Raw genomic sequence first — 65359 nt, forward strand, 5'->3', positions numbered from 1 at the left:
TTCCAGATTCTATTGAAACTGTCTTTTCACATGAGCATTCACTTTTTACATTGGTATTTTTAGTACTTGATTTATGCCTGAAGGAAAGTTTAAGAAAAATTGAATATAATATTTGAGTTATCGGGATGCATGTGGAAGAATTCTAATCACCACTTCTTTAGACATGTGTACAAGAAAAATGGCTGAAGTTTGAATGTTTTTATAGCTAAGGAATATGTGCTTTGCTAGATTTGATGGAAAAAAGTCACTTCTGCATATGTACCATGCCTATAGGGTAAGATTTTGATTGGAATGTAATAAAGTTTCATTGCATTTGACATTGAACATTTTCTCTATCCAGCAAAAAAAGTTATTGCTAGAACAATACACAGGAGGGAGAGCATAAGGCTGTGCACAAAATATAAAATCTTCTGTTAGAATATTAAATCTGGATTAACATCTGGACATCTGAAAATAAAAAAACCCTGAAGTTTATCACAAATCCCATTATTTGAAGACATCTTCATAATTTTAGCAGCAATGTTACCATTCTGAACTTCCATTTTAAGAATTTTTTTGGATCATTTTCCATTATGAAAATACATAGTAACCCATCACAATTTAGCTCAAGCACCACTGACTTCTTAGCTTCACCTTGCACAAAGATGTCCCTGGTCAAACAAGAGAAACACCCAAGATGGGAACTCACCTTTCATTCATTGAATTGAAGTAAATGGAGAGGGAACTTGAAAGTGCAACTAGGAACACAGAAATGTGAACATTAAGAGTAGATGTATCCTGTTTTAAATCTCTGTTAAAAAAATAAATACAAAAGACTGAATCAAGAGAACCCTGAAGCTAGATTCCAGTGGTGGACAACCTGCGGTCCACACACATCCCATCCGAGTAATCTGATTGCTGGCCAGGAGACATTTTGCTTATGTTGACCAACTGAAGGGACTGACCCTGCAGTCCCAGTTCTCTATTCCCAGCCAATGGGAGCTGTCGGAAGTGGTATCTGCAGGAAAGGGGCTGTGCAATGTGCCAGTGGCTGCTACCACAATGTCCAAGGGCCGTGAACCGAGAACCCCTCAGTGGGCAGGGGCAGTGTCTGCAGGCATTCTATTAAAAATGTTAATTTCACAACACTGTAGATATGTAATATGATATATTTCCATTTTTGTCAGCGTGCAGCTGTTAATGTGAACCATAAAATATACAGGACTGGTAGTAACTAGTGATGTTAGTGAGTAGTCAACTGGAGTATCAACTACTTGCTTCCCCCATCCTCTTGCTATCTCTATGAGAGGCAGCAAGGGGGAGGGGAATAGGAGCTGGGGGGAGCTGGCTGGCTACCATGAACAGGGGCTGCTGGACTCAGCACGAGCTGGGACAGAACAGTCCCAACTTGCGTTGGTTGGGATGCTGTGCTTCTTCATTTAAATGTAGTGAGAGCCTGGCAGCTCTTACTACATTTAAAATGCAGAGCCACAGCATGGGAGGCTACTGGAGTCGGCACGAGCCAGAACTGCTCGATCCTGGCTGGAGCCAGCTCCTTGAAGCTACTCCCGCTGCAGCTCTGCAGAGCGGTCCTATCGACTAATCAAATTGTACAATTTGTATCAGCTACATGATTAGCTGGATAACTGCAATTCAACATCCTTAGTAGCAATCAGTTAATACTGTAGTTCAAATGTTTTTACATTTTCTATAATTACTATTTCAACTGTAGAGACTTAACAGTATGTTGTTGTGGGTGTTTTGTTTTTGGGGTTTTATTTTATTTTTTTATAAGGCAGTTACACTTGCTAATACAGTAAAACTCCAGTGGTCCGGCATCCAATGGTCTGGCACTCCTGATGGTGCGGCACCATCTGGAACCCAGAAGTGCTCCGGACAGCTGGACAATTGGAACTGCTCTTCCCCCGGCTTCCCCGATTCAGCCGCTGCTGAAACTGACCAGCAGCTGACTCTGGGAAGCCTGGGGCTGAGCGTGGTGTGCCCCAGGCTTCCCGGAGTCAGCTGCTGGTCAGTTTCAGCAGCGGCTGACTTGGAGAAGTCTGGGGCAGAGCAGCAGGGGTGCTGCTAGGTTGGTCCCGCAGTGCCGAGGGGCGCATCCCCCCACTCCACCTCAGGCCCCTCATAGCCCCCCCTTCCTAAAGTCTGGCATATCTGATAATCCGGCACTCCATGGGTCCTAAAGGTGCCGGATTATCGGAAGTTTACTGTAGTTTATTTATCCTGTTGGTTCTGATGCTGTTTCAGTTAAGGAGTTGTAAGTGCCGGAATTAACTAAAACAGCATTTCAAGCTATGTTCGCAGCACTGAATGGACATTAATTCATCCTCACCACATTTCTGAAAGGTACAGATAAAGACCATCTTCTCCATTTTAGAAGTACAGAAAAGTGAAATGACTTGCCACAGTTTACATAGCAAGCAGAGGCAGAGTCAGGATTGGCACTCAGAACACTGATTGATTTATCAATTACTTTTCTCTGGATAAACTGCCAAGCATAAAAATAGCTGTGTTGCGTGTGTGTATTTTGTTTGTTTGCATGAAAAACTGAACCCACATAAGAAGTGCTAACAAGACTCCTATGCATATAGGAAAGTTTAAAAGTGTGGGGGAGAGGCAGGGGGACACAATTCACAGTGATTTAAAGGGCCAGGGAAGAACAACGTATAGTCACATGTATAAAATTGAAACAAACAGTCTTAATTTACAGTGGCCTAATTTATGCCAAACTCCAAGGTACTTGTGGCTTCCATAGATCCATGTGTCAGCAATGATAGCTACACTGGAAAAACTGAATCCCAGGTGAAAGGAAATTAGGGCTGTTAAGCGATTAAAAAATTTAATCGCAATTAATCGCGTGTGCTGCCCCTTTGAAATGCTGCAGTGGCATTTCAAAAGGGCAGTGCTGCATAAACCCAGGATCAGCTGGAGTCATCAGTTGACTCCAGGCTCAGTGCAGCTGCCCCTTTGAAATGCAGCGGTGGAATTTCAAAGGAGCAGCACCGCAAGCACCTGGGATCAGCTGGAGTCCCCAGATGATCCTGGGCTCTGCTAGTGCTGCCCCTTGAAACATAGCGGCAGCGTTTCAAAGCAGCAGCGCCGTGGGAGCCTGGGACCAGGGCGGGGTTTCAAAGGGGCAGCGCTGCCCAGAGTCAGCTGGGCATTCCAGCTGACCCAGGCTCCTACTGAACTGCCCCTTTGAAATGCCCTAGCAGCTTTCAAAGGGGCAGCGCCTCGGAAACACCTGCGATTAACACGTTAATTAAAAAATTAACATGTTAATTGTGCTCTGCATTAATTGCAGGCATTAACGTGCGTTAATTGATAGCCCTAGAAATAATGCTGAAACTCCCTTCTTAACCCACTCTATTATGGCAAGCCAGCGGTTTGAAATTACTGAACGTACAATATGAAGCCTAGGTCTCTTACTTTATAACTGGGTATGCTCTGATCCTGAGTAGCATTTAGTTTTTAAACCAAGGTTATTTTTAAATTCATATTTGTGTTAGGTGTCTGCATTTGGCAACCTGTGCAGTATTGATTCAGGGTGATGCCTGAAGATATTTTAAAGCTGATTCTTCTGGAACACAAAAGCAGGATCCATTACAGAGATTACAGGAGTTAGCAGCAGCTTTTCGGGGAGCCATGCCAAAGACAGAAGACTGCAGTCCATTGTTGGAAATTATCTCTTTAAAATGCAGTGGCAGCAGGACTGACATCAGAGGCAGAGCTGGCTAGAAAACAGATTTTTCTATCCTTAAAAAAAAAAAAAAAAAAAAAAAAAAAAATTTTAAATGAATTCATCAATCTGTGTCAGGCAAAAACAAAATGGTCAGACATTTGTGTTCGGATTATTTTCAATATTTATTTTCTTTACACTTCATCCCTTTTTATATAAAATCATTTTTTGAATGAAACAATTTTGAAATGAAAATGTTTTGTTCTGAAAACAGTAAAATGAGACACTTCAACATTTTCAAAAAGTTGTTTTCGTTTTTTTCTTCCTAACCAAAATATAAACAATTTTGAAAGAAAGTTTGTGCTATTTCAATGAAACCACTCTGATGGAAAACTTTTACTGACAGAGTTTTCTAGCCAGCTCTAATCAGAGGCTTGCCCTTTTAAATCTGTCTAGCAGTACAAATGCAAGAAAGCCATAGAATGCGGAGCATGAACACTGGCCTAGAACCAAGTCCCTGCTGCAGGGACTAGGTAAAAGTGCTTGTCAAAAAAACCCAAAAATATTGTCCTAGTCTTATTTTAATAAATCATGGAACAAACCAGCTACAAGCAGCACTGCAGTAAGGGACTTCTTGTGTAACTTGTTTCCAAGCTCCATTTTCAAGCAGTCTATTACACGTCCACCTGAGACAGTCAGACTGTCCCATTTTCAGGGATTATCCTGGTTTCCAGGGCAATACTGTTGTTCCCACGTTTTAGCAGTCTCTGAACCAGCTGTCTCTCTCAGCAGATCAACATGGAAAAGACTTGTCTCCATCTGCAGTTGAGATAATCAACTATAGCTGCTCCCATCCAGAGGTCAAAAGAAAGGTGTCTTCAGACCTGTCAAGCCCTGCCACTCAGGCTATGTCTACACTGATTTTTTTTTTGGTGTGGAAGAAGATATGCAAATCACACTCTCATATGCATATCTTCTGCCCATCCTTTTTGCGGAAGAGGTTTTGCTGCTAAAAAAGCCCCGTCTAGACAGGGCCATTTGTTTGAAAAAAAAAAAAAAAAAAAAAAAAAACTCCTCTTGAACAAAATCCCTTATTCCTCAAAAAATGAGGTTTAGAGGATCTCGTGCAAAAGGGGTTTTTTCCCCCCCAACAAATGGCCCCATCTACACAAGGATTTTTAGTGGCAAAACCTCTTCTGCAAAAAGAATTGGCAGAAGATATGCAAATGAGCATGCAATTTGCAAATCTTCTGCCGCAAAAAAACGGCAGCGTAGACGTAGCCCGAGTGAGCTAAAATGGAGATGATGGTGGGGAGGGAAGAAACTGGGAAGAGGTCAGAAAAGACAACAGCTAATAGAAAAGGAAGAAGAGTGCAGAGAAGGAGGAGCAAGTAGCAATAAGACTTGATGCTAGCGAAATAATCAAAAAGGGAACAACGGTAGGGAAAGTCGTAGAAGCAGGAGAAAACAAGGCTAACAAAGACATTGCTTGCCAGGTACTGCAGAAAAAAAACCTCTTGGAAACATCTTCAGTTGTTCAGGAAAATAATAGGAGCACTGGGATTCTGGCAGGATCTTCATTATCCTAGGTTGATTGTGCATTTATCTCTATCCACCCTAATTATCAAGTGTTTTCTGACACAACATAGCACAAAGTACAAAGCCACAAGTGAGCACCCATGCTATTTGAGTCACCATTGAACAAACATAACAGCAGGAAGATTTCACTGACATTGCTTTGACAAAACATACAAAGGTATTTCCCAAGTGTTAAACAGTGTCTTTTTGGCATTGACACAGGAGACTTCAGGGAGACAGAAAACAGAAAGGCAAAACTTAAATCCTGTCTAGTTTCATCTGCTCTCCGCTTTTCATTCAGTGGTGTAATATTGGGAGTGGATTTTCCTAGACAGCCTATGCAGCAAGCTTTTCAGTGGAAATGTTTACCCAAGAGTGTTTTTGTGGAGTATGTGAAAGCTCTAACAGTCCCATAAGATCCACTGATCTCAATTACACAAGTGTAAATCTGCAGTAGACTGACCCTAGATTTCTATATTCATATCTGAATCTGGCCGGTGCTTTAGAGTTCTCTATGGAGCCAAGATTTTATTTACTGTAAAAGAAACAATGGAGGGAAAGATTTTTTTAAAAAAATTAAGAGGATCACATTGACCACGATAGTAGTCACAAGCTTGTTATTAGGAGCTGGAATTGCCAACTATGCTCAGCAGAATGCTACTTACTTTAGTAAGTTCAGCCTGCAAAATAGCCTCAGGAGTGGGGAACCTACAGTCTGAGGGCTGGACTGGATTTGGCCCTGAGGCTCTCCCCTGCAGCATCCAGGAACCAGAATGGCACTCTAGCCCTAAGCCCTGCCCTCTCCCCACCACCAAGATCCTGCACCCTACCACCCACCCAGACCCTGCAACCCACTTCTGTATACCCCCTACTGCCCAGGTACTACACTCCAAGCCCACTGCCCAGGAGCTTTCTCCCACACTGAACACCTCATTTTTGGCCCCACCCCTGAGCATGGGGGGATCCATAACATTTATTAGCATCTCCCCCCTTCCCCCAAGCTCTAGTGTCCGAAAGGAATATGGAGAGTGTCTTTCTGCTTCAGTGGGGTTTTTCTTCCTTCTCACTTTTGGGCAGCCCCCAATTGATTTTTCTGTAGGTCAACAGCCCCCCGCCCCCCCGCAACACAAAAAAGGTTCTCCAGCCTGCCAGTATAACTTTGTATGACTCCTTTAGATCTCATCAACACAGTTCCTGTAAGAACATCACACAGAGGCTATGTCTAGACTGGCATGATTTTCCGCAAATGCTTTTAACGGAAAAGTTTTTCCATTAAAAGCATTTGCAGAAAAGAGTGTCTAGATTGGCACGGATGCTTTTCCGCAAAAGCACTTTTTGCGGAAAAGTGTCCATGCCAATCCAGACGCAGTTTTGCGCAAGAAAGCCCCGATCGCCATTTTCGCCATCGGGGCTTTTTTGCGCAAAACAGTTTTTAACTGTCTACACTGGCCCTCTTGCACAAAAACATTTCCAGAAAAGGGCTTTTGCCCGAATGGGAACGTCAAAGCATTTGCGCAAGAAGCACTGATTTCAGACAGTAGAACGTCAGTGCTTTTGCGCAAAATCAAGCGGCCAGGGTAGACAGCTGGCAAGCTTTTGCGGAAAAATTTGCCAGTCTAGACACAGCCACAATGTATATGTGGCAGCAGTAATTTCTTCACAATGTTACTAAGTGAAGTGACAGAAACCAGAGTGACTTTTTGAACCTACCTGTTAAAATAACGACAGCAATCTTCATCTTTAAACTGTCTGATACTTCATCTCTTACAGTTCTTCATACCAATGGAGTATGATCCATTACTGTGTATGTGCACAAGGCAATGTTTAATAGTAATTATGGGATAGATTGCTAAGTAAAATGTGATGAGCGATATAAAGTCAGAGTAAAGTTCTATTTAAAGAATAGAATTTGGTAGCTCCACACACCCTAATGTTCAGTTCAGTGTTTCTATTAACCCAAGGGATTACATCATAAACTACTTAAGCATGTTAATTATGGGCTACACTGCAACTCCTCCCCTAGTCCACAGAGGGACTTTCCGTGCAGATGAGGCACTAAGATGCCCCTATGGCTTTGTCGTAGACCCTGTCGATGTCTCTCCTCAGTCTGGGAAGAGCAGAGAAGTAAAAAGAGGGCAGAGTATCCATCATTCTGCAGCCTCACAACTGTATGGAGTTTAATGAAGGCAATACAGGCTCACACTTATGACTTTTTAAATGGAAGTTATAGGAGGCTTCAACAGCAAGAAAGTCATAGCCTGGTTAGGTTACTGACAACAGCTCCAGTGGAATCATGGTGTCAGTAATCCAGGGGACCAGGGCAGAGGTTAGGAGACCTTTGCCCCAAGAAGGAAAACTGTGTTATTTCATACAGCATATTGAGTGTGATAGAATTATGAGGAAATCTTCTGGTTTAAAATTCCCCTTCCCATTTAACCAGGCCAAAGCAGTCATTTTTGTAAAATTAACTCTAGCTAAAATTCATCATCAAACATCCAAATTAATTGGTTTCAATTTCTGGACAAACACCCTAAAGCCTCAGAGATAAATTACTACTTTCTAAATCACTGCTCTATTCCCAGATTAGCATTTGTAACACTGTCACACATCCCCACAGCCCACAATTTACTCAAAATGGAATCAGCTTTTATCCCGTTTTCATTTAAAAACCGAAGGCGTTAAAGCTGTGGCAGACAAATGTACTACTGCTGCAGTAGCACACTGTACCTTTTCTGAACCATGCTACATTGCACGCAGTGATTCAGACTATTTAAAAGTTAAGCCACCTCCACAGTTGATTTCTTTTAAAGAAGCTAGTGAGCTGATGAAGGTGGGAAGGGAAAAAAAATACCTGCTGCTATTTATAAATTTCAGCAAGTTTGCTTAGAATCTGACCTATACAAAATAAAATAAAAAATTCAACAACCAAAAGAGACATCGAAAATTCTACAAGACACCATACACACAGTCTTAAAACTCAGATGTAAACTAATTCCACTTCATCCTGAAATGTCCACTAAATACTTGAGGCATACAGTTACAAGTTAGGCATAGTAAAAGGAATTTGGATTTTGTGTATCAGATGTTTTAACGTCATAGCATAAATTTGGACAAATGCTTTTTGAAGAGTTTAATTTGTAAAAGATTTAGCTTTTATCTGAATGAAGTCACAGTAACTTCCCAGTAGTCAAAAATTTACCTCAAACTTAGTCAAAGGACTGTTTGGTTTAAGGCTTACAGAAATAGGCCAAGAGTCTTAAGATGACCAGAGAATGGATGTGTCCATGGCAGTGGTGGCCGATATTTTGCCAGTGGCCACTTCAGAAATTTCTGAAGTGGTCCCAGGCTGCACCAGGAGGAGTGTGGCCTCAAGCGGAAGGGGCATGGCCAGGATACTTCCCTGCTTCCCCACCCACAGACCCAGATTGATCTGAGGGTGGAGGAGCACCTTTGCCCCCCCCCCCAAGGTTCCCCCTAGGTGCCCATGCCCCTGGTGGTGGGAGGAGACTTCATGTGCTCCCCCTTCTGCCCCCAAGTCAATCAGGGCTTGGGGGCGGGGAAGCACGCAAAGTCTCCTCTCGCCCTGCCAGGAACCACATGCTCCTGGCATGGCAGAGGAAACTTTATGTGCCTTAGGGCCGCCTTTGTGGGCTGGATCAACCCAACTGGTGGGCCACATCTGACCCGTTGAGGCCCTTTTGTCTACCCTTGGTCCATTGTATTAATTAGACAAGACCATAGTAAAGAAACAAACAAAAAAAAGTAGTCCAAATACTTGAGAAAACATCTATAAAAGTCTGTTTAGACAAGTCAATAGTTTACTTGGCATATACATTTAGCCTTATTTATATTATCAATTTGTTTTTAAATTTAAGGGACTTTTTAGCTAAATATGGAATTCCACAGAACAATTTCAATGTCAGTGGCTAACATTAAAATTTTATGAAAATAATAGTAATGTTTTTATATATATATATATATATATATATATATATATATAGAGAGAGAGAGAGAGAGAGAGAGAGAGAGAGAGAGAGAGAGAGAGAGAGAGAGAGAGAGAGAGAGAGACTTTCCATTCAGCTTTTTGCCTAATGGGGTTTTGTCTTAAAAAAAAAATCCAAGACCCAAATGTTAAGCTACATATTACACAAGCACGGGAACAGGTTACATAGGGAGATGGTAGAATCTTCACCCTTAAATACATGTAAGGGCTTGACAAAGCCAAGTCTGGAATGATTTAATTGAGGTTGGTCCTGCTTTAAAGCAGGGAGTTGGACTAGATAAGCTCCTGAGGTCTCTTCCTACCCCAATCTTCTAAAATGCTATTATAACTTTAAACATATTTCAAGGTATTTTGAAGTGCCCAGGAACTTCTACTGTAGGCCATTTTTTGTTCAAGTGAGTAAATTTCACATTAGCACGATAGAGAGCTGCAAGTGGGTTTATGCTTTGGTATCTGTCATTTAGTCTACTGTGAATAGCATTTTGACACGTGCAGAGTGACTGGAAAAAAAATCCAAATGTGGCAAATTTTGCAGCGAGTTAAGATTTTAGCACTAAGCTGCACCAAAGTTGCAGGATGGATCTTTTCAGTCAGCCCAACTGAGCCAGCTTCTTCAGTTTCCCACAAGTAAATTCCAAGCTGAGCTTTGGCAGGAGCACTGTTTGCAAAGGCCGGTATGCTTGAATAAATCTAATTCTCTTCTAGTGTCATTAAACCTTTCACGGCTTCCTAAGCACCAGGCTATGCTTCCTGGAATTGTGCATTTGGCAAATGAAATGACTTTACTGTTTGATGTAGTCATGCAATTCCAAACACAACTAACTGGGACTAGGACTGTGGAAACTGTTTATGGCTAAATTTAATAAAGTGGTACACAATTCAAGTACCATCATGTATGCTGTTGAGCTTCGCCTGCTCTCCTTTAACCAGGAAGCATTTTCATTATTGGAGGTGTATGAAAGACTCACTCTCTGATGTCATACGACAAAAGTTGCAATATGCAAAAATCTATTACCTAAAAGACTAAATAAGATTATCTAAAAGATTAGACTTCCATGTGTGGCAGGGAGAGCAAGACAGGAAGAAACCAAGGCTTCAACATGGGGACTGCTGGAATGGGAATCAATGAGGAGGGTTTACCTGGAGATAGGAAGGACTGATAATTATGTCTACCTTTACTTACAGAATGAAATGCAAATGTGCCACAGTCATCTTAATTTAAATGATCCAACCATTTCAAAAAGTGCTGCATAAGTTACATAGATTCAAGTCTGTGTGCAGAAATTGGTGTTTCATCCAGGCCAGACAGAAGACACACAGTTTACCATTAAATGGTACGTGTCGGGTTTTGGGGAGTGTGCACACATGCTGTTTCTAGAGATGCATTGCACTGCTAGGCCATTTCATGGGGTGACGGAGTGGGTTTGGGACAGTGAAGAGGGAAATTGAGCAAGCTCCTATTCCACATCCCAGTTTCAGAACTACATAATGTAAGCCCTCCTCTCCTGTACCATTTTCAGATGTTAAAGAATGGATATCACCATTTATCTTAAATCATTTCTCAACCTTTTTGCTGTTTTAGGCTCTCTGTATTCATATACAGAACTCTTGCAAATCCAAAGCAAAACACTGGTTTAAGCATTACTCTTCCTTACCTTATCCCCAGTGGCAAATGACTATCCAGGGTGTCTCACATTCTGAGTGAAATTTATGAAAATACAAGCCTTCTTTAGGACACGTTTACCTATATATTTCTCAACTCACGTGCTTTAGTAAGAAGTTTAACAGACAGCAAGAATTACCTGGCATCATTTGGAGTGAGTGCATTTCCAGAAAGGCAGGTAGAAGCTGCCCTTAACATACTATTACAGATTTGAAAAGATGTTTAATTAGAATATGTTTTTTATGAACAGACATGTTACTTCCCCAGAGCTAACTGCTATAATGCTACAGTTCAAAAGCTTTATACCACATTCTGGCTGGATTGCAAAAGACTCAAGAGGAAAGCCAGCCTTAAATTCAGTTCTAGAAAACCCTGGAAAACTCCACGCATACAAGCCTGTGAAGAAGAAAAGGGCAAGGGGAGGAGAAGGGTGCTTAACCTTGAAGTATGAGTGGCTTACTGCCCATATAGTTCCTTGCCAGGAGACAGTATGGAATGCTCTGCAGCCAAGCAGACTGCCACGTCTCCAAGATGGGGAACGCTAAATGCACAGGTAAGCATGACTGCCTTGACATGCTGTTATACAATTTGCAGAAAAGACTTTTCCTTTCTTTGTTCACAGCTGTCCTCTTGCACCATTTTGGTGAAGCCAGAATTGGGCCTTGCAGGAGTCTCCTTTCAGCACTGCATGCTAAAGTTTTAAGGCTTATGGTTAAAACGGTCGGGGGAAAATTCTTTGTGTATTTTTGTTGAGATTATAAAATACATAAGTGTCTGCTCAATGATTAAAAATGTATACGGTAAAAGGCAACAGCTCTGATCTCTCTTCCAAATGCCATTCTCTCTATTAACAGGTGATTTTAGCTTTGTAAAATCCAATCCCATAAATTTGCACCTAATGTAGTTATCCCTGGATGAAACAAGTACTATAATTCCAAACCAAATGGAGGTTGGGACACATTGAGAGTGTAATCTCATGTATTTTGAAGATCTGCTCTTTGTTATTTATTCATTAAAACATTTAAGGCAATTCTAAAAATGCAGTAAAGAATAACTTAATCATTTAGAATTTGCTAATGGGAAGCGTTTGCGAGTCTAGAAACTATCAACCAATTTCAATTTGGAAAATAACTCCTCTTGGCATCATTTAAATTTAGCTAAATTTGTTTTAAACAATTTAAAAATTAAAACACTTCCTAAAAAGTGAAAAAACCTAACACTCTTACTTAAGGGAAACAGTTAAACTAGAAACTGACCACACTATGCTGTAGTATGACTAATTCACTTTCATTGTCTGAATAAGGGTACGCCTCAACTACACCCCTTTTTCGATAAAGGGATGTAAATTAGGCACTTTGAAAGTGCAAATGAAGCAGGGATTTGAATTTCCCGCACTTCATTTGCATAATCGCTTCATGGCACTTATTCGAACAAGCGCTATTTCGAAAGTAAAACTGCGGTCGAGACATGATTCTTTTGAAAAAGGCAGGCTTTTTTCAAAAGCTCCTGTAAACCTCAAAAAATGACTGCGATTTTACTTTCGAAATGGCGCTTGTTTGAAAAAGCGCCACAACGCAATTATGCAAATGAAGCGTGGGAAATTCAAATCCCCGCTTCATTTGCACTTTCGAAGTGCCTAATTTACATCCCTTTACTGAAAAAGGGATGTAGTCTAGACATAGCCAAAGTGACAGAATAACAGCATAAAAAAATTTAAAATTAACTTTATCCATTTCAGATATATTATATAGGTTTACTTCATATCTAATGGTGCTCATAATGTGTGTGTACAATGGATTTAAGTTTTTTTTTTTTTTTAATATTGTCCCTTTAATATTGGCCACTGGAAACACCACATCCTTACAAACTAATGAGAGTCAAGAAAAAATAGTAAGCTTTTATTTGTCTCTTCCCACTAATATTTCTGGATTAGCAGAATTTAACTGTTTTGTTTTTTTTAATTTTTGCTAAGGTGCCATGGACCTTTTAGCAAAAAGCACAAAATAGTCAATGTTGAAATGACACTTCAACTGATTTCATTCTAGTACATTCAAGTTGCATTAACAGTATTAGGCCCTTTTAAAAAGAAAAATTACTAAAATGTTCTTAGATACTGGAACTATAGGGTTTTTTAATTTATATATATAAATAAATAAAAAAGATCAGATCCAAGTTATACAGATACTGAAAACTCTCAAATGCCACAGTAATTTACTTGGTTTTAAAATATGCTTTAACCCCTTCCTCCTGCAACATTTGAAACAAGTTGCAGTAACAAACCAACATCATTAAGTGTGGAAAAATCCTTTCCTTTTCAGTCAGCATGTATTCTCAATGGGCCAAAAACACCCGTTGAACAGAAAAGTGTGAATGGGAGATTAAATTAATTAATGAACTGCATTAGACAAAAATCCACCTCACTGCATTTAGGGTGAATGCATCTAGAATGTACAGTATGTGATCAGAGATGACAAAGCAGCACAGGCAAACTGAGATAACATGGCAGATTTCTTGTTTATATGCTTGGAATTTGTAGTGTTCTTAATTGATAAGCTCGGCTCTGCAGTAAACATCTTTGAAGAGCTTTAATGTGTGCACAATAATGGCCCCATAATTGTGTTGCACATTTTCCAAGTTTTAATTGACATAAAAGTGAGTCCATTGTATTTAAGACACTACACTGATTTCTTTCTATGGCATGTCCTGCTCCAAGTACATTTCTCAGAATACAGTATAGAATAAAAGTTTTGTAGCTTTAAAATTAACAAGTGTGTGAAATCTGTAAGTAAAATAAGCAGCAGCAATAATTTTTGGGATTTTGTCAAGAGTAGCTAGTTTTAAGTAATAAATACATTCCAAGTTGTGGTATTTACTATTCTCCTAGTATATTGTTTTACTTGTCTATTCCCTTGTTTTAGGTTAGATATCCTTAAGACTTTCCTGTCAGCCTCACACCAGAAGAGTCTCCTAACTCCAGTCCAGGTTCCAGTCACCCTTCACAGATAAGCAGTGCAATGTGATAAGGAAACTCATCCTGCTGTCATCTGCATGGCAACCTCAAGATTCTCCTGGGGAGTATGTCAGGATGTTTACAGACTTCATGAAACTCTAGGAGAACAGCTGTGCTCTTATCTTCTGTTACCTTGAAGAAAGTGAAAGAAGGAGAGAGGTTATTGCAAGTGGCACAGAACTGACCAATATTAGCTGTGAGAGGCTCACCTTTCCTTTACTTCATCTAAATATAGCCTGGAACTCGCCTGGTCAAAATTTGCATAGCAAACTGAAAACATAGCAGATACAGTTTTGTAAGAGCTTCATTGAATTAACAGCTCTAAATAAAAGTCTGAAATAAGCAACAATACTGTTGAAATTTTTGAAGAGTTGTCATTTTAATGGTGAAGAACAGACTAACTGCTAGCTAGCTTCGTATTTAATTCTTAAAACAACTCACTTTTCAGTGTAGGGATACTATAAGTTAACTATATGCGAAGTCCAGCATAAGAGGAGACCTATCTGGAGTTTTAAAGATTCTTATTGTCCATTTTTCCCTTGTGACTTGTACTTCCCAAATATATAAATAGGAAAAATGTTCTTTGTGGACTCCAACCTCACTAACTCTTAAATAAGGAACAGCAGTAATTTAAATTATCAGATGCATGTTTAACATCTGAATCTTCAGATAGAAATGTACATTTTTTATTTTCAAAAGAAAAAAAGTTAAAAATAAAAGCAGCAAGAGATGTTTCCTTCCAGCCACCCACACTCCAGAATGGAAATGAAAGAATCAGAAATGAGTACATTTCATTTAATTTTAAATTCAAATAGTGTTGAAGCAGATAAGACATAGAATGATAGTGAGATATTACTGTTAAATCAGATTAACACAGAGTATTCCCCCTACACCTGTGGTCACCAACCAGTCGATCGCGAGAGGCCTCGACCAGTCAATTGTGAGGCATTCTGGGCCCCCCATTTCCTCCCACCCCCAAGAAGCCCCACTACCTACCTTGAGCAACAATGGAGGTAGTGGCAGTTTCCCATGGGGTGGACAGAAGTCCTAAAGCAGCGCATCACTTCCAGGGATTCCGGAAATGCGCTAGCTGTTTCCTTGCCCCAGCTCCCTGACGTTCTGGGGACTTACTGGGTAAGTCCCCAGAGGCACGCGCTGGGACCTCCCTTCTCTGCGGGGAGGTGGGGGGGGGGGGGGAAGAGTCAGGTCCGGAGGGGGCACGCAACAGAGGCTTCCCTGCTTTGCGTGGGAGGGGGAGACATAAGGGGGCACATGCACGGGCTTCCCTGCTAGGCGTGAGGGGGGAAGTCAGTCCCGGTGCAGGCGCATGACAGGGCTTCCTTCCTCCACAGGGGCGGGGGGCGGCCCCAGAGAGCGTGCGCAATAGAGGCTTCCCTCCGAGGCTGGTGTAGGTGACTCCCTGCCCCTGAACCCTGTTCCCTCTCCCCTGCCCCCAAACCTCGTCCCCTGCCGCAGAACCTTGTCTTTGCCCGCCTGCCCCCGTTTCCTCTCACCTGCCCCCAGCCACAGAACTCTGTCCCCCCTGCTGCAGAAACCTGCCCCCCCTCTGCAGAAACCAGTTCCCACTGTCCCCCTGCCCCCTACTGCAAAAACCTATTCCCTTGCCCCCGCTGCAGAAACCTGCCCCCACTGCAGAAACTTGTCGCCCCCCGGCACCCTGTCCTCCTGCTGCAGAAACCTGTCCTCCTGGCACCCTGTTTCCTCTCCCCTGCCCCCAGCCACAGAACTCTGTCCCCACTGGCACCCTGTCCCCTGCTGCAGAAACCTGTCCTCCCGACACCCTGTTCCCTCTCCCCTTCCCCCAGCCGCAGAACCCTGCCCCCACTGGCACCCTGTTCCCTGCCCCAGCACCGACTAGCACCATTCCCCAGTACCATGTCCCCTGCTCCCAAATGATTTTTCTGTGGGTCAGTGACCCCTGACTCAAGACAGGTTCCCTGCCCTTCTCATAAATAAAGACAATGCAGAAACTTTTTGTGTTTGACATAATATTTTGTTTAAAAATGAAGTCTGGCCAACAAACCCCCAATTGGGGCCAAGCCCCGATCTGGCAGCAACCACTCCTGCACTCTTCCTTTCCCCAGACCCTGGATCTGATCTATCATACACTGGAACCCCCTGCCCTGAGCCCTGCACATACCCCAATCCAGAATCCTGCACCCTCACATCCACAAGCCAGTGGCTTCCTTAGTACCCCAACACTGCCCAGCCTGGAGCCCTCTCCCCGAGCCAGTGTCCCCATCTCCACCTCCTCCTGCATTCAGATTTCCTCCCAGAGCTTAAACCTCTCACCCCTTCCCACACCCAAATCCCTCATTCCCACCCCAGAGCCTACACATCCTGTTTCAACCCAGCGAGGGTACGGCTAGACTGCAGGAGTTTTACAGGATTCTGGAGATATCCCAGAAACACTCTTCTGCATCCAGGGATGTGTTTGTTCTTCCTCTTTTTTTAGAGGAAGAGCAAACGTGCTCTTTCGGTCACCCCTATATTCTTCTTTCCATGAGGAATAAGGGGGCTTCCAAAACAATAGGTTTTTCCTGACATGTGGTCCAGTCTAGACAGGCCAAATGTTGGAAAAACCTTTTCCGAAAGAAGAATTGAAAAAAAAAAAAGCAGCAGTATAAGGACTGGGGATAGCAAGTGATGGAGAGAAGGAGAATAGAGAGGCTTCAAGGAAGGGGCAGGGCAGTAGATCTTGGCTTGGTCTGTCATTTAAAAAGTGATCTTGAGTGTAGAAAGGTTGGAGACCACTGTCCTACACCATTCTTGCAGGCTACCAGCAAGAATCATTAACACACCAGATAGGTAGCTATAAATACTTTCCTCTGCTTAGAGGTGTGGCTTGGACTATCACAACTATTAGAGCTTGTGATATGTACCCATTTTATTGGCCTTCGAAAGTCAGACTAAGTCCCAGAAGCTTGGATTACCTGGTTAGCTCAAAGACTAAATTATGAATGCAAGTGAGTAATCGAGTAGTCAACTACCTGATAAGCCTAAGCTTACTGGGTAGTCAAGGCGACTCCTTGTTTTCCCTCCTGCTTGCTACCTCTCTATCAGAGACAGCGGGGCCGAGTGGGGGGGGAGAGGGACAAGGAGGGGAAAACAGGAGCCAGTGCTGGGAGGAGCCAGCGTAAAAGCCAGTTTCCTGTCAGTACCACCTCCACGATGCTGCCCCTATTAGAGGCAGCAGCTGCCCCTATTAGAGGCAGCAGCTGCCCCTATTAGAGGCAGCAGCTGCCCCTATTAGAGGCAGCAGCTGCCCCTATTAGAGGCAGCAGCTGCCCCTATTAGAGGCAGCAGCTGCCCCTATTAGAGGCAGCAGCTGCCCCTATTAGAGGCAGCAGCTGCCCCTATTAGAGGCAGCAGCTGCCCCTCTCCTCCCCCGGCAGACACAGCCTGCTGGACCCAGTGCAAGCCCGGCTCAGGCTGGTCCAGGACTGCTGTAGCTCTGCATTTTAAATGCAGTAAGAGCCGCCCGGCTTCTACTACATTTAAACTACAGAGCCGCAGCGGGGGTAGCTCCTGGACTGGCACGAGCTGGGATAGATCACCTTCACTACACCGACTATTGGTGTAGTCAATACAAATTCTATCAACTACACAGTTATCTACCTCTTAACTTCCTTTGACTAAACGTAGATGAAGTGTTCCAGTACAAGAGAGAAGCTGTCAATATAATGAGCTTCTAGAACGGTTACTGTGCATCGCTCCAAAGCCTAGAATGTTTGTGGAGTCAGTGCGAAGTGATGGAAACAGCTACAAATATGGCTGAGAGCTCTTTTTGCTCAAAATATCGCCAGGTTCAATCACCAGTATTCACAGTCTGCTACTGTCCAATTTGTTAAGTTCTTAGCCATTTTGACTTTACAAAGTTACACATCTGAGAGCAAGGCATGTATGTGTGTCAAGCCAAGAATTCTAGACCATGAGAGGTAACATTCAATCATCTTACTCAGATCATTTCTATGCACTAGTTTGACTGGTTGAATGGAAAAGATTGAACGGATAGATTATTTGGCCCAAGTACTGCACCTATGCAACACTTTCAGCTACTCATATGTAATACAGTCACAATATTTAAAATGCTGCATTCCTCCCCCTCTGATATGAACAGCATGTGCTAAGATTATTAGGCAGAAGATAGGATTGTGGAACCTGTTATCTGGCCTGCAGTAGTCCTGGGCAGAAGGCCATATCAGTAGGAGGGTTTTATTTGTTTAATGGAAGAGGCAATATCTAACAAGGCTAAGATTTTACCTGGAAGTCCTTGCAACTTTGCCTGCCATTCTGTTAGTAACGCTGCTATGCAAGCTGTACTGAAATTGTGCTGCAATACCTCAGCAGGATCAGTGAGTGGCCTTAAAAACTTACATAGCTATTTAAACACGCACCCTTTAAGACTGGAGTAAAACTGGTTAAGAATAGAGACGGATCAGAGCAAGTCAGGACATCCTGTTGACAAAGGGTGGGTGAAAACATCTGAGGTCATCCACAAGTTTTTTAAACATTTTCCTCTAGAGAAAACAGGTCACCACACATGAACTTCAAAAGTAATTCAATAAAGTACTAGTACTAAAATCATGATCAGTCCTAGCTCAAATAAAATTATACTATCAGTAGAATTCCACGTTTACCTTTCTGATGGCTAATGGGAACCAATGCAATATCATAGCTTAGGTGGAAGATTTTTTTTAAAAGCCTTAGAGTTGATGTCCAAAAGTTGGATCATGAAAAGAAAAATCCATTATATAATGTTTTAATTGGCTTAAACAATTATTACATTTCCATGCACTGCTAAAAATGCATCAAAGCCTCCTGTTAGCATGAGAAGCTAAAAGTGAAACTGACCTGCCTATCCTTGCTGTCCAAGGTGACTGAAAACCCCCCCACAAACAAAAAAACCCCAAACCAAAAAAAAAATCCCCCAACCACCCAAAAACAAGACAAAAAAAATCCACCCCACCATATTCTGTAAACATGATAAAAAGCTAAACTTTCAAAGTTGTGAATTATTAAAATACTGTTAGTGATAAGAATTTTGTTTAAGTCACTTTGACATCGCTATCAAACACCAATGCTAAAGCACCTTATTTTTCAAGAAAGTCTGTAGTCAGAAATTTAAGGTGCATTTTCAAAACTTAGCTACTTCACAGAATAGCCTCAAGGAATACACAAACCTACTGAAAATTACTATGAAAAGCACACTGGGGCCTAGAAGATGTGCACAATTTGAAACAAAATACAATAGGTGGAATTCTGAAAAGTAACACTTGGGAAAATCCCATCCAACATAGGAAGCATAAATACTTGGCTACTGGATACAGGCAGCCTTTATGTTTGCCTTAAAGAAATAAACGCAAGTTTATTCAGACTGGATATTCCCACACTAAGTTCATAAATAAAATAAACTTAATTATTTTGTGGTATAGGAGGATGTATTAAGCACACAGACTGAATTTCTGGGTTGAATTTTGGAAGAATTACTAACAAAACCCTCAAAAAAACCAGATAGTTGTGTTAGAGCAGTGGTCCCCAACGCGGTGCCCGTGGGCACCATGGTGCCCGTCGGGCCATTTCTGTGCGCTCGCCGAGTGATCGGGGCTGGCCCCGCCCCGGGTGCATGGCACAGGGGCGGCGCCAGCCTCGGGCGCGCAGCACATGGACAGCCCCGCACCCCGGCGCACAGAGCATGGGCTGTGCTGGCCTCGGGAGCACGGTTTATGGGCGTCCCCCCGCCCCTGGGCACGCGGCACAGAAGCAACGCTGGCCCCAGGCGCACGGGTGCTGCCGGCTCCTGGGCGAGTGGCACAGGAATGGCGCCAGCCCCGGGCATGAAGTGCATAGGCTGTTCCACCCCTGGGCGTGCAGCACAGGAGTGGCGCCGGCCCTGGGAGTGCGTTGCATGGGTGGCGCCGGCACCGGGCATGTGGTGTATGGGTGGCCCTGCCCCCGGGCCTGTGCGCGGCACCGCCCCCCAGGCACGTGTGCGGCCCCGCCCCCAGGTGCTCAGCACATGAGTGGCCCCACCCCCGGCAGTCCCAAAAGTTTGAGGACCACTGTGTTAGAGGATTTAATCCTGTTGGAGGTTTGTTGTATATGTCCACTTGATGTAACATGCATTGAGGTTTAAATATGTCACTTTTTTCTTCTGCCTAGTCCTGCTTTGCATCTGGGTGATGTTATGTCACTCTGTTAAAGCTGCTTAAAACATTCCTCCCCATGGAAAAAAGTCAAACACAGTAGTTGGGTCAGTGTCATGTTCTCAGAATTCTTTGGCATTTAAATATACTATATTATTTTGATACCTTCAGAAGCGCCACCAATCCTCACTCTAATTCTATTTCATAAAGAAATATCAGATACCACATAGCTGAATGAAATCCAAAAGTTAAAACTAACACTAATATTTCAAGGCCAAGCTTATTATTGAAATGACAAGTTGACACTTAAAATCACCAAAGATAACTTATTAATAAATCTGATTTTCAGAGGACTGATAGTTCACTACTTTCTAAAGAGAGTGGGGACAGCTAAAAATCACTGGGACCAAAAATATTGGCCAAAAAGTTATGGTCACTCTTTTCTTCTTTACTAATCAGACACACATTAAAACAGGCCTAGGCAAAAATACAGCCCGTGGGCAGAATACAGTCCATGGATGCTACAAGGAGTCCTAGGCAGGCTCCCTAATTGCCTTGCCCCACTCGCACGCCATTCAGAAACACAACTATGGGGTGTTTTTTCTTTAAAGAAGAAGGGTGGAAAGCTTTAGGAGCTGCTCCTGCTCCCAGCACAATCCTACTGGCCGATTTCTGGTGAGAAACTGGCCAATGGGAGCTGCCTGTTTCAATAATAGGCAGCCACGAAGAACAAGGGGTTCCAGAGCACACGGCTGCAGTCTGTGTGGGGCTGGAGCAAGCAGGGAGGCTGATTCAAGAACGGCTGGCTGCTGGCTAGTAAGTCTCCTGGCTGCATCCTCCTTCTGGTACCCCAGCTCCTTCCTTTCCCAATCCTGTACCCTCCATTCTATATACCCAAATCCTCTGGGCTAAGCCAGCCCTGGCTATGTCTTGAAAGTTAATAATAGGTCCCTGAGCCCCTCTGGATATCACATAGAATGATTCAATCTCTGTCATTGGTTACTCTTCCTAATCCTAGGTTCTCTATCCTCCGCAACAGCAAAAGCGATAGCATGCCCTAGATTACTAATGTTGTGCTCACAAGTGCTGTGATTTAAGATCTCTAATTAAAAATGTGCGTTTATGTAAGCAACAACAGTTACATAGAAACAAGTGGTTATAACACAAAACAATCATAAAAACCACACAAATCTGAGCCTACACCATAACAGTTGACTCACATTTAATAAAGTAGGTTCTCTTTCCCACCCCAAGTTCAGCATGTTACAGAGCTGGCTGGCTTCACAGGAACAAGGATACAGTTTTTCATAGATCTCCACTCCTCAAGATGTCGTCTCAGTGAAAGGATGCTAAGGATCTTTCTTCTACTTCCCTGGTACTGAATGGGACTTTTGTCTTTATGTTTACTCTGTCTGTGACTATTAGTGGGGGTTCTTTAACCTCCATGTTGTTTTGACTGTTGCAGTTTTCTATTTTCAGTTGGTGATCTTGGAGAAAGATTAGACAAATGATCCTTGCATGGTATCGCTGACTAACCAAGATGAGGAGGAGGGGAAAGCAGAGAAGGAGAAGGATGGGCAGAGTATGTTTTTAGGTGAGAGATTACATGTGGGAATATATGGAGGTGGAGTATAGTAAAAGAATCCTAGTTCTTCCTCAGGTATTGAACCCAGACTCACTACTGGAAGCAATTGCATAAGTATTGCTAGCAGCGATATATTAATGAGCAGAGTGCCATTGAGACTGAAAAATCTCCCCTCCCCCCCAGAGGTAGATTCTTCATTCAGGCAGGTTGGCATGAGAGAAAGAGAGAACACTCACCACTTCCTTTTTCACTGTTCTTGGCCACGCTAATATATGAAAGCCCTGGAATCATGCTGCCCCTTGTGGGATGGCAATGGAGAAAGCAAATGGAGCCGTTAAAAATAGCTAAGATAATCACAAGACCAGTTGCCTAAAGATGATGGGAAAGAAGAGGGTCCTGGGAACAAGGCATTCTCCCACCCCCATCTATTTAGGTGGCTTCTCTCTTCACACTCTGCCATCATCTGGCAACATTGCTTTGTCTGCACCAGGGAAATATTACACAAAAAGTTTCTTACTTTTTCCAATGCTGGTTCAACTCTAAAGGCTTTAGCCCCAATACTGGCAGCCTATGGGCTACCTTCAGCATTACAAATGCCAATAAAGCCCATTTCCAGCATAATAGGAAGATGTGGTACGTGGGGAGGAGGGACAGCACCCACCAAGATCAATTTATATGAGAGCATCCACTGTAGCCAACAGTGCTGGAGCTGAATGGGCATTGGCAGCAATGGAAATTTTATATTTTCACTCATGCGGACAGGGCTTGTGCCTGTGAAGGCCCAAACTCAATATTCTCTAGCCACATCATTGCTCCATTATGGGCTGAAAAGTGAGGGGGGAGTCCTTTCAGAGGGATTTTCTGATGTTTGTAAGTGGTGCAGTTACCGACATTCTGCTTGTAGTCACAGAAGCATAGGGTTGGAAGAGACCTCAGGAGGTCATCGAGTCCACCCCCCTGCCCAAAGCAGGGCCAATGTCAATCCTTATAGATCATGGAGTATTTCCCCTCACACTAAAGCCTACAGAATTTCATCTATCTGCCTCCACTTTTTTCTAGGAAGGCAGTTGTTACAGTACATCATGGACAGCACAGATCAAAAGGATTAATCTCTTTGGGCCCAAAGAAAGCAGTTTCCTAGAGAGATTCTTGATCTGTACCATGTCTGGCTGGAGCCTCAAAGACTTACTTGTTTTAAAGAAAGTGCAAAGTATGAACTGAGACTATTTTAATCCCCATGATTTATTCTGAAACCTCAGGGCTCAAATCTTACAATTCTCCTTCTCCTGGAAAAGAACAGGCTGAAGAGGCTTCCTGGACTAACACCACTACAGATATGCTGGAGTGCACACTCATCACTGGGACCAGTTAGACAAATTTCCAAGTGGTTTCTTCTCTCCTGCACTTGCTCTTACATCTTCCTCATTCCAAGCAACATGAATACTAGATGGAATCACTTGTTTGGTTGGAAGTTAATGGGAGTTTTGAAGGCTATGTTTTGAGCCTTCTCCTTTGCCCCCAGTAGTTTACTTCAGAGGGATATTTTCCATCCATCATCCAGTTCGTGAACAGTTACTCTCACACAGCCTTGCCAAATCCATTTTCTCCAGAGGGAGGGAGGAAGGGAGGGAGAAAGAAAGAGAGAAAGAGAGAAAGAGAGAAAGAGAGAATATTCAAGGCTTGCTTTTTCCTACAGCTTTGAGGTGAAGTGAAACCACCAACCTCTGCCTGCAAATCCCAGATGAAATCAAGAGTATCCAGTTCAGGGAAGAGATCAAAAGAGAGTCTCAAGATCTCCTTGAAGGTGGATCAGGTATCATTCTCTTCCTTCCCCTTCCATCAGCAACAAGATTTCCTAAACTCTCAGCTTCTCAAGTAGAAATACACTGGGGGTGAAGAGTAGGACAAACTCTGTCAAAAAGGGGGAAAAAATGAAGGGGGGAATGGAGGTAGGATCGTTCAATTTTGATTAATGAGGTAATCAAGTAGTCGATGGAATTTCCATTGACTACTCGATTAGTTGATGGGGGGGAATGCTCACGATCCCTCTGCGCCTCTGCCTTTGAAATGTACAAGAGCTACCCTTGGTACATTTCAAAAGGAGAGGCGCAGCAGTGCAGACCCCGCACCAGTAGGGACTGCATCAGTCCCCACTAGCATCATTTCCCCCACTGCACCTCTGCCTCCCCTGTTCCCTCCCACAGAGACGGTGCTGGGGGGGGGGGGGGACCGGCTTTTAAGCTGGCTCCCCCCCAGCACCTGCTCTCCCCCTTGGTGCCTCTGATACAGAGGCAGCAAGGGGCAGGGAGGACGTGACTAATTGAGTAGTGACTCAACTATCTGATAAGCATAGGCTTATCTGGTAGTCAACTAGTTGACTGGTCGCTTACATTCCTAAATGGGGGAGGGAGAAGAGGCATGCAGCAAGAGCAAATAATCTAAGAGCCATTGTTGGAAGTGCCCAGAGAAAGAGTTAAACCAACATAAGTATCATGAATTCACTTTTTTTGTCATAGCAACCTTCCTTAACATTAAGAACAGATTTTTGGAACTGGCTTCAAATCCCAGTGCAGCAATACACAGTTCACCAGGAAGTACAGGCAGACATGTCTTCATTAGCATTAACAGTCATCACCCCCAATAGGTATTTATTAAATCAAGTCATTTAATTCCTTTTTTTTGGGGGGAGGGGAGGTTTACTTTGCTTTTTACTGCAAATAGTAACCCAGGTTTCTCAGATCCCCCCAGTTTGTACCCCAGCGCCTCCTAAGTTTTTGGGCCTAAATCATGACACCTCTCAGTAAACTGGCCAGGAATCTAGATGTAACAAGTTAGCTTACTCAGGAGTCAAACCAGTCCCATCACTACATTTCATTCCCCTCCACCAGGAAGTTTGCATAAGACAGACACTCTCAGAAGATTAGACAGTATTTAACACAGTCCAACATGCACTAAGGAAACCGTTAAACCACTTGGAAGTGTCCATTCCTTCAGAATATTAATCAGTTCTTGAAGTTCAGTAAAAAGACATTGCTCCCTCCTTCTGGAAAAACACGAGTAACCAGTGACCAGACAGTTACTAGACTGATTCAAGGCAGCTGATAGCTCTGAGCCTTTCCAGCACAGATACTAAGCAGCCAGAGAATTTATTATCCTTTTGCCCTAGTACAGATGACTCATGTTCATTTACATAGGGAATACAAATCATACCCAAGGAACTGCATGGGGGCGGGGGGGGGGGGGGGGGAGGAGATGTCAGTATCTTGCCACATTTGTCATCTAAATCCAGAACTTGAAGAGTTTTCCTTTCCCACAAGCCTACTTGTCACAGGGTAGCACTGGCCCTTTAAATAGGGAGGAGGCCAGTGCACTTGTGACCATCAGCTAACATCCAGTTGGGGTATAAGGCAGCACCTGGGCCTTGTGCGCAGGAACTATGCAAGTTAAGTCTAAGAATCAGCTAAAAAAGAGCCTGTTCCCTGGCAGTAGGGGAACAGCCCAGGAGGCCTAGGTGGTGAAGAAGAAGATTCTGAAGCAAGAGCAAGTTCCCTGGGAAGCACCCCTGAAAAGGTCCATGCAAAAGGGCTGGGTGCCAGGAAAGCGAGGAAGGATGTGAGCCCTTCAAAGCCCAGGGCAGGCAAATATTACATTCTTGCTTTGTTTGAGCTTTTGAACACTAATAGGAGACTCCAGCAGGAAGTTGGAGAGCTCTCAAGTTTGACAGGAACAATTGAGGGTAAGGAAGAGTCTGAAATCACAGAAGGTGGCACAGCCAGATCCTTTTAAGTTGTGGTATTGAGCTTTACTTTATTTGAGGCGTCCACCTTAGTAACAATCCACTGCATATTCCACTCTTTTGGAAAGCTATTCTTGAGGAGTTCTGAGGAAGACAGGGATGCCTGCTGGGCCATCCCATCCCAGGATGGGACACACTCAGATGGTAGCCTACAACATGACTATTCAGAACTATATCCCAATGGCCTGAGGAGTCACAATCATCAGAGAAGCATGAGCAGATTACTGCTGCCAGCTATGCTCTTTGCGGACATGGAAAAGCAATTTCCACTGCTGAAAAGGCTAGTTTTGTTTCATCTTGGGAAGGCATGAATTCTCCATAAATGAATAGCTGAAGCTCCACACTGACTCACCCAGAAAAGAGTCTTACAGCCTGAGTGCGAGAAAGATATTTCAAACACCAAGTATGAGAATACACAATAGAGATCCAAATTACTAGCTTATGCAACAATATTTTCAGTAGCTTCTCTTAGGAAAAGCTCAGATACACACAATCACAGTTAAAAGAGAAAGGTGCAAAATGAAGGCACATGTAGAAGGTCGAACTATAAATGGTACTTTCTAACCTACTTTAGTTCATTTTTTTTTTAAACACAAACCCAAACAGGCACCTGATCAAGTCCCTCTGGTTTTCGGGATTGATGTAGGCAGGCATTGTCTTTCACCAATATTAGTAATCCTGTCACAATGTCAGTTACGGGCACTAGTGTGGAAGACACAAAGAAAGGGATTAAGAGACTTGCACGCAGCCACTGCCCAATGAAACAAAAATCTTTAAATCATTCTGTTCCGATTCATGCCAGATTAAAAAACAATTAAAAAAATTTCATTGATGTTAACAAAACATTAATAAAAAAAGAGGACTACCACCAATATACCACGTAAGTGTGAAAATTATCTATGCATAACTTCAGCCCTTCACAAACAAGTCCCATGTGACAGCAACTGTAGTACAACTAATATTTCTATTTTTACTATCACATGTCCAAGTCTCCTCTCTCCTTCCCCAACAAGTCTCAAGCAATGTATCCACGAAGTTGGTTCTGGACTTTAAAGAGACATTCAAGCTATTTATATTGTTTACTTGTGAAGCATTTACTTTGAGGTGTGACTTGGCAACAACTGTTTTTAGTGAAACATTTAAGCAGACTCCTGGAGAGTACAAGGTATAAAAATAAGCCTTTGACCCTGACTGCAGGGCATCCTAAAGATAATGTGCCTTCCTTTCAGAATGGCCTCATCTCCTATTCATAAAGGCCACTTGACACTCAAGTCCCATCTCAGAACAGTTCTGTCCCTGAAATAATCCTGTTCACTTCACTAGCTGCAATCACTGTACATGTAAAAAGAGAAACCCAATTAAATGAAGTTTCTCTCTTCATCTTATATATGGTGCCTACACTTTGACTGTAATGCAGGTGTCTGACTAAAGGAAAGCCTCAAGAAGTTTGACTTGCGCAGTTTACAACTGTCAAACTTCGTCAACTAAGTTTGTAAATTCCTTGAACTGCAGCCACAAACTGATCAAGAATTTTACTGAGTAAGGGTTCTTGTGATTTGGAGAACGGATAGATTTGCCCTCCTGCCTTGGTGCGACGTGCAACTGCCATTCAGGTCCTATATCTGAACTCAAACAGGAGAGCATTTTGGTCCTGGGGAATTGATCACATTCTTAAGCATGGAGCTCATCTGCTGGCTCAGCTTACAAACTGCACTGGCCAACTGTACAGTTAATTCCTACTCAGCGCTGATTGGCTTGCTCAGAGAGCCATCATGTCTGACAGCTTCTTCAGCAGATCTCATCAGCACCTTCATTCAGGCTGAGCTAGCGAAAGTTCCCAAGATACATTTTCCCTGCACAGCTAGCTGGCCTTTAGCTGAGGAACTTTGCTGGCGAGGCTTTACTAGCTCTGTTTTCTGGAACTTTGCAAGCACACCAGCTCTAAATGTTGCTGTAGTCTGCTTAGTCTGGAGTTAAAACAGATTGCAGCACGGCCTAGGAGCATCACTATAAAACTGAAAGGCTTAATCTCCTTCAGCAGCTGAACTTGTAAATTCTTGTAAGTATAGATCGCTCCAGTTTGCTAATAGGGCCCCCCCCCCCCCGAGCACTTAGAGCAGCGATGGGCAACTTAGGCTAGTGAGTGGGCCGCATGAGAGGCCCTCTCTCTCAGTGGGTCATAAGTCTGCCATAACCAAGAGGGCCTCGCAGGATAGAATAGTTCTGCTCACTGTGCTTGCATATGTAGAATTTGTGGGGTGTACTGAATGAACTGAAGCAGCACTGATGTGATGCAGAGGGAATGCACTGCTCTCACTATCAATGTTGTGTGCAATCAGTACACACCTCACTTCATGTGCCCTTGCTGAACGCTGGCAACCCCAGGTGTGAGCAACAGTAAACAAATGTCTTGCAGCCCACACACAGAACCCCTGCATGCAGCTCATGGATTGCCCACCACCTATTTGGAGTGTGCAGCCCTCTTAAATATTCTACAGCTGGGGCCCACAACTATTCCATACTATGAACCACAAACTGGGAGGCCCATAGACAAGACCATCTCAAAATCTGCAATCAGAGGCTGTGTCCTGTCCATCTGCAACGCTTCTTTCAGCTGGAAAGATGAGAGCCAGCAAGCACTCTGCAGCTAACCAGCTCTGGAGACCACAATCTGGAAGCCCACAGCTCCTGGGCAGCCCTGCAATCTCAGACATGTATAATGTATTTTAAGGCCTTCCCCTGCCTCAAATTTAGCTCCATACATATGCTGACTTAACTGTTTGCATATGAAGTTTGAGGTTTCAGATCAGCTGTGAGAGTTGGTCAGAGACTAAGCATAGAAAGTTATGGCCTAGAAAGTGAATGTTTCAGAAAGTCATTTCACATGAAAACAGCGTTGTTACAATGTTAATGACATACTGCCACCACCACTTCTAGTCACAAAGCAGTGCTGAATGTGTCTCAGTCACAGGATGGATGGCCCCAATAAATGAAATAGCACCTGTTCTGGGACTGCAGCAGCACTTGAAGTAGTGTGAGCTAAATACAACCAGGCAGGCTGGACCCAGCACGTGCGCATTTCTATGTGGCCCACTCAGTTGATTAATAGAGTGAAACAGCAATGTGGGCTCAGCTGCCCCTTCTCTCACCTTGCTTGTCCTGCAGCTAAGTTGCTTCCAGGACCCTCTGCTAGCCATGGGAGGGTAGGGGGGGTGCAGAGGAGAGGGAAGTGCTGAAGTCAGGGTGTGACTGTCCCATAATTCATCTTTGCAGAGTAGGGGTCAGGGAGAGGGACACACACAGGAGAGTTGCTCCAGTCTGAAGTACTGAAAGTGACTGAGCCGAGTGCCAGTGTTAAGAGGCAGTGCACTGTTTCTAAGGTTTCTCTAGCAGCTAGTGCTCTCACACTTTCCCCCCCCCCCCCCCCCAAATACCCACTCTCTGCAGAGCAGAGGAGGGGGAAGACAAGGAGCAGAACAGCTTTCCCAGTTGTAAAAAAGAGACAGCACATGGCAACCCACAGAAACTTACCCAACAGCAGCCAGCACACACACTGTGCCATTGCTCTCCCAGTCTTTGTGCCACTGTCTCACGTGCACAGAGTGTCTCATGCACACTCACTCTCTAGTCCCAACCCTGCCCTTTCCGCCCAAGGCCTTTTACAGCCCTGGAGCTGGCCCCTGACCACTTCCAAAATTCATGGATCCTCCCCCGCAAAAATCATTACCCCTCCCTAACCTGGAAGCTGTCTGTTATCTGCTGCTCTGCAGTCAGGAGCTGTGCTCCCATAAGCACTGACCCCACCTCATTTAAAATCATGAGCGGTCAGTGATGGGGATGTAGGAAAAGGTCAGATTTCTCTCCTTTAGAGATTGCTGTGCTGCCATTGGGAGCGTTTCTCACAGCTTGAGCAGACAGACAGGCTACTTTTGCTTGAGCTAGCAGGCTGAAAGACAGCACATTAGCCGGGATGGCACAGGCGACAGATCAAACAAACTGCCCGTGGACACACCGAGAGGACCTGCGTCGATTTGTAATCAGGTGGTGAGGTCTGAGATACCACCTGTGCCACTCCCAACAGCTGCACCAGTTTTAATGTGCTAGTGAACATCTGTGAATTGGGAAACATACTCCAGCTGAAGTGTAAATATATCTTCTGAGAGGATAGGCAAGCCCTAAAAATTCAATGTCCTCCTGAATACATGGAGGATACAGAAAAGAAGCAGCTCCCCTTAAAAGGAGTGGGGGCATGGGAAGGACAATATACGTACTTCATTTTTGCAGCTTCTAATCTTAGGGAGACACAACAAGTCAGAAGCCTTTTCCAGGAAAGAAGCTGAGGACAGGGAATGGCAGGAAGGCAGGGATGTGAATGGTTAACAGGTGATGCTTATCAGTTCCAGTTAACTGGTGGGGACAGAGCAGTCTCCCACCTGCTGTGGGTAGGGGGCTACTCTGGTCATCCAGAGTAACCTCTGTCCATGGGGGCCCAGGTACCCCAGCAAGCTGGGAGGAATGCTCCCCAACCCACGTCCCCTTTAAATCAGTTAAGCAAAGTTTAGTCAGTTAACCCATTAAACAAGATTTTACGTCCCTACACGTAGGGATTCAAATAAGCATCCGAATGTTTGGAAGTTAAACCAAATATAATAAATTCACGTTCTAATATTAAGGCAGTCACACTACCTGAAATTCATTATCTTTCTTTCTTGCTGCTAGAATTACAATGAGAAAAATCTATGCACCACAAGACTAAGAAATACAGGAGCTTTTTATTGTGGTGATAAAGGTGATTACTGTTCAGGAAATCAATATTCCATGAATTTGCTTGATGTGTAAAATCTGAGTTGAGAAAAATGCTACATGCATTTGTAAAATTAAGTTACATGAAACATGTTTCTATCTAGGTAGATATAGACTGCACCACTCTCCCTCCTCCCTCGATAATATATCTTCAGTGGTTTTGTTTCTGATGTTAAAGGAAGCCAGTTTTGCTGAAGACTCATTTCTCCATTAATATCAACTATCAGTGGCTCTTAAATGCTGTCAACACTAGTGAGGAACTCCTACAAGAGGGCTGGGGGAGAATGTGGAATGATTTTTATAAGCCAAGTCAATAAATATAACTTGGTTACATCCTTTGAACCAGATCTGTTTTTGCTCAAGTAATCTAAAAGTGGCAGAACCAAGAATTGCTGTAAGCTTGCTTATAAGTAAACTATGCCAGAAGTAATAGCAGTGCAACTTCTACCCCACTTGGGACTTGTGCAAGTGCATTCAGGCTTGCCTTTATTCAAGACAAATCCAGATACATACTTGCCATCTTTCACAGATTACAGTTTGAGGTGATATCTTCTCACACTTTTCTCCCACTTCCTTTACCCCCAAGGATGTCTGCATTTAAAAGCAATCTGGACAAAAAGACCTGATTGCATTTTGGCTCCCAATCATCAGTAAGCCCTTCCTTTTACAATAGGGGTAGGCAATAATTTTACTGCGATCCACGCCAAGATTTTGGAAAGTGGTTAAGGACCGCACTCTTCCAGGATATTAATGCAGGAGATGTGGGGTCTTGGATGGAGGATGGGTGCAGAAGGGAGACTGGAGTCTGGGAGTTTGGGTGAAGGAGGCGGTTGTGACCTAGGGCAGGGGACTGGAGCGCAAAGGTTCAGGATGTGAGCTAGGGTAGGAAGGGACTGTGATCCAGGACAGGTGATTCGGGTGCCAGATCTGGGAAAGGATATGGGTGCAAGAGGGGGACCGAGGGTTTGGGTACGTTGAGGGCAGGGGGAGCGGAGGACAGAAGGTTAGGACAGGGAGGGGTTGGGGTGCCAGAGGCAGGCTGTGGCCAAACCAGACTGCCTGCCTGCCAAGCTAAGGCTTGCAGAGCTTAAAACATTTCCCAGCCAGCCATCCTGCCTGCTTGCCTGGCCATGCGCTTCACTGAATAACTGAGTCGAGGAGAGGAGGCGTGGTTCTTCTTGGCTGCCTGTTATCAAACAGTCAGCTCCCATTGGCTGGTTTGAAACAGTGTTTCTGCATGGTGTGCAGGTCTGCGGGGCAAGCAGGGGAGTCTGCCTGGGGCTCCCTGCTGCCTCTGTGGGCCAGATCTGGTGGCTTGGCAGGCCGGATGTAGCCCACAGCCATATTTTGCCCACGTCTGTTTTACAACATGGCCTTTGGTAAAATGCTCTACAGAAGAATTCAAAAAGGCCTTCTGAAAATAGAGGTATAGATTTAAGGTTAAATGTCATCCACTATTCTGATTCTCCCATTATTTTCAGAACTTACATAAGTAATTTTCAGTAACAGTTATTAAGGCCTATACTCTTAAAAGCAAAGTCAACCATGCTGGTCTGAGTTTTAATCCTTACCAACACACCACTGAAGTCTGCATATTACAAGCATTTAGTTACAGTGCAACAGACTTTCATGAAGCCAGCAGTTATCAAACAGCAAATTATGCTTATATATTAATGACAGCTGCAAAAATGCATTGGAACATGTTTAGTGGGAGATTTTTTTCCTCGCTATCTGCTGAATCAAGAGTGTCTTATGAAATTGCATTTTACGGGTTACTACTCTGCCTAGTCTTTTCCTGTGGTCGTATTTTTACTGGCAATTTAATGATCAGGTTTCAACTCTCCACCCATGAAGTACACTTCGCAGGGGAAGCAAAAAGTAGGGCTAATTAAACCTTGCTAACTGAAAACTTTGTTTTGTAATAGTTGGTTAAACAAATGCATTCACATATGGTCAGTATTTGATCAGCTTTAGTTTTAAGTGAATTCACACATTCAGCTTATTTTGCATTTGTAGACAATCTACTGATGTCTTCAGTAACTACCCTGCATGTTCTTCAGCCCCTGCAGGCCGGAAGCCATGGAAGAGATTGCAGAAGGTTAACAGTAGAACACTTCTGACAGGTGAATGACTGTTTGAATTTGACCATACAAATTTCTTTCATTGTAAACAAACACGTGATTCTATTAGATTTTTGGATGTTGTTTGTAAACAGATCCCCCTTTAGAACTACTACTGAGACCATTTTTGCAGTGGCACAAAAAGTGTGACTACAAATATGTATACATAATCTTATTAAAGTATCATATCAGAGAGACATTAAAAAAAAAAAACTGCCACCTCTGAACATCCCTCAAAATCCAGAGACAGTTTGATTTACAACACAAACAAGTTGTTTCTGGCACCACTGATTGTAACTGTAATTAAGCCAGCATGAGCTATAGCAACTATAAAATGGGAAAAAAGTCAGTTACCAAAAAGTGGTGTGAAGACGTCAGCTCTCGCTCAAGAAAATTCTCAGAGAGCACTGGATCTCTGTTTCAGGCAAGGTATTCAAATAAGGTATAATGAGCAAGTTGCTTTCACAAACTGATGCATGTCAAAAATTATAACATGATGGGGGGGGGGGAAGAGGGAGGCACAAACAAGCATATTCAGTGTAGGAGCAGTACAATGTACTGGAAGACATTGTCACATTGCAGATCCAAGTAATAACAACCTCTGATCTTTTGCCCCTTTCCCTCCTGACAAGTTATCAGATGTTGATAGCTACCCCATGGTCAGTATCGAATTATTTTGTAGTGCAGTTATCAGATAGTTGTTGACAACTGTTAGTATTTTCTTGTGGTGACCAACAGATAATTTTACCAGAGAGACTGAAAAGGTAAGTCAGATAAGGCACATGGATAAAGAGGCAAAAATTAATTTCACAAATGCAGTAAGGCTTTACTAAACTGAATTCAGTTTTTTACCTAGGAGAAGCAAGGAATTTGGCACAATGGTCATGGTGTAAAGAAAGAGTGAGAATTCTGGGTCTATATTATATTCAAGTAAATGAGCTGGTGACATCTGATGGAGGATGAAAGAACATCCAATGTGTGTCAGTTTGTTTTTGGAGATTTAACTCTACAAAACGAGTTTGCAAAAATAGTCAGCAGAATTTCCCTTTAATTTTCTTCAAATCAAACCTGGCCACCTTGGGATTGTACAAACATTTACTATTTCAGTCCCAATATCTGAAGTGTGGAGTCAGATACTGATATAACCATGATCAAGCTTCTTTATGCTAGAAACTTGGGGGGGGGGGGAATTATACATTTCTGAAGTTAGGCAAATGAAGGAAATATGAGACAAACTAATGAACCAATACTGAGTTCTATGGGAGCCAGAGCACAAAACTAGATTTTAATAAAGGAAAGACTTAAATCACAATTCTGATGCAGAGGAAAAAAATAAGTTTCTATCCTGGTTTAACAATCTTTCACTGGGGTGCCAAACTGTAAATGTCATGGATGTGGTCTTGTTTAGCTGAACAGCCACTACTAGCAGCATGCCAAGAGATAAATCTTGATCTTATTCAGTGTCACTGGCAGTTTTGCCACTAACTTCAGCTGGAGCAGGGGTAGACTTTACAAAATGGAGATCACAATTAAAATAATAAAAGCAATTTAAAATTATAAGATGTAGAATAAACTTAAACACTGAAAACTGATCACAACAGATATGCATATTACAGCTTAGAAGGGAGGGGAAAAGCACCGCTTTTTCAGTCACACAGGAGAACCAATAATATGCTCTCAGCTGTTCCTAAGAAGTGATTTCTTTGTTGATGTCTTTCCACTATCTCTCAGTAGTACTCAGGCTATGGTACTTTCAGGAAATCATCAGAGAAAAAGAAACCAAGTGTTTCGTTCTCAGCTTCAGGACAAATGGTCTGATGCAGTTTAGTTAATAATAATAAAAAAAAGTCAGACATCTGGACAAGAGAATGTCTTCTGCAGAAGGAAACTAAAGCTAGCAGACTGTCAGATTTCAAGAAGAATGAAGTGAGGTGTGTGTTGGCAGAAGGAGGTACAGAGAGAAAGGGCTTGTGAGCATCTTTGATTACTAAAGCTACTTTTCCTAGGCTACGTCTACACTGAGTTCTCGGCAAAAATATGCTAATTAGGGACTCACTTGAATGAGTCGCAATCTCATTTGCATATTTTCTGCAGTGGGGTTTTTGTGCAAAAACAAGCAGCGTGAACATTTTCTTTTGTGCAAAACCCCCTTTTTCCACAAGATCCTTATGCCCCCCCCCCAAAAAAAGGTGTACCGATCTTGTGGAAAAAGGGTTTTTTGCACAAAAAGAAAACGTCCAAGGATCTTGCGGGAAAAGGTATTTTTGCGCAAAAAGAAAACATCTACACTGTTTGCTTTTGCGCAAAATACCCCAGTGCAAAAATGGATTGGCATGAGTCCCTCATTAGCATATTTTTTGCAAAGAAAACTCAGTGTAGAGGTAGCCCTAGTGCATGCATGAAGTTATTTAGAAAAGTGTTTTTCCACAGGACAGTTTACCAAAGCAGGTAGTAGTTTAGGGAGCCACTAGGTCTGTAGACACAGCAGGATACATTTTAACACATGGTACTGTCTGTCAGTAGCCATTACACCCTTTCATCATAGGCAATTATTACAACCATAGGTACTTAGATGGCAAAACAAGTCACTTACTACAAGGTCATTATCAGAGTCAAAACAAGACTGAAGGAGTCTGCTTCTCACATAACATGGGATTCTAAACGTGGGTATTACACATCTGGGCCCTCATCTGTCCAGATGGTACACTGGCTCTTTCATTAGCAAACCTGGTCAGGAGATAGTATATAGACACTCTGAACAACAATGCACCTTTCCCCACAACTATAAATTGACTCATAATCCCATAGTAGAATTAAGGACTGCTTCCTGTGAAATTCACTTTAGTCAATGGGAGCTGGAAGTTCTCACCCCTCTGTAATGTCACTTATTCAAAGGCCCAGAAACCCGTATTTAAGAAGTTCAACCCATATCTTTTGGGCAACTCAAAAAGACAAAAAGTAAAATAAGAACAGACATGACAATAAGACAAATGCAATCTGTACAAGAATGATAGTTCAGGAAGCATCAGTCCACTATGCACTCACCTGGTACTGGAGGCAAAGTTATGTTTCAAACTGTGTTAAGAGATCTCTTATTTCTGGGGTCAGATGCTCTACTGCCTTTGCAGCTTCTGAAATAGCTTTCCGATACATCCCTTTCTTCTTACGATTAAATCTCAGTTTGAAAGATTCAGAGAAAGGAGAGAGTTTTGAAACAGATAAGAATGAGGTTGTTGGAGAACCAAACCACGATACTTTAGCTTCTCGCCAGGAAGGTTCTCCATTTTCCTTCTGGCTAAGGTTTATGTCAAGAACACGTGCTGGCCACCATGGAAAACCATGAATTTTACCCCAAACAATATCCCCCACTGAAACAGTTCTTCCATCTTCAGTGACACATTTAGAGACACTCTGTGTATGTAGTCTAACTGTTAATGGTGGCACAATCTTACGCTCATCTTTTGAAGATGAAGAGACAGACGCATCATCACCAGGTAAAAAGTCACACATTTCTGGTGATGTTACTTCTGAACTAGAGGATTTGGATTCGTCTAGACTGTCATTGCTACACACTGATAAACTGGAAGAATCTGCCTTCCTTTTACGATAATTCATAAGAAAAGCCAAGTTATCATGTCCATCTTTACCTTGGGAAAATCTTTTGAAGTCGTCATCTTCACCTGAACTCCCTGAAGACATCTCTGCTAAACTTCTATCTGCAGATTCATCAGTGTAAAATGCAGCAGGATTGGACTCCCTGCTACTCTGAAGGACATTTATCTCATCAATAAGTTCAGCTTTATAAATGGAAACACTCTGACCATCATTTATTCGATGGGGTTTCAGTCTGATTTTTGGAGGTGGAACATCTGCACTGGAATGCACCGGCCTAGTTAACTTCAGTTTTGGAATGGAAGCAAGTTGGCTGCTTGCTGACTTATCCATAAAACATTTGGTTTCCTGACATCGTTCAGAGTCTCTGTTCTCCTCTTGGTCCTCCCCTCCATTCTGCAATATCCGCTGTGAACAAAATGGTTTAACTGAGCCATGAATCCGGGAGGGAATTTTTACAACTTCGCCTTTACCTTGAGGTGTGCTATAAGATATTTTTATAACTGGAGTTCGATGCACCAATTCCCCAGAAAATTTGTCTTCCTCTCTCTTTTCTCTTTTGTTCCTTTTCTCTACATAATCAGAATCACTGTGCTTTTTTTCCTCTTTGTCCTGAATGCTTAGTTTCCTCCTAGTTTTAGCATTTTGCCTGGCTTTGTTTGCTTCCTCTGGGTTCAGAGTGTTTTTACATTTTTCACAGAGCACTTGCCTGGGCCTCAGTCTAATAGTACTCATGATAAGCCTTCCTGGGTCTCTATTTCGTGACAACCGTCTTTTTGTCCTCTTTATAGTCCTTGGTGGTGGCTGAGGAATCCATTGGTTATATGTGTATCTTAACCATAAGGGAGGAGGAAAAGGAGCTCCCTCAAAATAGGGAGGGTAAGGAGGAACGCTGCCTGGAGATGGAGGTGGCAAAAGAGGAGGAACCTGTTCATCACTGTTTCCTTTGGGAGGTTTTTCACTAGAAAGCTGTGACTCAGCCTCACCCTTCACTGGCTGTCTGCCTTCAGGAACCCAGTTAGTGCAAGCATCAGCAGGAGGTTCCTCTTGTTTTGGCAGCGAAGTTGGTGGAAGGCAGAACAACCCAGACCTATAGAAGTGTAGAGGAAAAAAAATACACAAGTCAGAACTGTTGGAAAGAAGTTTCTTTGACAAGATTAAACTTACCAAAATGCCATTTTCTGAAGGAATATTTGCCCAATTAAGTAATATAGGCCAACATTTCCCCTTCGTTTTAAAAGAGCAGCTAATATTATCCTGTTGAAAAAGTACCCTCTCAAACTGTATAATCTAATTCTTAAAGTGGAAAGTCCAAAGTGACCTGTGCACTTTACCATTATATTAGCGAAGTGGGTACATGTACCGAAGAGTTTTGTTTCTAGTCTACCACCATGCACACAATCCAGAACTAGATTTACTTTTAGTACAGCCACACTCAAATAAGCCAGTCATACCATGGAAAAGATAAAGTATGGAAGAACAGAACTCTGCAAGTCTTTGGAGCACTATTAAGTCTTTTGGAATGTTAGGCTTTTATGACTTAAATTTTCAGATTACTGTGCAACATTTGAACCACGTGCACATGCCAGTCAGGTCACTGAATGAGTAATTTCCCAATGTGCACATTCAAGCATGGGATTTTATAATAGAATGCATGTTCCCCCTGAACTCTTAATCGTCTACATTTAAAAATATATACACTTGCTATTTCTCAAGCTAGCCAAATCCAGCAGAAAATGTCAAATTTTTATCATAGAATATTACACTTTTCATACACTCCTGAGCATGTCATAGGGCCCCTCCCTATCTAAAGAAATGAAAATTTGATTTCCACAGATTTCTTTTGAATAGTGACAGCCAGCTGTGCCAACAGTTGTTACTGAATCAGGCATTATATCTGGGCTAATCTCCGAAATCTTAGTCAAGCAAGGCCCAGGGTCACTTCTGTGGAGAATGGAAAGCAAGATAACGAGTAGAAATACTGCTTAATTGCAGCACCAGTCTTTGTAGATTTTCCCCTCCCTTTCGCTACCAACATGTTTGGGATATATTTTTCTGCAGTGGTTCACTTCTATGCCTCGGCCTGGCCCTCAGGATTTTCTTGCTTGTTCAGAACCAGGGCATGTAATGGTTAACCAAGGACTATGCTTTGGACACTAACCTAGCACTTCATTGTTCTGAAAGTTCACCACTTCAGTATGAAAAATGTTGCCTAAGAGGAAGGAATTCACCTTTCCTTGCAATAGAGCAGAAAAGGATTAGTGGGAGACAGATTTTCCATAAACACAGGACTCTGACAAAATGACTCTTTGTAATATGAAATTCTACTTTGTGTTTAGGATTTATTAAGCAAAAGTGAGAGCATTATGTTCCACTGACTTTCGACTGTCCATTCTGTTATTGACAGATTGAGAATAGGTAAATTTCAAGTTCTTCATAAAATAGTCTTTTTTTTTTTAAGAAGGCCATCATGAGGCTTCCATGTTTATTGTTTCAAAATGATTCCATGTGATATGCAATGTATTCCTTTAACAAATATTACAATGGCTTTTCTGTGGGCCTCAAAACTCGACAAGAGCAAACCCACATTCTTTCTGATTGAAATATCAACACCAAGACATCCCAGACACAAAATTTTGTTCCAATTCAACCTTTTTCTCCAATATTTTGATGGCAGTAAGAAATGTAGCATGAAATTTGTAGCCATATTTTTAAGCTCCAAACTTCACCTTATACTTTGAGGCAAGCCAGGCCTTGGCATAAGTGCTAGAACAAGGGATGCTACAGCACACCGTGGTTTAAATCATATAGAAGATTGACAGGGTGGTTCAATGGCTCCCGCACCCCCACTACACATACTGTTCCAGCACCCCAGAACCTTGGGGGAGATACCCTATTGAATGTTATATTTTATAAGATCAGTTTTAGCAACCATAACCTGCTTTAAAAAACAGAAAGAACAAGACTCTCCATTCTTATGGACTGGAAGCAGGAAACATTCTCCTTTTAAGGCAGATCATTCTAATAAAGGTCTAGATGAGTTAATTTTATCCTGTGAATTTCTACATGACATTTATTGTATCCCACAATTCTCTTACCAAGACACAGCTACATTGTCTCTCTCCACCCAAGATATCTATTCTTCTCCTTATCCATTTTCTTCTTTTGTTCAACATCCTCCTCAGCCTTCAGCTACCATATAAAATTAACTCAGCAAATAGCAATTAGAGTGACCAGTGCAGTATAGCTCCCTTATACTTGACTGACATACCTGAAACATTTTTTCTGTCTGGCTCCCCGGAAACAAGCTTGTTGCAAATCATATTATTACATCCATTCTTAGTTTCTGAAAGTAAAGGGCTAAATTTTCTTTAGGGTAAGAAAGTTTCAATTTGTTATTGGATGGTACTTTTGAGCTTGTTTTAGAAAATCTATCATCATCTTGATAAATTGTGCTTAGGTTTTTCTAAAGTAGTTTTCTATCTTTGGGCGGAAACAAAATGGAAAGTTTCAGGAGGAAATAAATGTTCAGGTAACTTTGGTAATGCTGATATTATGAGCTCTTCTTGCAAGTGTTTAACTTCTTAAATAAATGTTAAATGTTTTGCAAGTTAAGCTCTAAGAGACAAAGAAGAATGGAAGGCAAAGGCAAACCACAGACTATTTTATCTTGAAACTATTTAATCTCCTCTCTAGCACACCCTTTCCCTCCTGCTATCTGCAGCGATCAACTCCTGCATAAAGAGAAGGTGGCAGGTGCCAACACAGGTCAGCAGAAAAGGTATTTTGTCAGCCCCAGCTCACACAATAATTGAGAAGTATGGAAACTCCCTCAACCGCACGTCCAGTCTCTTCAGGAGAGCAGCACAAAGAACCCATCAGTATTCTTTTGTTGGTTACAACAAGTCAAAATAGGCAAGCTGATTGAGTCTCCCAGGAGCTTCTCCTGATTGGTCTCCAGAACATGCCTTCAGACTGTATTTCCTTCAGCACCATGTCCCCAAGGTGGAACACCTCCCACTCTTGCAGCAGATCTTCTTAAAATACTGATGTTTCAGATGACAGTTGCACATCAAACAGAGACACTCTTCTTCCTAAAGAAGCATTAGTGGAAATCACGTACAAGCTCATACCAAAGAAGAGAAATGGTGGCTTTCTTCCCAAGTCTGGAATAGTCCCTAATGCTTCCCCTCTCAACATTAACCAGAATATTCACATTCCTCTATTTTATTATGATAACAGGACACTGGTTTCATTTTTGTTTTTGCAGACATTGTTAATCACCAAACTCTTATGTGATTTGGGTGAGAAAACCCATCAAGAAAAAAAGAAATTGCTTGTATGAGTCACAATTTTGGCACCAATTCATCTCTATCTTTGTTCTTTAAAAGTTCAAATAATTTAGTAACTGGATAACTACAAACTTTTAATTAATTAATATGGAGATATACTGATCTCATAGAAGTGGAAAGGACCTTCAGAGGTCATTGAGTCCAGTCCCCCACCCTCATGGCAGGATCAAGTACCATCCCTGACAGATTCTCCCCAGATTCCTAAATGGCTCCCTCAAGGATTGAACTCAACCCTGGATTTAGCAGACCAATGCTCAAACCACTGAGCTATCCCTCCCCACAAGTTGTCATTTGCCCTTTCTAAAAAGAAATTTTCTTTCCTGCAGAGAAATTGCAATATATTGACCATTTTTATACTTAGACACTACCTTATCTAGGGGACATTAATTTTCCAAATTAGGAGAAAACTAGCTTAGTCTAAAAGTAAAGAATTAAAGTTCTTACCTACAATACAGAATTTAAAACCAAGATATTCTGTTCTGAGAGCTTTACCTAAAAATGGAAAGACTCTTAACATATTTGCTATAAAGCAGCCATAAGTGTGCATCCAGCCTGAGATATTAGTGGAGTTTATAACGGAAACCAGCATAATGCTCTTACTCTCATAGCTTTGTCAGAACTGTGAAATATTTTACCTACTGAGTTAGAGGGAATGGTTCTGGCTTGATCAAATAAAATTTTATGACAGAGAAATTCTACCTTCCAATGGAGTAGAATAAAGAAATCCCATTCACCTTACTCTTAGACTATGTCTACACTGCAGGATTCTTGCACAAGAAACTTTTTGTGGAAGAGATCTTCTACAAAATCTTCTTGCACAAGAGCGCGTCCACACTACAAAAGCGCATCGAAAAAGCGATGTGCTTTTGCGCAAGAGAGCATCCAGACTGTATGGATGCTCTCACAAAAAAGGCCACCCAGAAACACTTCAAGCAGGGCTTAAGGTGACCCTTGCTTCTGAGGGCTGGTGCTGGAGCTGGAGCCTTGCAGAGACATGTGCTTAAAGGGACCCCCTAGACAGCCATTTCTCTGCTGCTTCTGCATGCTTACTACCTCTTTGAGGGACAGGAAAGCTCTAGCAGTACCTGCTGTGGTTGCCCGGTGCTTTTTTGGATGCCACAGCTTTTTCCCCTTGTGCCGTGGAGCCAGAGCTGGCCTGGGCATGTCCTGGCCCCCCATGGCTATGCTGCAGTTTGTGCAGCAAGTGATTCATGCTGCCATGCTACTCCTGTAGGAGCTTGACCCCTGACCACAACCTCAAGTCCCTCTCCCTGGGAGCAGCTGCTACACTCTGGCAACCGCAGTCCACTGTGGAGACGTGGTTTTGGAGGCTGGACACCAGTTCCGACTGGTGGGACGACCAGCAGTGGCTCTAAAATCTTCCACATGTGGAAGGCCACCTTTTTGGAGCTGTGTGCCTGGCTTACCCCTGCCCTCCGGAGATGCAACACCCACCTGCGGCCCACCATCCACCTGGAGAAGCAGGCTGCCATCACCCTTTGGAAGCTAGCCACCCCAGACGGTTACCAGGGAGTGTCCAACCAGTTTGGTATGGGGAAGTCCACCCTCAGAGCCTTCTTCATGCAGGTAAGCTGCTCTCGGGCTGCAGTCCCTGAATATGGGGGGGGGGGGGGGGGAGGAGAGAAGAGAGCAGGAGGGGCTGGGAACTGTACAAGGTGGAGGGGAAGAGAAGCCCCATCCCTGGGGGGCTTGTGCCATCCCATCCCTATACAGCCCTGCTGCTGGGGGGCAAGGGGCAGCATCAAAGGGTGGCTCCTGGGATGCTGACGGAGAGAAGGAGGGTGGGCACCTCCTAAGGGCTCACACACCCCTTCTCCCATGCTCTGTTTTTGTGTCCTTCTGCAGGTGATGAGGGCCATCAACTCCATCCTGCTGCAGAGGGTCATCCGGCTCAGAAACCTGGATGCAATCATGGACAGATTTGCTGCCCTGGGGTTCCCCCAAGTGCAGGGGAGCCATAGATGGGACCCACATCCCAATCTGAACCCCAGAACATCAAGTGGCCCACTGGTTTAATCAGAAGGTCTACTTTTCAATGGTGCTACAGGCCTTGGTCCTCCACTGAGGACACTTCACGGACATTTTTGTGGGGTGGTTGGGCAAGACAAATGACGCCTGCATCTTCAGAAACTCCAGCCTGTAGCGCGAGCCCGAGGCAGGCACCTTCCCCCCCCCCCCATACTGGGATTTTGCAGATGGGGATGTGCAGATGGCACTGTGCATCATGGGAAACGTGGCCTACCCCCTCATGCTGTGGCTGATGAAACTGTACACCCAAACCCCAGCAGGGAACAATTTAATGCCTGCCTGAACTGGGCCAGGATTCAGGTCGAGTGCGCCTTTGGCTGCCTCAAGGCACGCTTCCATCCAGTGCCTACTGATCCACCTCGACAAGGGGGAGCACAACAGTCCCAAGGTGGTCATGACATGCTGGTGTCCTCCACAACACTGTGGAGAGGAAGGGGGAGGCTTGCCCCTTGGGCTGGGGGGCAGATGCCAGCCACATGCGTTTGAGCAGTCCCAGACAGCTGCCATCCACGAGGCCCATCAGGCTGGGGTGCGCATCCAGAAGGTCCTACGGGAGAGGTTCGCTCAAGCTCTCCAGTAACTGGCTCCAGGGCCACCGCACTGGGGCCTGTGGTTTGCAGCCCTATCCCTTTCCCACCACAACCCCTCCCTTTACCCTTTCCCTGACCTCCCAATGAACCAAACAGGTGTGTTTAACAAAAAATAAACTATTTATTGTACATAAAAAAAAGGTGGGCAGAGGGAGGGAGACTCAGAACTGCAAGGAGTGGGGGGGGGGGGGGTGGCTCCATGTGCCACCTCGGGTGCGGGGGCCTCATCGGGGTTCTGGTCAGGTGGGAGCAGGGAACACAGGGAGGTGGCCAGGATGGGGGCTGGATCAGGGTCGGCAGGAGTGGGGTCAGGGTTGGCAGGAGGAGGGGGCATGGGCATCACCTGGGGAGGGAGAAAGGCATTGCTAAGGCGGCAAGTGGATGGGGAATGGACATAGCAGGGGGCACAGGAGGGTGGGAGCCAGGAGTAGTGGCATGAGGCAGGTGTGCCGCCATGCTGGCCATGAGGTTACAGCGCTCCAGAAACCAGCTCCAGGCATGTTCCCACCGCTCGAGGTCGGCACGGACCTTATGCATCAGCATCTGCCCCATCCTCTCGAGGACGGTGATATGCCACCGCATCAGCTGCTCCTGGAACCTGGCATGCATTCACGTGTCCCGGGCTGTGGCACCTGGCTAGGTGGACTGGCTGGCCCTTCACTGCCAGCTGGTCTGGCTGTGGAGAACACACAGAGAGGCAGAGACTGTCAGTCATTCCTGCAGACACTGTCCGAGGTTGTGCCGCCCTCTGTGAGCAACGACCAACCATCCACGGCCCAGAGGACTGGGTTGCCCACTTCCTCACCCCCTCCCCCACATCCACAGACAAGCAGCCAAGGGAAGTGTCCAGCCACAGTGGGATCCCATCAGGGGCAGCAGAGGAGCCAGGAGCAGCCTGGGCCTCCCTGAGGGCCGCACACACAGGGGTGGCTCGCAGCACTGTCTGTGGTGCGTGAGGGGTCAGGCCTGCACCCTTGTGTCTAACCTGCTTCCAGCCGGTGCACCCTCTCCCTCCCCCCATAGCAGGACTTGTGCGCCCAGCAGGATCCCAGGCATACTCAGCGGCCGCCTGCTGCATCCACATGCCACACAGTAACGCTGCACATGCACAGCACAATGTCCAGCCTTCGGTGCACAGGGGGTGGGGTGCGAGTGTCGCTGCCTCCCCCGCCCTCTGTGTGAGTGACAGAGACCACTCACCTGAGGATCCCTCCCAGGCCTCTGAGGTGGCCTGGGAGATGTCCTGGCTGACGGACACCAGCTCCAGGGAGAGGGTCACAATGCCTCTGTCTTCCTCCTCCTCCTCCTCCTCGTCCTTGGTTGGCTGGCCCTCACCCTCCTGCTCCTCCTCTGGCTGGAGCATGACAGGGGTTGGCAGCCCAGAGTCCACAAAGGTGTGGGGTCCTGTAGTAGAGGCAGGTGTGGGGTCCTGCCCCTGTGTGCTCGGTGGCAGGGACGTATCCCTGGAGGAATTTTAACCTTACTCTGAACCTGTTACATGGCCCGGGGTGAGTTTCAGTGCTCCTCCAGTGCCTGCATCACCTGGCCATAAATGTCAGCGTTTCTCCTCTTGGCCCAGGGATCCTGGAGCCTCTCATCCCGGCCCCACAGCTCCAGGAAGGACTCGATCTCCAGGCCTGACCAGGAGAGTGCACACCTCCTGCTCCCCCAAGTGAGTCCTGAGACCCCTGGGGCTGCTCTTGTTGAGGACCAGGGAGATTGAGGGGGGCTTCAGGAGCAGACATGGCTTGCAAAGCAAAAACCCCTCTGTTCTTCTGATTTACTGTAAATGTCAATCAGCTATAGCAAATGGATACTGATATATGGCCAGATTATAATTAATCCAAAGCTATTTTATCTGGGAAAGTTCAGTGAAGTGAAGTCACTACCCTAGTACGAGAGAGAGAAAGACAGAGTGTGAGTGTGAGTAACGAGAGGTGTTTCTAACTTGGCTTATCCTCTACACTTTAGCCTTTCCTTAAAGTCAATCAAGGGGCAGCGCTACAATAAACGGTAGAGCTGACGACTAGTTAATATTTATATTGTTGTAATGTCAAGAAGGCTCAACCAAGCTAGGGCCTCATTATGCTAGACTCTAGACAACATTGTAGTCAAGCGATAGCCCCTAATGTTAGCTCTGTGTAATCTAGAAATAGTCATGTTGCTGCCACATCCATCTCCAAGGCAGCAGTTGAATCTGTTCATCGGCATGGGCCCAGCCCTGCCACAAATAATTCTGGTGGCTTGGGAGAAACTACCAGCCTCTGGGACTGAGGGATTGCCCGGGCTATCTATTACTCAGAACTCAAATCTAGGGGCTATTTCAGATCCCTGGTTGCTCCAGCATGTTCAGTTAACAGCTGTAGTGGCCCAGACGGTTTTCTGCTCTTGGGGAAAAGGATCAGTATATAGGGAGGTTCACAGTTATCCTTACCTGGATCATGCTGAGAGTAGAGTATACAGTGCACTCTCTGGAAGGCTCAAGGTGGGGCTGCACCCCAGTGTTGCTTAGCTTTCATGTTTGTTTCTAGGTGGGAGTTTAAATTGATCATTTTGGTTTTGGATCTGCCTTGACAAAGCTGTCCCCACAATCATAACTGCTAAAATGAGCTAAGCACAGAACTGCAACACCTGTCTAGTCTACTAACTGAGCTCAAGGTCATTCCAAAGATTTGTTTGAAGATTATAGCGTGAAACAAAGCAACTGGAAGTTGAACTCTTTATAGATTAAATAACTAAAGATTGGCAGTGAAATAGAGCCACCCCCGCCCAGGAAAAAAGATTTTTCTCTGTTTGCTCCTAGGGGAATTCTGCACCACTGCATTTGTGTGGAATTCATGTGCTGCACATTTTTCCCCCCTGTAGAAAATAAATGTTAGTGGAAAAGTGCTGCATTTATGCCTTTCATCCACTGGGGACTACTGGGGCACGAGAACAGCTGTCCCTGGGACCAGCCCTAGCTGCTGATACAGAAGAGAAGAGGATGCTTTCCTCACATGCACAGCCTATGCATCCAAGTCAGGAGGGACAGAAAACATGGGGCATATAGCGCTGCTGTGGGGGGAGGGGAGGAAGGAGCACAGTCTAGGGTTTGGAAAGGCTGAATGGGAGCAGAGGTTCAGGGCTACACGGAGACAGGCATAGATGTGCCTGATTGCATGGAAAAGACTAAGGGGTCAGCTAGAGAATGCATGATAGAGGTTCCCGAACAATTCCACCTTGCCCAAAAAACCTCCATTCCATAGGTTTCCCACCACCCACACCCAATAATCCTTCATGTTCATATCCAGACTCCCCCCACCTCCTAGCAATAACTTCCTTCAGAGCAGTGCAAAGGCATGGGGTGAAAACAATAGTATGATAGGAGCAGAGGGGAAGGGTGTGGGAAATATGGCTCTAGACCAGTGATCCCCAACTTTTTGAAGCACAAGATCACTTTTTGAATTGAAATGCGATCCAGGATTTACCTCTAACCCGACCACCCTTGCCCCCACCTTCTTCCCGCCCCGTCTCCAAGGACCTACTCCTGCTCACTCCATCCTCATTCACTTTTATCAGGCAGAGGTGCAGGGGAGGGGGATGCAGGTTCTGATCTTGGCCAAAAGGATTTGGAGAGTGGGAGGAGCTCTGAACTGAGCCTGGGGCAGGGAGTTGAGGTGCAGGGGGGGTGTCAAGATACAGGAGGGGGTTTGGGTGCAGGGAGTACTCAAGACTAGGACAGGGGTTTGGGTGCAGGAGCAGTTCAGGGCCAAGGCTCAGAATGCGGGCACATTCTAGCTGGCTGCGGGCGCATCCACAAGTGGCTGCCGGGTGGTGGTGCAGAGGGGCTAAGGCAGGCTCACTCCTACCCTGGCCCTGCAGCCAGCAAACTCTCTTCATCCCTGTCTCCCCCCTGCCCTATGGAGATGTGGCATGGGGAGGGGCAGGAGACACCCAGATATCAGAACCCCCTCCTCTTCTTCCCATGCCTGGCACAGCAAGCAGGTGGCTCCCAGGGTGTGGGAGGCAGCTCCAAGGCAAAGGGCAGGAGCAGCATGGCAGTGCTGAGAGGGGCAGATGAAATGCCAGCACTTGACAGCCTGTAGCCAGACACAAAACCCCATCTTGTTTTTCCACATACCCCATCTTGTCCCGTTCCTCCCCCCCCGCCCCGAGAGCAAGAGAAAGGCAGTCAGCCTTTGATGCCCTGGGAACGCAGGTGTGCTGCCTGTCCCTGACTCTACCATAAACAGAAGCCAGACAGTAAATGGGCTAGCTGACGACCCGGGGCCTCCCGTCGCCCTGATGGCTAGTACCAGTAATTGACACGCCTGCACTGTCCCAGGAGAGGAATCTTCGCCCATCACATACCAGAGGTGCCCATTGTCTGCATTTTCCCAGGTGTAAATTATGCTTTGCACCCTTCGTGGGAAACTTGGCATTCAAAGCCATTTTTCCTAATTGGCCATTTGAGATCAGGAAGAAGCCTACATGACCCAAGGGGTATAAAAAGAGGTTCCGCAGCCCACCCCATTTGAGCTCCAATCATCTATACCTGCTGGCAGGTATTGATTGTCTCCCGAGGTCTGTGGGACGCCCAACCTCGCCCTACTTCTTCCCGAGGGATTGAGAGAAAGACGCTGGCCACGCCAAGTCTGGAACGCAGGGGTGAGAATATATACCTGCTATGTGTATTTTGCATGCATTTAATAAGAGCTCAGAGAACCAAAAGGGTTTCATGGTACCTGTAAGTAACTTCTTAGTGTAATTTCCTTTGTAGTGGCGGTGTTATCTGTAACACAGCAGTAGCATTTAACAACTAAGTTTACCCTGTAACAATAAAATAGTAACTGTTTAAGCTTTAACCTGACTCCTTCAGTTGCTGTAACAGAACCAAGCACAATTTAAAAGAACTTCAGCCGGTCATAAGGGACTCACTGCCCTGACCGTCGGCTGACACAGCCTCCCAGCCAAACCTGTCAGGATCACCTGTCAAAGGCTCCAAGATCTACCAGTAGATCCCAATCTACTAGTTGGTGACCACTACTCTATACTGTATTTTAATTGAATTAGAGCTCTGTATTAATAGGCGTACTAAGGAATTTTTTGTTGTCTATATTGTTAGAGACATGGCATTCAACATGAATTTTGAAATGACTAAAATAGTTGAATTTGGCATAACATTGTGATAGTGTTTGCAACAGGGCGCCTCCGCACTGTACTCAGGAGGGCCACGGAGAGCTAGCCAGGGAAGGCAGAGAGGGTGCCGGCACGGCTGAGCTGGGAATAAACGCACGGCCGGAGGCGCGGGTGGATGACGTCACCCGCCGGCCTGGCAGACTATTTGGGAAGTGGCCAGGGCACATGGGAGAAGGAAGCATAGTGTGGAACGGGACACGAGGTGAGTTGGGAACCCTCCTTGGGGCGGGGCCAACAGCATAACGGGGTATAGCGAGGGTGGAGTAGGAAGCGGCCCAGGGCAGGGCTGTGGAACCAGAGAGCGGGTGGGATTAGGGGTTACTACCCCAGCTGCTGTGGAGGGATACACTATCCCTGCCTTAGGGCCCTGGGCTGGGGCTCGGAGAGGAGGTGGGCCTGAGCCCCCCTACTCCGCCACTGGGAGCAACTGTCAGTTCCAACGTGATCGGGACTTTAAAGCGTGTTTTCGGTATTACAAGGACTGAGCAGAACTCATCGTGGTTGACCTGGTGTGGGTACACAGGAGTGAAGGGAGGACACGAGATGCCACTCAATAAAGGAGCCATCTGGTAAGAACCTTTGTGCCTAGACAATTACTTCACAGTGTTATTCTGACAGATCAAACACAGGAGTATCTAATGTGTCTGAGTTCTGGACTAGTTACCATAGTACTGCAGACAACAGGCAACTAATATCCAATACTGTACTATATTGTCTGAATCCAAGAGATGCATCTAAAGCAGTGGTTCTCAAACTTTTTGGCCCATGGACCACCTGGCTCAATGTAAACTTTCCTGCAAACCACCAGTTGCTAATGGAAACAACATTACACCTGAGCCATTTTCCTAGTGCTTCAACTAGAGAGAAATGGTTTAATTTAAACAGATTGTTTTTATTTTTGCATGTTTAGTTTATCAAACTGCATTTTAAATAAGTAAAATATTAATTTATGTTCAACACAAAAGGATTCAATGTTTTATTTATGGCAGGAGTGGGGAACTTTTGGGAGTTGGAGGCTACTGACCCACAGAAAAATAAAATCAGTGGGGGACCACACAAACCAGAAGCAAAAAACACCAAACAAACCACACACCACACCAACCACCTCCCAAAACCCCCTCACTGAAGTGGCTCCCAACTAAGACACCACACTCCTCTGGTGCTCCAGCCCCACCAGGTGAGGGGAAGGGACAGGGAGGACTGAGGTTCAGGGCTTCCCATAGGCCAGATTTACTTTCCTGGGGTTCTGGATTTTATGGAACGCCTTAGGCTCTGGGGTGGGGACAAAAATTGGGAGTTCAGTGTGTGGAACAGGGATGCTAGTGAGTAAGATAGGGATGGGGTGCAAGATCTGGGAGGTAGGGTGCAGAAGGGGGAGAAGTTTGAGGTCTGGGTGGTATCTGGGTAGGGTGCAGAAGCAGGCTTGGGAGTAGGGTGTCTGGGTAGGGAGAAGGAGCAGGAGCAACAGTGGATGCAGAAGCAGGCTGGGAGTTAGGTGTCTGGCCAGGGGAAAGGGTGCAGGAGTAAGAAAGGTGCAGCCTGGGCACAGGGTATCTGGCCAAAAGGGAGGGTGTCAAAAGCAAGCTGGGGGTGCACAGTCTTGGGTAGAGGGAGGGTAGTGAGGGGGTTGGGGTGCAGGGGTCTGGGCATAAGGGGGACACTTACCTGGCTTTGTGCCCCCTTGCAGTGGGGAAAGTCTCACGAGTCAATGCATTGCTGTTCCCCCAGAAGGATGGAGAGGGGGAGGGAGCTCAGCCTCACCCTCCCCCATGCAGCAGAGCCCCCATGCAGTGGGGAGGCTGCAGCACAGCTCGGCTTTCCGCTGAGGGTGTGGGAGGGAGGGGGAAGAGGTGAAGAAAGCCATTGAAAAATCAGAATGGTTATCAGAGAAGTAGTGAGAGAGACCTCCTCACACAAGCCTGCTGCCTGATTTGCAGAATACATGTTTAAGCTGTCTTGTGGACGTGAGCAATAGAGTTCCAGCCTCGGAGGTTACACATTTTTAAAGGCATCTCCTTCTAGCCCACGGTGTCCCTACCACTGAGGCAAGGATCCCTGCTCAAGAGCCCTTTTCATCATTGGCCAGTCAGAGGTTTGGAGATCAGCCCCTCAGTCAGTCCAAGGGTCCTTTTCTCCTTGCTGGCTGCCCACCAGCCAGGAGGAGGGTTGGGGGAATCCAGTCCCACCCACTTACTCCAAGTTCTGGCCCAGGGTCCTATGAAGTAGCCCCAAATGGGGCTGGGAAACCTGGCCCTTGTCCCACTGAATAGCAGCCCCTCCCTAGACCACTTCCCCAACCACTCCCTAAGTACCCCCTCCCTGGTGTCTTGGAACAGGCCCTTTCAGCTTGCTTCCTACAGGGCTCCCGTTCGCTCAGCCTCTCCTCTGGTCCACCCTTCTCCTCCTCCCCCACCCTGCCTGAGGGTAGGGTTTTATTACATGCCCACAGGCTTTAACTGGTGGCAGGTGTTCTAATTAGGCTTCACTCCAGGCTGACTGCAGATGGGCTTCAGGTGCCTGCCTGACCTAATGGCTGAGCCACAGTCTCTGGCAGCCTATTCAGGGAACATAAACCCACATTCCCAACTCCCCACGTACCTGCCCTCCACCAGGCTTCTGCAGCCCCCCCTGATTTCAGGCTGACATATTAGCTCTTAAGGAAAACTATGCTACACAATTTTAAAGGTACTCCAAAAAAAGTTTTTTGCACACAGAATTAAGACTTTTTTTATGATCTGCCTGCAGCTAAATAAGTTTCTGGACTGGCATAGTCCTTCTAAACTCGCAGCGTCCAATACACTAGTCACATGTGGCTATTTGGCCAATTGAGTGTGGGTAATTCGATATAGCAGTAGCCCCGGGCTCCCCCTCTTGTTCCCCCCACCCTTGCTGCATCTTTCTGATAGTCAGCAAGGTGTGTGTGTGGGGGGGGAGGGGGAGCGACTAGTCAACTAGTGTGTTGATCTGATAAGCATTTGCTTACTGGATAGTCGACTAGTTGTTCACATCCCTATGACAAACCAAAAGTATCATCCACACAAATCAGTGGTTTGAACTGATAAGAGTTACTGTCAGACCCAGTAAAGTCTGAGTGCATGCTGTTTAACTGCAGTGAAAGATGGGCTCCGTATACAGGCATTATTTTAAAGATTAACATATAGTTGCATACCAGGGGTGGGTAATAATTTTTGGTGGGGAGGGGCATGCTACTCCAAGATTTTGGAAAGTGGTCAAGGGCTGCACTTTTCTGTGGAGGAGGTGCAGGATCTGGGATGGAGCTTGGGTGCAGAAGGGCCCACGGGGTAAGGGACTGGGGAGCAGGAGACAGTATGAGGTCTGAAAGGGAGTTTGAGTGAAGAAAGGGGTTGTGACCTGGGTCAAGGGACTGGGGGGTAAGGTCAGGGAGGGAGTGTGGGTGCAGGAGGGGTGTAGGAGGTGGTACAGGGTCTGGGAAGGAGTTGTGACCTAGGGTAAAGAGGTGCACAGGATTTGGATGGTAACCTGGGGGAGGGAGTTGGGGCACAGGAGGGGTTGGAGTGCCAGAGATAGGCTTTGGATGGGAGGCGCTTACCTAAGTGTCTCCCAGCCAGCAGCCCTGCAGCACCCCAAGGCAAACTGGGTTCCCTGCCTGCTGCAGCCCCAGATCACTTAAAACTAGGAATGTTAAAACTTGGTTAATTGACTATTCAATTAACCTCATGAATTCTTATTGGTTAGTTGACTATGCTATAGTCCCTGGGCTACCCCTGTCTGGCAAGAAGGGGTCTGAGCTCCAAGACCCAGCACGAGCCAGAACTGAGCCAGGCTGCCCGCCCACTGGGCTCTTAATACTCTTTAAATGCAGAGGCACAGTGGGGGTAGGTCCAGGACCCAGTGAAAGCCAGGACTGAGCTGGGCTGCTGACCAGCATGCTAAAAAGTGTATTGGCAAGGGGTGGGAGGAAATGCACGCATCTATAGCATTAACCTATATCGACTATACTATTACATCCCTACTTAAAACTGCAGGCTGCTCCCTCCATATGGCTCTCAACTCTGGAAGGAGGGAGGGGGTGGAAGAGGCTTGCATTGCCCCCATTCTCCAGGCCAACCTCTCAGCTTCTTATTGGCTGGTTGTTTCTGGCCAAAAGAGCTGAGGATTGGGCTGGAGGCGGGGAGATCACATGAAGCCTCCCCCTCCCTCCAGAGCAGAGGGGCACACAGAGCAACCCTGTGCTTAAAAACGCAGCTGCTGCGTGCCTGAGGCTACGTCTAGACTGCAGCCTTCTTTTGGAAGAAGCTTTTTTTCAGAAGAGACTTTCCGAAAACACTTAATCTGAAAGAGGGCATCCACACTGCAAAAGTTCTTTTGAAAAAGCAGATCACTTTTTTGATGCGAGCGCTGTCACATCTAAGCTGTGATTGCTATGGACGGAATGGCCACCAGAGCACCTGTGCCTTTTTTCTTCTTCCGAAAGAACTCCCTCTTCCCCGTCCACACGTGCCTTTTTGCAAAAGTGATCTTCAAAAAAAAAAAAAGGGGGGGGGGCGCGCTTCTTCCTTGTAGAATGAGGATTATCAATGTCGGAAACTCCTCTGTTCTTTAGATTTTCTTGCAGAAGAATGCAATTGCAGTGTGGACGTTCCTTGAGTTTTGTTGGAAAAAACGGTTGTTTTTCTGACCAAACTCTGTAGTGTAGACATACCCTGAGGGTCCAGGCAGGGTGGCCTACAGGCCAGATCCAGTGCTTGGTGGACTGGATCCGGCCCACGAGAGGTGTCTGGCCATCCCTTGCTATATAAAAATCACCATTTTTGTTTTTATACCTCGTGTGCGCATGCACGTGCGCCTACCTATATCAGCTATGGGCCAGAAGCTGTGATATTGAAATGTTATTTTCCTCTGAAGAGCAACATCTGTTCTGTCATTGTCAGAAAAACACGGACTGTGTGTGCAAATTCCTGTGATGCTAATGGCAAGGCAAGGCTTAGAAAAAGGATTTACCCAGGCAACTTTCTGCTAACCTAATGGCTAAGTCTACTAATTAGGGATGTAAAATCCCATTTAATTGGCTAACCAGTTAAACAGTATGTTTAACCAGTTAACTGATTAAAGGAGGAAGGGGGGGGGAGAGGAGGAGGGAGAGGAGAGATGCTCCAGCCCAGCTGGAGCAGCCCCAAACTGAGTCTCTTTCCTGTGAGAGCAGCCTGTGGCAGGCCAGGTTGCCTCTCAGATAGGGGCTGCTCTGGCATCCTGCCCACTGATAGGCTAGTAACATTTTTTAAGGACTGTGTTTCTTAGCCAAGGACAGGAGATTCAGACCTTTGCTCTCCAGAGAAACAACACATGGAGGAAACAGCCTCCCCCAATGCTGGGAAAGAGAAGGGTGTTATGATTGCTACCAAGGATCTGTCCTGGACCCAGCTCAGAGTCTTTGGTTTTCATCTCACCCTCCAGATAGTAGATTTTTGATAAAATGTGGGAGTGTCACCATTTCCTCCCCCCCCCCCCAAAAAAGCAGTAAAATTTCATGGCTGATAAAAGATAGGGTGAAGTCTCTTCTGTTCTCCCTTTCCCTCCAGCTTTGGGCTGTAGCATCTACTCCATCTCCCATCATCTCCCCACACACACTTTCACATCTCTAGTGCAGGGTAAAGTGTGTACACGATTAACTGATGAGCCTGATCTCATCTGTTAACCTTCACGATTACATGCAGGCCCTCCTCCATGGCACTGCAGCCTCTATATTAGGTAGGAGCTAGTGCCTCCGTATCAGAAGAAGTAGTGTGGGGAACAGGCAGCACATTTACCTAAATACATTTTATCATCCTTACCTGACATCCCCTTATTTTTATTAACAATGAATAGCATGGAGCTGCCTGAATTTTGTCAGTTCCACTGCTGCTAGCAGGCATCTGAGCAGCAGCACAAAGTGTGACAGGACTCAAGTCAGCATTAACTCTGCTGTTCTTCCTTAAAGCTCTATGCAGCAGCAAAGACTCTCTCTATCAAGGAGGTGGAAGGGAACCTAAGCATTCATATAAAAAAGAAAAGCTTAAGTTCTGCAGAACTTGTGGCATTTGCCACAAGAAAAGATTCTAAGCAAGTCTGTTTTTCAAGCTTTGACCACAGAGATTATTTTATAAAGGGTTTCAGACACAATCGTACTCTAATGTCCTGTCTTGAACAAGGGCCTAATCAGCTTTGCAACAGTGAGAATATTCTTGCTGTCTTTGGGTTTAACAGTAATTGCTTGGAGTTTGAGCTTTTCTTATAGAGGCAAAATCTATTAATTCTAGGCAACTGCATCATAAATAGATCCATCTTCCATTGCAACAGAATAAATGCAGCTCCTTTATGGCATGTTCCAGCTCTACTTTCAGTAGCCAAATCAACAGATAAGCAAGATTAATGTTCACTGTTGAAAGTTCTCATGAGAACCATAACCTTTAAGTTTTGGGGCAACTAGTGATTGTGGGTTCCTAGGCCAAGATGCTATAAAGCAGCCTGATTTTCAGAAGAGTGCCCAGCCTCTCCAAGCTATCTGAACTGGCTTTCTGAAGTCAGACACCTCCCACCCCACCACAAGTCACTCTTGAAAAAAAAGTCTTGGCTAAAGCTTTCCCTGCAGTAAAGTTTCCAATCCTTCAGTGTGATCCACATAAAACCCTTATGGAGGCCCACTAAAGTAACTAGGGTTCTTCTGCAAGGAGCCAGGCGACCACCTGCATAAATTATTGCAAGAACAGACTAAGTAGGGATGAGAGGACACCTAACGAGAGAACTTGCCCCACTGATACCTCGATAGTACAGGCACAATATTCATACACCTATAACTAGGTAGGCTGACCAGAAGATTAGGAAGGGGCCTGCAAAAGGGGAGTCTAACCAACCAACAAGATCTAGAATCCATACCCTATGGACAAGATCTAACTGTAGCCAAGTAATGTACATAGCGATTCCCTCTTCCATATCACCCTCTGTCTGAAGTGATTTAAAGTTCTTCATCCTTACTAAATGCAGGCAGGGAAAAGCTGTATCTTCCAGTCCCTACCATACAACCTCTCTTAGTTACAGTGCTGTACAGTACATTTTTGGCTCGGGGTATGAAGAGACCCCCCCTCTCCCCAGAGCACAGCAAGTGACAGAACTGTAAAGCAGGCTACCAGCACATGGCCACACTTTCAGTTTAAAGTGCTGCTGTGGCTGCTCTTTAAACTACTATGTTTAGACAAAGCATTAGTCATGCTCCCAGTTGTTTCACTGCACCTCTTTGCAAGATGGCTGAAATGACAATCACTGGGCCATCTCAAAGATCTTAAACAAAATTTCTTCTTAAAAAAAAAAAAAAGACCAAAGATGGATCTCAGAAGTACTTCTGTTTAGTTTTGTCATCGCAGATAAACACCAAAATGCGACAATTACTCAAGAGAAATAGACAGATCTATAAGCAATTATTTTTAGTCCACATTACCCTATTTCTATTTAACATGAGCCACATATAATCAGGAAAGAGAAGCCACTCCTTTGCCTTAAATTCATGTTGGCTTCCTTACCCTACTTCCTAGTCAGAAATAGACTTTAATACATCATTTTTTTGCTGTGTGATTATATAGTTAAATACTTTCAGGAAGCAGGCATCTGACTTGCCAGATAATTGGAGGGTTTTAGCCTCTAAGAGGACTCCACACATTCAGATTATTTTTAAGATCACTGATTTCACCAGGAATTTGTGGATGGAAGATAGTGTGAACATACATTAACATTCCACTTACTTAACCTTAGAATTGGCAGAGAAGAATTTTAAAAATACCTTAAGGGCTGATATGCATTAAGGATATGAAGGGGTACCCAGTGATTTGATACTTACCAGTAACTGCTTAACCAGTGACCTGGTCAGGGAGCTGCTCTAGCCTGGCCAGTTCTACCACGACCAATAGGCTGCTTCGGCCAAGACGGGCCCACTACGTCATGCCACAAGTGGAGGACTGCTCCATGGTTAACCATACCATTTAAACAGTTAACTTTTTAAATTTTAGCTTACATCCCTAGCATACATTACACAGTCTTTGTTGATACAGCCCTATGGGCACAGCTCTCGAATATAGGCATAACATATGCCCTTGAAGAGGGGTTTCTGCAAGAATAGTAACAGAATATCCCTGAATGACATAAAACTACATCAACAGAAGTATGTATGCTGGGGGTTGCAATCACAAGTATGTTGGCTGGGAGGTGCCATTTTTTCCACATTCCTGAGGGTCATAGCTATGCCAACAACATTTTGTAGAATAGACCTGGCTTAAGTGTTTGAAAAGAAGCATATTGGAAATTGAGAAGCAACTTACCATTTCCACTAGAGAGGAAAACCATGATAAAAAGGTTAAGGTCAGGGGAGGGAGGGAGCGTTATGCACTCAAAGTAACATTTTCAAGGATGCTAAAGTGATTTTGGAACCCAAGTCCCATTTTCAAAAGTGACTCTGAGAACCAGATTTTTAAAGATATTTAAGTGCCTAACACCACAAAGAGGTGCCTACTGGGATTTTCAAAAGTATTTAAACAGGTTAAGTGTGTAGCATACATTAAAAACCAATAGGCGTTAGGCACCTAATCCATTTAGGTATTTAAAAATTCCTGTTAGATACTTATCTTCATGTTAATGCACCATAACTTTGCAAATCTAACCCCCAAAGTTCTGGAAAAATCTGAAGTGGGCTGGGAAATTGATAACTATTTAAACATTTTATAAAAGTGTAAGCCAAAAGTCTCCTTTCACATGTCCTTTGTCCTATGAGTCTGAAACAAATGTTGCCAGAGTGAAAATGACTACTCAAATATATAAATCAACAGTCCACCCTAGCTCACAAATGTAAAACGCAAATGAATAAAAGTGATAACTCCTCCATGAACTTTAAAACATTAAAAAGACAATAGTGCAACAAACATTACTGTCTGGAAAGGTATTTTTACTATTAACTGTCTAAATTCTTTTAAGATCATTGTAATGAAATGATCATTAAAGCAACCTAGGTGTGAACATGACCCCTACACTCAATAAAATTAGCATTTGGGGCAACTACTATCAAAATCAGAAGAGGTCTTGATCACTTAAAAGTGGGTACAATATACCCATGATGGCTTTGTGGCAGAAGACATGGCCATGGGACCCTGCTGCTGCAGTAGAATCCACAAACAAAATTAAATAAGATCAGGCCAGCAAATCAAACAAGACCCCCCCAAAACAATGAAACAAAAATAAAAAACACACCGCCCCCCTGAGGATTTAAGATGAGCAACAGAAATTGAAAATCATTTTAATATGGCAAGCTTCTGAGAGAAGGCAGCAGAATGACCATAGATTCCCCAATGGAAAGCTTGAAATGTTGGAATGAACACACATTATTGGCTTCAGAGTCTTCAGTGACAGAGAGAAATCAATAGAGCTGCAGTCCTTCTCCAATGGCTGACAACATAATGCAAGGATTTCTAGGGCTATCTGATATTAGTAATGCTAGCTGGCTACTTGGACAATGAGAAGGAAACCATGTAAACCCCCTAATTAGCTGCATCTTAGTTTAAAATATTTGAGTTGAGCACTGTCATACACTGCAGATAATGAGGTAGATGGATAAAATTAACGTGAAGCCATATGTTAACTCACGTGACTTTAATATTAATGGCTTCTGGCATATCTAATTAAGAGATAATGCCAGTAGGATAATTGTCAACGGATAATGGCTTTGTGCTGCGGGGGGGGGGGGGGGGGGGGGGGGGGGAGAGAGGGGAGAGGAAGAGGAGAAGAGGTTGTAGCAAAGTCTAGGAATTTATTAAGGAAAAAATTGAGGCCTTCAAAAGGCACAAGACATTTACCATGCCCACTCAAAAAAACCCCAGCAAAACACTAAAGGAAAGCTAAGACATACATGTTTGATTAATGCCTCTAGTAGAAGGATCCCATTATTCTACAGTGATATATTCCAGGGACTTTACTATACCAGAGGACTAAATAAAGATGCAATACAGACAACTAGCTAAAACACAGTCTATGCCCCAATTTGAAACTAAGTTATAACAAATATTTATCATCTGTGTGTGATTACACGGATTTCTAACTAGGTTAAAAAAACCCTCCACACTATCAATAAATAAGATTCAGTAGCCTAAATGGCTATTACACACTTCATTATGTCTAAGAGATCATTTATTACAGTTTTGTGATTAAATGGCAAACAGAGCATATGTTAACTTGATGCACATAAAAGTATTCTACTACTGTATGCTTGCATACTAATCAGGGTCTTCTACCACACTAATATTTTTCACTAAGCATATTAGCGCCAAACACGGTGAAAAAGAGTGTTTTACTCAACTGTTCTTTTTGTATAATGGTCTAGAAAACCTAGAACTAATATGCTTATGCCCTTTTAATTTCTGCATTATTAAAAGTAACAGGTCAGTTTCCCCAGGAGATAAAGCTGTTGAAGCCTATGGTATTCCTGAACAAAGAAAGAAAGTCTGTAATTATGGCAGTCTCTGACATCATGAGCGTATCATACCATTACCCAGCACACCCAGACATACTGGACAAGCATAACATCATTAAGAAGAACTTTGTCAAGTTCTAATATTTTTATTCAACAGAACATTTTTCCTTGAAAAATGTGGTTTCTGATCCAAAACAAAACGTTAACTCTACAAGCAGCCTCTGGGACAGAGAAGGAAGGCACTTAAACAGATGTAATCAATTCCCTGCTTGGGGGGGGGGGGAGGGGGCTACTTTTTCTAGTAACCTATGCCCATAAAAACAGTTATTTTCAAATACTCCCACACTAGGTTTTTCTTCTCTCTCAAAGACTCTAAAATGGTCACAGAGAAGTATTTTCAGATTAATTTTGCAGAGAACAACCCTCTGAAAGTCTCCTTCCATGCTAGATTTTTGAAAAGAAAATGAAACCAAAGCCCAAGAGTTTGCTTTTTTAGAAGAACCTCCCCCCTCTTTTCCCTTCCTCCCCTCCCCCACATGCAATGTGCAATGCAACCTTAACTCTTAATCTGATTATGGCCTAATCCCTCCTCCTTCCCAGCTGCTCTGATCTTTCTGTGCAACAGCAGGCCAAAGGCTAGAAAGAAACTTCTCAGTTGCAATCATCACCCTTGGAAATATTCCGGGTAACAATCAAAGCATTGAGGGCTCCTACTTTTTAGTGCAGTCTAGGAGAATCCCCGTGAAACGCCTCTCCCCGCAGCTCAAGGTGACCACCAACGTGTCGTTCACCATCTGCTCCACCAGCACCGGTAGCCAGGAGCCGACCTGCAGCTCCTTCGCTTCAGCCTCCTCCATGCTTGCAGGAGCTCGGCGTCCGCCTCAGTACAGCTGGAGCGCGGCAGCAGGCTCCCAGTCGGCCTCGCTTGGGCCCGCTGCCCGTTCTGCTCTGCTTTCTGCAATCCCCTCCCCCGCCGCTGCCGCTACTGCTGCCGCCGCCCGGAGAGCTACACCGGCCGCTGCGATGACCTCATGGCTCCAGGCTCCCCCTCAATTGGGAGGATTAGTAGGTGCGCTGACGTCACAATGCTTTCCTCCCGGGAACGTTCCACGGCCGAGTCCTGCAACAATTGGCTACAGTTCAGGGTGATTATTGGAGAAGAGCATGTCAGTAAGACTAAAGCGGCTACTGCTGCTGCCGGTGTGGCCTGTTGGGGGAAGGGGGGGGGGGGTGGAAAGCAGGTCTCCTTTCTGCCCCCAGAACACTACTTCAGTAACATAAGAGTCAAGTTGCTCTGCCCTCACATCACCGTATTCAACGTGTTAAAGGGTCAGTGCGTTACCCCTCTGCGCTATATTGGGATGCAGGAAAATCAGATCCATAGCACGTTAAAGAATCGAGGAGTCCTCTCTTTTCCCTAGCCTCGGTTCGAGGAGGATGAATACTCCACATGCAATAATAGGTTAGGTTAAGGATGTTCCCTCTTCTGCTCCAACCTTTGCTTTAGGGCATAATTACACCATCCTCACTTGTCTACAGCACGATCATTTACCCATGCTAAAGAATTTTCCTGGTTCCATATTGTTCCTTGTGAAAGACAACTACACCGTCATTTACTGCTAATCCATATGTATTGACTGACTGGTCTGTCCTTATGTAAAAGGGGGAAGGAAAGAAGCAGTCTTTGTGGGGGTTTTTAAAACTAAATAAGCTGTTCCCATACTGCAGCTCTAAAAAAGATATCCTAGTTCACATATATTACAATGGCGTTTAAAGGCTGTCTTATGGCATTCAAATGCTGGCAAGTATACAAATCCAGCAAGTCCTTATATCCGCTTAAAAGGGGTTAACTGCAACCTTAAATTTGCTTTCTTAGGAAACTGAGAACAACTCACTTTTCTCAGCACCCATCAATCTGTACATTTTTATAACTCAAACACTTGCTCTTACAGAGTTGCAGGAGTGTCAAATTGTAAGTGAATGAGTGAAATTTCAATAAATTATGTGTGAGATTTCAAAAGCCTTACTGGCACACAATGCAAAATGCTTCATCATATGTAATGATATTGTAAAAACTGCTTTACAATTAATCCCAAATGGAGTGTCTGATTCCAAATGAGTAAGGCTGTCTTTCAAAACCTGGATTTATTATTGCAGTTTAATTTCAAGTGATATAAATCCCATTTTCTAGAATGCCTTTTTTCTAAATGATATACTGTGGTACTAGAAAAACTAAATCAGTTCTTATTCATTTAACTAAGGAAGAGATAGCTAGGGGTATTTTTAGCAGACAATAAAGCAAAAATCTGTTGCATTAGAAGATGGCTACTGGAAATCATGACAGGCCTCTTCCATATACAGCACTGAATTTGCAGGCATACGCATTTCTTTTCAAGGGGGAGTTCTCAGATCAACACTGAACAGAGGAGTCCTTTTATGTTTAAAGTGAAATGTATTTCATTATTGTTTCAAATAACAATTCAATGATGTTATTTTCAATAATCAAACAAAAGCTGACTGGGCAAATGTTCAGGTTTCCTTTCAGGCCTGTCAAGGCAGAGCAACAAGGAAGTAAAAAACAGTCTCATCTGGAAGCACATTTGATTAAAAGTAAGAAGGCCAACAGGCGCTTTTTTCTTCATATACAATCAAAGGCTAAAAGTTGTCAGTGCTGAGTGAATTTCAGAGGTTGTAAATCTTACTCTAGACTTAAGGTATACCAAACTGTTACTCCATTGGGCCTATACTACACAGTGCAACCATGAAAAGACAACTGCTTCTTACTGAGCAATGCTGCATTCAGAAGGGGGTCCAAGGTCAATCAGCCCTTCCTATCCATTCCAGATCGCACCATCATATTACTTCTTTAAATATATGCCTACAGCGCTGTAAAAAGTGCCTTGTCTGCATTATTTAATAATCATTATGGTTTACAAGAAATAGTTCAGTTAAATAAAGCAGTGAAATAGAAATCAGACTTTTACTTACCACAGGAAAGAATTTGTGATTACATATATATTCCAAGAGACCATAGATGGCCATGATTATTATCAATTACATCTTTATATGTAAAACAGTAAGTCACTTTTCCAGTTTGCAAAGTAAACACTTTTCTTTTTAATTAGAAACTGCAGGATGGCTAGCACTGTAGTAGTTAAGATAAAGTAATATGAGACACATTCTACAATATATTAGATCAACAAAAAATGGCAAAGTTTAGGCTTTTTTATTTTGATGCATATATTCATTGCAAATATTTGAAATATCTTTACTGATCAGTTTGACTAGAGTATTAAAAAGTCATGATAGAAAAATATTGCCATAATGTATTTAGTTTAACAGATTAAAACAAGTTATTTTAAAACTCATAGAAAAAGTTAAAAGTTTCCCTTCAAACTGTCTTTTTATAGTAATAAAAGTAATTAAAACATTGCACAGCTCTATTAAATTAATTTTAAACTTGAATAACTGGATTATCTGCGGGATCCAAAAGGAACAGCTTCAGCACAGGTCAGCTAAATACTGCAGTTCTCTAATAATCCATTTTTGGTGTGAGCCACAAGTCCATAGAACCTTGTTACAAATTAATTAAAACTGTGGGCTCACTGAACTTACAATGTTGCTGCTGCTGCTGTTGTTTACTCGATTATTTCAGTCTTGATTAATTTTGTTTGGTCGATGTTTGACCATGAGGAAAAGGTTGCTTTGCTTATTCATTTGAAGTTAGTCGCACTGGAATCGCCTGTAATAAGGATTTAAACGGAAAGGAACAACCAAAAGCAATTGGGGGGGGGGGGGCGCAACAAACAAAAAACACCCGAAGCAAAACAAAAATCCAAAAGCAGGATAAAAAGCTAGCAAATGAGAATCGTTGCAAAGACACTGAAAAAAAGAGAAAAGTCCAGGGCTCACGTTACCTGAGCGATCAGTCTCCAGCCCTTTAACAATTACTGTGTTTGACAATTTACAGAGGTTACTCTGTGGCATTTCGTTTCCAGCACGCACCCTCTAGCGGCCCAATGCTGCATTCGCTCCCCATGACTGACCTCTCCGGCCGCTCCAGGCGGGGAAGCGCCGCCCCCGCTCTAGAGACTATGGCTGCTTAGGGGTGCTTCAGGACGCTGCTGCAGCAGCAGCCACCTTGACTTAACCACATTCCTCCATTCTGGCTTCTCATGAGCGCACGCCTGAAAGCTGGCAGGCAGTCTCCACTGGTCACAGCAAAGCAACAGCCATCTCCCTCCGGAAAAGGCTGGCAGCTCATTTCTGCTGAAACAAAGGGGGGAGATATTAGGAGTTGACTAGGGAATTCGCCTGTGCTTCGATTTTTGGCAGGTATCCTCCCAGTGAAAAATATTCAACTGCTGGTCTCTGGGAAGCATTTGGTACAGTTTTGAAATTGGTGTCGGTGCGAGAGGTGCTTCACCCTAGGTAGAAAACTATCAAGACACGTGCAGAGCAGAGCGGCTGTAGCTTTCTAATAGGTTCAAAACAATGCTCTAGGTTTCATACTATATTTCTATCACTAGCAAGTCCTGGATATTTTTTTTAATTCTATGCTTTGCAGTCCTCAGATCTGCACAGAAGGAAGTGTGAAACAGGAGGCAATTTGATACAAAAATATAAAACCATACGGTTTACTTGCTAGGTTGAAATTGGACAATAGCTGTTCAATAGATACCTACTGCTTCATCAGATGTAGGCACCCCCCCCCCCTCCCAGTTTATGCAGTGGAAAACTAAAACCAAGACAAATTTCTATTATTTTTCTTTACATCCTAGCCTGAGCTGTTTTTTTTAAAAAGCATTCTCCTGTGTTGCAGCATTGTTCCATAGCAAGCCAATCAGAAAGTGAAACTAATACTTTATTTTCATTGCCCAAATAAAGAAATGAAAAAAGAGTAAAAATAGTTAAACAAATTATATTTTTAAAATACTATCGGTTTTAATAGTCCAAGAATTTATTAGTAACAATCAGCAGGCAAGTGTTATTTATTTACATATGATTCTTAATATTATATTTTCGCTTTAAACAAAGGATTCTTCCGTTAGTCTGGCAAGACGTTAATTAGACATGTAAACTCCTCTTGCATTGCTCCTTTTTTAAAGTGTAGTTGATAAAAAAAAGTTTAGGCTCCATTTCTATGCAAATCCTTGTGTTTCACAGTCCATAGTATGAATGAGAAAGATGGTTTTGTGGTTAGGGCACAGCAGCAGGTGTCAGAAGATGTGGGTTCTTTAGCAATGTCAGAGGCCTTCTGTATGACCCTGTGTAAAGTGTTTCAGCTGTCCCATCTGAAAAATGGGGATAGGAACACTCAGCTACCTCATCTAATTTGTTAACATTTGTAAAGTCCTTGGAGATGTTTGTATAATAATTTACATAGGCATGAAATTATTATTGTTCCCATTTTAATCACCGAGTTTTTATAAAACACAGGCAAAAGTCACTTTAAAGGTGACATGTAAAATATTTTTTAGGAAGCAAAAAAGATTCTGTAGGCCCTCTTTTGGCTTCTCTCTGATGTCTGAAGGCCTGAAAAGTTTTTTTTTAAAACAAGCTTTCGTGGGCACAACCCACTCCATCTGAACAAGATGAAGCCCACGAAAGCTCATGATACTATCTAAATTTTTTTGTAGTCTCTAAGGTGCTGCAGGACCATTCGTTGTTTTTTAATTTTTTTTTCAGTTACAGACTAACACGACTGCCCCTTTGAGACTTGAAAAGTTTTTGTTTGTTTGATAAGCAAAACAAAACTTTTCACTCCAGTTTTTTTTTAACTTAGAATTATCCGGAGTATACAATCAGGTTTTGTTGGAGGACCTGGAAGAGATACTAGCGTAAGCAGAGGTAAACCTGATATGCTGAGAGTTGGGCAAAACTTTGTTGAAGCAAGTGGGCATAACAGACACCTCTCATCTCAAATAAATGAAAAAGCAATTATGCTCCTTTATGAATAGACAGCTGAAACAATAGGGACTGTTAATTTGTTTTTTTTAATAAATGGGTATTAACAGAAGCAAAGAATTTTAAGTGACTTAACGCTCCTTTCTCTTCTTCATATCTTAAACTTAGTGAAAACTCAGACTCTTTGGGTATATCTACACAAAACCTATGGCAGCAAGACTCAGAGCCTGGGTTGACCCAGTTTGCAGGGCTCAGCACTAAAATAACTGAATAGATGTTGTCGCTTGGCTTCAGAGCCAGCCCGAGTCTATACAACCTAGTTTCAACACATTAGTCCAACCCCTGCAAGCTTGAGTCCACAGGTGGTAGCTGAACTTCCCCCCCACCCGTCCCCCTGCTTTCAGGGAGTCTACCCCCATCCCTGTCTGCAGCCAGAACCCCAAGCCCCCCGTAACCTGAGCCACACTGGCTGGCCTGCCCCAGCTACATCAGCCTGCCCCATGACACCTCTTGCCCTGACTCCCAAGCTGCCCTGGACTGTGCTGGTGGGTCCAACCCCAGCCAGTTGGCTTGAGCCCTGGGCCACCTGAGCCATCCCAGTTGGTCCAACCCTCACTGATGGCTGGCCCAGCCTCTGGTTGTCTGCTGAACTCCAGACACAGCTGGAGTAGGGATGTGAAGGACTAGTTGATGATCCAATAAGCAAACACTTATCGGCTAGCCAACATCCTAGTCGACTAATCACTCCCCAGCCCCCTTGCTGCCTCTGTCAGAAAGAGGCAGCAACGGGGGGAAAGTAGGGGAT

At 44.2% G+C, this 65359-nt stretch overlaps 1 protein-coding gene across 2 annotated transcripts; it reads right to left on the minus strand.

The window, feature by feature from the left end:
- Positions 1 to 13490: 13490 nt before the first annotated feature.
- Positions 13491 to 59702, minus strand: PWWP2B (PWWP domain containing 2B). 2 transcript variants are annotated; one of them, XM_006136627.5, is made up of 3 exons: positions 59362 to 59702; positions 36049 to 37103; positions 13491 to 14062 (listed from the first exon to the last, which is right to left on the minus strand). In XM_006136627.5, the coding sequence occupies exons 1-3, from the start codon at positions 59502 to 59504 to the stop codon at positions 14049 to 14051; spliced, it is 1212 nt and encodes a 403-aa protein (XP_006136689.2). In that variant the 5' UTR covers positions 59505 to 59702; the 3' UTR covers positions 13491 to 14048. The 2 variants fall into 2 exon arrangements, with proteins under 2 accessions (XP_006136689.2, XP_006136688.2); XM_006136626.5 differs by having other exon boundaries at positions 35447 to 37103; positions 59362 to 59504.
- Between the last annotated feature and the right edge of the window lie 5657 nt (positions 59703 to 65359).

Source organism: Pelodiscus sinensis, chromosome 8 (genome assembly GCF_052426305.1).
Source record: "Pelodiscus sinensis isolate ZL-2025 chromosome 8, ASM5242630v1, whole genome shotgun sequence".
NCBI lineage: Eukaryota > Metazoa > Chordata > Testudines > Trionychidae > Pelodiscus > Pelodiscus sinensis.

Coding starts and splice junctions, on each gene's coding strand:
- PWWP2B (XM_006136626.5), bottom strand. CDS start 59,504: ATGGAGGAGGCTGAAGCGAAGGAGCTGCAGGTCGGCTCCTGGCTACCG. Junction 37,104..59,361: donor CTCCTAGACTGCACTAAAAA/GTAGGAGCCCTC, acceptor ACACTTCTATAG/GTCTGGGTTGTTCTGCCTTC.